We start from the raw sequence: 72,089 nt of genomic DNA, 5'->3' as shown, positions 1-72,089 counted from the left end.
ATTTGAACTCGGGACCTGGGATCCAAGGATCGGCTGTGGCAGAGATACCAAGACCTGAGTTCAAGCCCGGTGGTTGACCCAAAACATCATCATCATCATCATCATCATCATGGCTTGGAATTTGCCCCATTTTTCTTGCAGGCCTGGGATTTAAACTCAGGGTCTGGGGAATTCTGAGGCACTGTGGGTGAAGGGGAAGATCACCGTCCTCGAAGACAAGCAATTCAGACAAGTTCCCAGGGCCTGAATTGAAGCCCCAGCACTATAAAATATAATAGTCATATATTAGATCTATGTCATATGGGTTTACTCCATATGATATTTATTACCCTTATTTATTTAGTATTATTGTACATATAACATTTATTTTATTATATCATATCACATATACTGAGACCCAGGACTTTCACAGAGAAGGAAAAAAATTTGTCAAAATTGGCTTCTTACTCCATGAATAAATTTTTGGCCATGCGGGGATTTCAACTCACAGCCTACAATGCCCAATTCATAAATGGGTCACAGTCTTAGCACACCAGCCTCCAGCAAACTGAGCTGCCAGGAAGTTCTGAGGACCTATAATCAAGCCACAGTAGTGCCCAATATATATATATATATACATATATATATATATATGTACATGTATATACATGTATAGATATATATATATATACATACATATATATGTGTATATATATGCAGTGGGAATATTATATTATTAAGTTATATATATAATTACCAATTATTAGTTATTAAATTATGCCTCCATTTAATGAAGAATCATCGTTGAATACTTACAAAAGCATTAATAAAATATCAGTCAATATCCTTAATCATACCATGGTGCTAGAATGGAAGATATAAATTTAATAATTTTTGTGTCGCATTCTAAAATAGAATCATGAATTAATTTCAAATTTACTTATTACTTTTATAACATTCCATTAGCATTCAAATGAATAGGAATGAGTTTGCAGGATCTCCCTCTATTTGTGGGTGCCAGTCCTAGCATTCGAATTCCAGGCCTGGGAAGTTTTCTTGGAATGCAAACCATTGGAATGACACCGTTAAGATTTCAGATTGTCACGAAAAAAAAGAACAAGAAGAAAAGTAAGCCAGGTTGTCAGTGGTTCCTTCCTGTGATCCAGCTCCTCAGAAGGCTGAGATGCCAATTTGAATGCAGCCTGGGCAGGAAAGTCCGCGACCCTTGTATTTCTTAAGAGATCACAGGAAAACAAAAGAAATAAACAAACAAAATCACTGAGTGGTTCAAGTTGCAGAGCACTACCATTGAGCAAAAGGAGCTCAGCGACAGGGCCTGGATGATGGGCTTTCAGCAGGTTGCCCATGCCCAGCCCCCCAACCTGGGCAAGCTGGAAGAAGCCCTCAGAGAGTACTAAGTCTGCGGCTTGAACAAAGCATCCTTTCCTGCCATTTAAGAACTGAAGCCACGAAGGCTTTGCCTGGGCTGGTGTGTGCAACTGGTGTTGAGGAACCTATGCAACTCTATTTTACTGAAGACCCCAACTCAGTTCTGCCACCCTTGACCTATTCCAGCCACAGACAGTCCTGGGAACACTAGATGCCAGGATGTGGAGATATCTGAAATAGCATTGCACAGACAATTTGGGGAAACACATGGTGTTTGCTTAAGGCAGGATGTCAAGGTATCAGAAACTCCAAAACAGCCCCTTCTGTGGTCTGGTGACCATTATCTAAACCAGACACCCTGCAGTTTAGCACATATCCTCTTGAGACTTCCCTGTGGTACAAGCCAACCAGTTTAAAGTATGTCAGTCCCCTTGATCTAACCAACAACTTGTTTCTGGTCCTTTCCCACATTGTAGTTCGCCAATCATAATATAGAATTGTCCCTAAAAAGTGTATAAAATGTGCTGCAAACCTCGGTTGCTGCTATGTAAATCTAAGGGGACCAAGCTTGAGCTCGCAATAAAGACTACTTTGCTTTTACATTGGTGGTGGCCTCTGGTGGTCTTTTGGTTAAGGATTTCTGAATTTAGCTTTACAGTGTGTGCAATGGGTGCATTATGTTCTGGCTGAGATGTCCCATCAGAACACCTAGCAGCCAGCCACTGCCTCCAGGGAAACCACAGTTCCTAGGCTGTAGGAGTTGTCGAAGGTTGTGTCTCCATTTCCTCTATCTCCCTGTAAGATGTTAGCCTAGACCTCTGGGGCCTGGTGGCCATCATTGACTCATTATTCCTTATTGCAGAGTCTCAGGATGGTCCCAAATCCTGACAAAGATAGGAAACAGACAGCGATTTCTGTGCCAAAGTGGGTAATCCAATAAATCCTAACATCATAGCTTCTTTTAGAAATGAGCCTTGGTCTGCGAATGTGTCTTACTGGTAGAGTGCTTACTTAGCACACACAAAGCCCTGAGTTTGATTCCTCACTACCACAGAAAGAGAAAAAGCCAAAAGACACTGTGCTTAAGTGATAAAAGTGCTAGTGTTGAAAAAAAGCAGCTCAGGAACATGACCAGACCCTGAGTTCAAGCCCCAAGATTGACAAAAAAAAAAGTACGCAGAGTGAGACATATTCTTCTGGGACTCAGAGGAGGGCCGTTATGGGTAAGAGGTAGAGGGCAGGTGCTGGGGGCTCACCCATGTAATCTTAACTACTGAGGAGGCTGAGATCTGAGGATGCCAATTGCGTGCAGGAACGGATATATGAGGCTCTTTTCTCCAATTAAACCCCAAAAGCCAGAAGTAGAGCTGAGATTCAAGTAGTACAGTGCTAGTCTTGAGCACAAAAGCTCAGGGATAGCGTCCAGGCCATGAATTCAAACCCCACGACTGGCATGCGTGTTTGCACGCATGCACATGCGTGGGTGCACATGCACGCATGCACACACGCACACACACACACACACACACACACAGACACCACCACCACCACCACCACCAACACAATAGAGCATTTTCCAGTCAGCCTGCACAAGTTCAATCTGTAGGAACTCAATATATTTTTTAAAGGGGGAGAAGGGAAGGAAAGGCTTGCTCCATGAGGTGATATAACCAGTGCCAAAATTCCACAGGAGCTCTAAGATGTGGAACAAGGCAGAGAGCCTCAGGCAATAAGTACAGCTTGGGCAAAGGTCCTGAGGTGTGTTGTAGAGCTGGTAGTGTCCGTGGAATGAAAGTTCTGTGGCTTCAGACAAGTCTGGCAGAACACTCAAGTCTGGGACAAAATTTACACTTGAGTCACAGTTAGGGCAGAATGGGGTCCAGGGGAAGATTAGTGTGTCTTTTCACCAAGGACCCCAGCCATTTTCTTTGACCAGAAGCCTATTTTCCACAGCTCCTGACCTTCAGGCCTCCTTTGCATGGAGGAGTCAGGGCAAATGCAAGGAAGAATGCTTGCTTAAGAAAAGCTTCTAGCCCAGTGTCACCAGTGGCTTAACCCCTGTAAATCGTAGCTACTCAGGACACTGAGATCAGAGATCGTGAATCAAAGCCAGCTCAGGGGAGGAAAGTTAGTGAGACATTTTTGCCGATGAACTACCAAAAGCCAGAAATGGAGCTGTGGCTCAAGTGGTAGATTGCCAGCCTTGAGGGCAAAACTAAAGAGACCACAGGCCAGACCCTGATTTCAGGCCCCAGTACTGGCACAGAGAAAATAAAGAAAAGCTTTCAGGAGCTCCTACTCCACTGTGGTGAAAGGCCAGATCAGCTAGGCGCTGGTGGCTCATGCATGTCCTCCTAGCTCCTCAGGAGGCTGAGATTGGAGGATTGCCATTCAAAGCCAGCCTGGGCAGGAAAGTCTGGGAGACTCTGTTCTCCAAGAACCACCAGAAAACCGGAAGTGGTGCTGTGGCTCAAGTGGTAAGATGAAGAGCTGGGGACAGCAATCAGGCCCAGTTTTTGAGCTACATGAACAATACCTGGCCTGCTTTGACCTCATGCTGTGGCTCTAAGCAGAGTATTTTCCAGGGGGTTCCTGAGGGTCTCCCAATGTCTAGGTGTCTTACACTTCTTTAGAGCAGCCTCCTCGGAGGCCTTTGCATACAGAGTGGGCCACTGTACCAGAGATGGATCGACCCTTGTGACACGGAGGTCATCAACCCGGTCATCAGAATGACATCTATCATTAGAGCAGTGTGGATCTGAGCACTAAATCGATGTCTCAGACCACAGTTCTGGTCCAGGAGGGGTAAAACAGTAAATGCCCACTCATATGGATATCACAAGAATGCACATTTGTCAGGCACACCTTGGGCGGTGTTGAGTTGGGCTCATGAAAGACTTGTAGTCTCAGGAATCCAGTGCCGGCTGGCTGCTGTTTGTAGTAAACGCTATATCCCAGTAGTCCCAGGGCTCAGAACCCAGCTTTCCTCCCCAGTGCTTAGATGGAGGCACAGATCCCTCAGCCCAAGAAAGACTTAGGGAGAAACAACTGATATTGTTTAAGAGTTTACTATGATTATGCTTCAGGACTGCCTGCAGTTCTAGCTCTGCTTATCATTACCACCTCCCTCTGTGTGTGTTTGTGTGTGTGTGGGTGTGTGTGTGTGTGTGCACATGCCCATGAGTGCATCTTGGTAGTAGGACTTGAACTCAGGGCCCGGGTTCTGTCCTTCAGTTTTTTTCATTCAAGGATAGCACTGTACCACTTGAGCCAGAGCTTTTCTTCCAGCTTTCAGGTGGTATTTTGGGAGAGGACTGTCTCACAGATATTTTTTGCTGGGTAGCCTCTGAATGTCAATCCTCAGATCTCAGCCTCCTGAGGGAGCTAGGAATATAAGAGCATGAGTCATTAATATCTGGCCATGCTTTCCTTCTTGGATAAAACAGGATATCTATCTTCTAGCTGAGCACCCATCTACAGCTATCCCACCTGTCTCTACCCCTACCCCTACTCCTCCAGGTTTCAGAGGAATCATTCCTTCCCCTGAGGACAAAGAAATAGGATGCATTGACAGATTTGAGCTTTATGTTCTCCACACAGTCAGGGGCTGCTGGGAGCTGATGTAGAGGCCAGAGATCTAGGCCAGAGCAAGTAGATAGCTGTTAGAACAGAAGAGACTATGAAAAGACATCCATGCAGCTGGATGCCAGTGGCTCATGCCTATAATCCTAGCTCCTCAAGGCAGACACTGGAGGATAAATCAAGATTCAAAGCTAACCTGGGAAGACTCTTATCTCCAATGAATCACCAAAAAGCTGGGAAGTGGAGCTACTATAGTTCAAGTGGTAGAGCACCAACTTTGTGCAAACAGGCTAAAGGTAACCACCTAGGCTCTGAGTTCAAGACCCGGTACACACAAACACACATGCACACACACACACACACACACACACACACACACACACACACACACACACACACACACACACTATGTGCATGCAAAATCAGAGATTTCTACACTGCAATTTTTAGGTATTCTCTACCTTTTCCGCATTAAGCCTGGTGGTTGTTGGCCTAGGAGTTTGATGCATACAACACCACTTGGCATCTTTAATTTTGGGGAACAGAATGACTAGAAAGTCGGCATTCCCCATCCCAGCTCCTTGATTGGGTCGTGATCTATCCCAGTCCTTTGGGACTCCTTTTACACACTCGCCAAGATTCTTTTAAAAGGCATCACATTCTGGGCACTGGTGGTTCACACCTGTCATCCTAGCTACTCTAGAAGCTGAGATCTGGAGGATCAAGGTGACAAGCCAGCCTGGGCAGGAAAGTGTATGAGACTTTTATCCTTGATGAAACATCAGAAAACAAGAAGTGGCCCTGTAGCTCAAGTAGTAGAATGCCAGCCTTGAGAAAAAGAGCTCAGGGACAGCACTCATGGAAAACAACAACGAGAGGCATTGCATGTTGGCTCTGGGATTGACATGGGCTGAATATAATTGGAATTTTCAAGTGCACCAAGATAAAGCATTACCTCCTTTAGTCCTGTGCTCCTCCATCTGTCTCACCCCCTGACCTTGGCATGCTTCGGGTCACCATGGCCCTAGTTGGATGGGAGGGCTCCGAGGAGGAAGATCCCAGAGCAATCACCCACCTCCTTCTTCCATACTCACCCTGCTGCTTCTGCAATAGACCTACTTCCTGGAATCCGTCCATGAGATCATGGCCACCAACATTGTGGTGAGTGGTGGGTCTAGCCAAACTCAGGGAAGTTAGGGGTGGAAGTCGGTCTGGGACTAGGAGTTTCCACCCTGGGTGTGGGCTAAGTCCAGGGCTGACATTTATTTCATCCTGAGCCTTGCAGGGGTGGGGAGACAATGTAGACTCCACATTGAGTCAGGTAAGATCAGAATCTGGAGGACTACATTTGTGGGGGAGGCTGTGGAGCTCAGGGGGCCACTGTTCTTGGTACTCCTCTCTCGGGACTCCCCTCTCCCTCTCTCATCCCTCAAAGGTAAAAGAGAAACTTTAAATAAGGGTGTCAAAGTGGGGGCAGTGGAGTATTTCTGTGTGAACCAGATTTGTGTTTCATATTCATCCTAGCCCCTACTTCTAATTTATCTGAGTAAAGACTATATGTGTTTTGGGGCAGGGGATCATCTTAGCTGAGAATGTGGCTAAGTGGTAGAGTGTTTGCCTAGCATGTCTGAAGCCTTGGGTTCAATTCCACACAGAAAAAGCTGGAAGGAGAGGTGGGGCTCAACTGGTAGAGCACCAGTCTTGGTCAAAAAGAGCTCAGGGGCAGTGACCAGGCCCTGAGTTCAAGCCTTATGACTGGAAGAAGAAATCTTTGTAGAGGATTTGTATCCCTTTGAAAACAATTTATTCTTTGTGATAAGCATAACATGGGCCTCTTCCCTCGTCACCAATGGGCCATTAGATATCCCTTGAATTTTGTCTCCTCCCAGCAGCCTCTGCTCTACGCAGCCCACAGTTTACCCTTCCCATCACCAGGCAGATGGAGACCTAGAGAAGGACACCTGGCCACCTAGTTCTGGTGGCTGCCGAGGATTTTGAGACTCAATATGTCACATAGGGAGTCATCATCCCCATCAGCCTACAGAAAAAAGGGACAGAGTGCTGCAAGCCTGAGTTCGCCAGCTGTGGGTGGCTCTGGATGTGGGACGTCTGTGGCAGGATGTGCTCTGTGGTAGAGTCCTTTACAGGGTAAGGAACCCCGACCTCTCCTCTGGCAGTTTCCACATGGTCTTGAAGTTGCAATTCTTCAAAACCTTTCTGCTCCTCCCTCATTTTGCCCACCCAGGAGCCTGAGGCCTCTAAAGCAGCAACACAGATGGGGGGCTCAGACTGGACCGACATCTGGAGCCCCTTGAGAAGAGAGACAGCAGCTCCTGCAGCTCTTTCCTCTTCTTTATCTTCTCCTGTGACAGCTGGCACATGCCCTTTGCTTTCTCCCGACACAGTTGATCCAGGATGAACATCTGTCCGTTACATACCAGGAGCAACTCCTGGACAGTGTGGATATGTGCCAACACCTGGTTGCATGGATGGTGGAGCTTGTTCGCTGGACTATGGAAGTGCAACTCATCAGGCAGGTTGTGGATTAAGCAGATTTTGTTTTTAGACTCCCACTTGTCCCACTTCCCATCCTCACACATGCTGTGGTGGCAGCTCACGGGGCGGGTACCTGTGGATCCAGCTCTATTTGGCACTGAGCTGTCGGGTGGATGGAGTGCCTGCAACAGGCCCACCGTTCCTCCGGCAGGAGTTTCCCCCTGTGGATGTCAGCCTCAAAGAGTGCTTGCAGAGACACATCCCTCTTACTTTGGAGGATGTCTCTATCCTCTGTGATGGGCACATCAGGGGGATTCGCATATTTACCTTTTGCTTCTCCAGGGCTCACACCTTCCCCTTCCCAAGGGAAAGCCAGGAAGATCAGCTGGGCCTGCAGGCACTCATCCTGTGTTCTGATTACTTCCAGGCACTTGAGAGTGTCCTGCCACTTTGGGGGCACCACCTAGTCCCCACAGTTGGTCGGGCCCTGCACTTGCTAAAGCTGCTCCAGCAGCTGGGTCTGCCTCTGCAGGTGCTGCTGCAAGGCCTACTTCTTGGAGCTCAGCCGTTCATTGGAGGTGTTGTGATGCTCACAGGTGGCTCTGAGCTCCTGCAGCTGGGCCAGGGACTGCTCCTGCTGCTCCTGCAGCTCCCAAGACACTTGGGTCTCTCTCTCATCCATCTCTTTCCATTTCTCTATCTTCTCCTCTGAGTGGTCCATCTGTTCCTGCAGATGTTTCTTCCCCTGCTGCTCAGAGTCCAAGATGCTAGCAAACTCCTCCTTCTCACCGCTCACCCTATGGAGAGCAACCCACAGCAAGGCCAGCTGTTCTTCTAGCTGTGGGTCGCACAGACATGTGCATCATGGGGTCTCCGGGATCCCTTGCCAACCCTCCGCCTTCTCCTCCAGTCTCCGCAGTTGTTCCCATTGCTCTGCATTCTGGATATTGGGCCTCTGGTTTTCCTCGACCTGGATGTGAAGTTGTTCCTCCAGGTTTTTCAACTCCATCTGCATGTGGTAGGCCTGGGTCTGCAGCTGCTGCTTGGCCTGAGATAGTCCTGTGTGGGGCCATGGCTCTGCCAGCTTCCTTTTCAGTTCCCCCAGCTCTTTCTCCAAATCCATCACCTGCCTAGCCCCTTCCTCCTTCTGCTCTGTCAGTTGGTTCACCTGCTCGGTCAGCGGCCGGGCCTCCTCCTTTGTGTGGACCTCTCAATTCTCAGGTCCTTCCCTAAGGTGTCTGTGTCCAGATTCGCTGCTGTCACCATCCAACTCAGGTTGTCCAGTAGTCTTGTTAGTACCTCATGCCCTGCCAATGCTTGTTGGAGCTTGCAGATTCTGTTATTCCTGTTGCTCCTCTATGTCCAGAGTGCTTCCAGCTTCTCCTGCAAATCTTTGTTCACTTGCTCCAGGTCATAGAAGCTTCTGATCTTTTACTCTAGCTGAAGTGTTACATCATTCAGCTGTTCGAAGAATATTTCAATCTCCTTCTGTGCAGCAGTGACTGCAGAAGCCTCCATCTCCAACTCTGCCATTCGCTGCAATGTGGCCTGCAGGCAGCTGGTGAGAGTTTTGTGCTCCATTACTCTGTGATCGGCCTCGTGCTGCATGTGGGCCGGTGCTGATTGTAAATCGCTTTCTGCCACAACCAACTATTGTTTGAGTGGCTTGTGGATTTCTAGCTCTATTTTCAGTTCTTTGTGCCCTTGGGCTATCTTCTTCCTCTCTTTCTCCCGTTGATACTGGAGGTCTGTCTTTTCCTGATTCAGTGGTTAGATATTGGCACAGAGCACCTAGTTTCTTCTTTTGCTGCGGTCCAGGGCAGGCACCATGTGTTGGTAGCAACTCTGAAGATCTTTGGTGGTATCCGGACCCTTGCCACTCTGGACCCTGATGGCTATAACACTCTCCAAAGGCAGGGGTGGCCCCTGGACCTTCCTTTGAATCACTCTCTCCAGTGGTGTTTGTCTTGGGGATCCCTCCCTTCGTTGTGTTCTTTGTTTTTTTGAATGTTGCAGGTCTGATGGCAGGATTCTTCTGTCGGTGATCTGGCAGTTGTTTCTTGCCCACAACTCTCTCACGGAGTCTGGTTGTTAAAGACATCTGAGCACTAGGATGGGAGAGATGGGCTGGCCATATTCCCAGGCTCTGGGTAATCCTCTATTCTCCCACTCACTGACTAGGCTGTAAGTTTCCTAATCCACTCCAAAGTCGCCTCAAGACTCTTGCTCACCACCCAGCCACCTCTAACTTCCTCAACTGCTGGTAGTGGTGTCAACCAACAGAGGGAATCTGGGTGCTACTGGACAGCATGGAATATGGGAGTGGCCACAATTCTTGTATCCCATTGGTTAGAAAGAACCATGAAAGAATGGGGGTGCAGTCAGAATCCTGTGATGCATGCTGCATAGGTGGAGTCAAGATGACAGCGGCTCTCCAGCCCCTTTCCATGTAAACTCTGTCCAATTCAGTTGGAGACTAGAGGGTGACTTGCTTTAGCTGCATGGCTGCACAGATTGTTCTGTATGACTGTTTGTTGCCAATCTCGGAACTTGAACTCAAGGTCTGGGCACAGTCCGTGAGCTGCTTTTGATCAAGGCTAGCCCTCTACCATACGGGTCTACTTATGGCTTTGTTGACACTGAAATTGGACAGGCGTTTCAAGGACTTTCCTGCCTACGGTGACTTTGACCATAATCCTCCTATACAGGCTTGTATCAAGAAGGACTGCTGAGAGCCACTGGTGCCTGCCTAATCATTGGTCTTGCTGATGTTTTGGGACAGACCAGTGAATTCCCTATCAGTAGGTTTAAGTGGTGGGAGCTGGAGCCCACAGTTCAAATCCTGGTCCTGCCACCTCCAAATGGCAGGAGATCTTAAGACACTCATTCATATCCATATGAATACGAATGGAATGGGATGTATGTATGATTGAATAGGCAGTTTTTGAATGATTCCAGGATAAAATTATACACTATTATAGGACACTGATCAATTTTAATCAATACTTTATGAAGCATTTACACAATCACATTCATTTAATGAAGGCATAATGAAATACCTAAGAATTGGGCATCACATAGTATAGAGATGCCATTTTTCTCTGCCAGGACTGGTATTGGAACTCATGGTCTGGGTAACTCTGTTGCACTGTAAGGGAAGGGGAAGCTCGCCTCCCTGAAGTGAAGAAATTCAATTCTGTTCCTTAGGCCTGAAACCGATCCTCAACACTAGAAAACATCCCATTCGTGTACATTTTAGATATATGATTTATATTTACATACATATGTTGATTCTATATTACATTCAGTGTAGTTATTCATTTTATTTTTCATTTTGTTCATGTATTGACTATTTTATTGGTTATTTTGGCACATAGAACATTGATTACTTTGATTACATAGGATATAGGACTGCATATGTTTTCCATTTCATACCTGACACCCAAGACTTTCTCAGAAAAGGAAAACATGTGTCACCATCAGGTTCTTACTCCACGATTATTGTTTGGGAGTGCTGGCATCTGAATTCATGGCCTACAGGGCCAAATTCATGAATGGGTGAGGGTCAGCATGCAATCCTGGGGCAAAATGAGCTGACACAAACTATGCCGGACTTGAGATTGAGCCCCTGGGGTTGAGAAAATAAGAACAGATTGACACGCAGATGGTAGTACATTAATAAATATATGTTTTCACCAGTCAATACCTGACAAACATTAGACACTTATCTGGGCATTATGAAACTGAATTATGTTTTTGACCAATGTGATCATTAACACCCTCCTTACTAGAAGGCAATCCTTCTCCCACTAGAAGGGAAACTTGCATTCCTGCTAGATAAAAATCCACCAAACTCCCTCGTTCTCGGTAGGAAACCCTCTGTCCCTCTTGGTAGGAAACCCTTTATGTGTAGCTTGCCTTTTTTTTTCATTTTTGGTCAGTCTTGGGACTGAACTCTGGCCCTCGACACTGTTCCTCAGCTCTTCATCTCAAGGATAGCGCTCTACCAGTTGAGCCACAGCACCACTTCTGGCTTTCTCTGCTTATGTGGTGCTGAGGAATTGAACCCAGAGGCTCAAGCATGCAAGGCAAACACTCTACTGCTGAGCAACTTTCTCAGCCCTTTATCTGAGTTTTTAGTTCTCTCACTTGCCAATGTTGAATTCTTCTAAGTCCTTTGTGCAGCTTTGGCCTTCAATCACAAAAAAAAATCTACACTTTATAGATAATGTTTCTAGAATTAATTTTCCCATGCCATCCTACTAGAGCACTTAATTTAGGGGTTTAAAAAATCTTTTAGTATAATTAACAAATCTCTGTTGATCTTATTCTACTCTACATTTTATTTTTGCCAGTCCTAGTGCTCCCTGAGCTTCTTTTGCTCAAAGCTAGCACTCTACCTGTTGAGCCACAGTGCCACTTCCAGCCTTTTCTGTTTATCTGGTGCTGAGGAATAAAACCCAGGGCTTCATGCATGCTAGGCAAACAATTTAAAACTAAGCCATATTCCTAGCCTCCAAACTACATTTTATTTATACTAATTATACTAACTTATTTATACTAATTATACTGATTCCTAAGCTGCTATTTGGGGCCTGGCTTGAATTTTTGGAAACATTTGGGGGAGGATCCTGAATAGTACCTAGGTAAATATGAAATATGAATGACCCTCTGGGGAAGGGGTCTCTCCTAACTAGTATAAAATGTTTGAGAACGGACAGGTGGATGAAATGCTAGGATGTAAGTGATGGCAAATTGAACAAAGCACAGTTTCTACTCTAGTTGGCCAGGAACATCTCCAGCACTGGTCTTCCACAATACCATCAGACAATTCCCCTGGCTATATTTAGTGCTTACTGCTCAACTCTTCACAGATTCGGCCTTCACTGCATCTTGATAAGTTTCCCAGAAATGCCAGTTGTCCCCCGTACCTACAGAGGCAAGGGGTATAGTTGGCCTTGGGAAGATAGGATTTTTGTCTTAGATCCTCCTCTTGCAAACAGCAACAGCAGTTTCCCCAAGCTGTGTTTGGCCAACAGATCATGCACTCCATGCCTTTGGGGGTTTGAGGTTCATTACAGTGGGAAGTGTACCACTTGTTTTTCTGGTCTCTGTGCCACACAGTCTTAACAGTAATGGTGAGCAGAATATTTAATCCATTTCACCCAAGCATTAATTTTTATTGGTCATAGGACTTCAACTCTGGGCCTGGGCACTGTCCCTGAGCTCTTTAGCACAAGGCGAAAGAAAGCCCTACTAGTTGAGCCCAGCACCAATTCCAGTTTTCTGGTGGTTAATTGGAGATAAGAGTCTCAAGGACTTTTCTTCTCTGTCTGTCTTTGAACCCCAATCCTCAGATCCTGAGTAGCTTGGATTGCAGGTGCATGCCACTGGCACCCAGATTTGTACATGACTTTTTTGAGTTCCCCTTTCAGCATATAAGATTTAAAACACACACATTCAAGCACTTATGTATAACAAATTGTTGTTTGGACAAGTGCACAGTATGGATCTCAATAATAAAAATTATCCATTATTTAATAGTGTTCTGAGATCTTTTTCACCATTCTCCCAGTGGATTATCAGAAGCAGGTCCTTGGATCATTTTTCTTTGGTTCCTTAGGCCTAGAATTCCTATTCCCCATTTTAGCAGGTCTCTTGAGATTTCAGTTTTTGGTGCACTAAATCCTATCTATTGTAAGTTTCTTGTGCTCCCCTCTCATATTCAACACTCCCTTTACTGGACATTTCTCAAATATGGCTTCCTCCAGCTCCCACATTTTTATTCTTGGGCCAGAGAATGAAAACAAACATCAAGACTCAAGTTTTCGTTGTGCCTAAGACTCACTCAGCACATGAAAGTCCCCAACCAACGAGGTAATGTGCACTAGTCCAATTTTTCCTCTCATGGCAAATGCATGAGGTACCTTTTTATTGAGGTGCTTCCATCGGCCCTTTCCTGACATTGCTGATACATTTTCCATCATTAACCACAATGGGTGGGTTTAACCGAACCTTGAGTTACCCCAACAAGGCAGGATGTGTCTCCTTCTAAAGGGTTACCGCCTTGCATAACAAAGATTGTGGACAATACCCCAGATTATTGGGAATACTCCCATAGTGTAAGCCAATATCCCAAGAAAGACAAGCAAGTTGAAAGAAACTTAGCACGGCAAAGTTTAGTTCTGTTGAAGGGCATGTTATTGGCAGGAAGCCAATGAAGCAACCGCTCTGAGTAGGAAGTCTGAGTAGGAAGTAGGTTTTACCCCTAATGAGTTACTACTTCTGGTATTGATCAGAAGTTGTGTTCAAAATCTTGCTCAATTGCCTCTTTTGAAGCTCAGCTGGCTAGTTTGAAAGGGGATCAGTTTCAGAGCAATCAATGAAACCAGGACAACCATGCCAGAAATTGTTAGAAAATTCTTACTACGCTTGTGCTCTATGAATTAAACTGTGCCTATGAGTTGAACCATGTCCCTAGAACGATTTTACTTACAGGATATACTTTAGTTAAAATAGCTTTTTGTAAGATTATGGCTACGTGTAGTCAATGCTTTCCTTCAAGCAATCACTTTCACAGAAAAATATTCTATCTCCTACAAAGTCCATTCCCAGACAGAATTTATTATCAGCAGCTTCCTCTTAGGAATGGAGGCTTATGAGCTTCCAGTTGAAAACACCTTATTCACATATTGCTTTGGCTCCCTTAGGCAAACTCACCTCAGCAAGTGGTTATGAAACCAACCGCTGTGTGTGGCTGCTTTATTATAAAGAACCTATATGGTAATTCTGCTCCTAATGCTAATAGAAAGAGGAAAGCCTGCTCTCTCTGGAGGCACGTAGCTATGGATTTAAGCACACATATTGAACCCTGAGCACAGGACACAGATTAGACTGCAGTATTTTCAGAGCCATAGATGAATCAGCCAGATCCCAGATGCTTGGCTGAGCATAGGGCAGACTTCTGGTGCCACATTTCTGAGGTAAAGCGTACTAAGCTGCCAAGACACTATGGTAGGAAGAGGCCTGAGGGAGAATTCTTGGTGGGAAGGAGAAGGGGAAAGTTTGGATTTAGGTTTTAGAAAATGCAAGCCACTTTCTGAATTGCTTGAGGCATCGAGCAGATCAACATGTTTACTAGCCCTCTAGATGCAGAGTATGAGAACACTTCCCACAGCTTACACTCAATCCTTCCTGTCTGGCAGCCTTCAATTCCCTCTTGCAGGAGTTAAGCAGTTTTTAAGAAAGCAAAGGTCAGTGAACGTGATCTAGCTAGTGAAGGAAGCATATCCTTTGGCTTTACAATAGATCAATTTCTATCTCAGAACAAGAGGAAGAGAAGAAACTGGTAATGACATTTTGATGAACAAATGAAAGAAAAATAATAAAAGGAGTGATATTGATCAAGCTGCATTGTATTTATTTTCTGACTTGTTGAATGATGACCCTTGCTACAACTACTTAAAGGAATATATATGTATATGTATATATATATATATATATATATATATATATATATGCAATACTATGTATTTTCTGTGAGTGCATCTCAATCCACAGTGTAAGTATCTTAAAGATAGGAGAACTCAAATGATCATAAAAATGCAACTAGTAATGGTTTAGTCTCTTATCTGTTGAAAGCCCAGAGGAAGATAGTACAGGCATGAAGATTCCAAGAAGATGGAGGCATACCCCAGCATTAGGATATAGCTCTCACTGTCTTGGCCCAAAGTGACCCCTAAATTGCCAGTAATCACTTCCAAGTTCCAGGAAGTGTGATGAAGGAACAGAAAGAAGGAAATCAAGAAATACAGAACATGTGTTGACTGGCCTTAAAGCAATATCCTAGATGCTATCAGGTAATATTTTTATCTGTATTATCTAAATATTACCACTATTGGGAAATTTTATCACTATTTGACTTACCCTAGACTTCAGTTAAATCTATTGATTCAGAAAGAAGGGTGGATATTATGGTAAGCACCTGAGATGTTTTGCTATGTATATCCAGGGCTATAGAACTCGTGTGTAATGTTTTACTATTTTGTATGAGGAATAGTTGATGCATTTTATCTGCAACTAGAAACTGCTTTCAAGCATAAGAAAAAGAAGAAACATATTTCTTATGCTCCATATGCTATTATATATTGAAAATGTGTATGAAAACATCCAAATGAAGGCACATTGACAATCTATTTTGAACTAATGGGGTGATTTCCCTGAGCATACTCTCATTACATTAAAAAAAATCTGCACTCAATGGAGGGAAGCCAGAAGGAGAAACACAATGAGTGGAAAACAGAACAACACACAACAAGAGGCCCATCAGCTCCACTGGTCATAGAAGGAAAAGAAATAAGCAATCCAAAGACAGTGATTGGAAGGGAGGAATAAGAGGGAAAGCGGGAATAATCTACACTATACAAAAGGGAAGAAATGTAAACATCACCTAATATGGAAGAAATTCTTGGTGTGGTCAAAGCTCATAGCATTCACAAACTTTATAGACCATGAAAATGATCATTTTCCTTGTATGGTTAAAAAACGTTTGTGACTTTTACTACGTATCATAATTCCACAATGATGTGAATTATGTGAGTATTATGTAATCACCTATCTCAATTTTTTTTTAAAGTGGGAGAAGGGTTGGGTTGAGAGGGTTGGGTGATTATGTTGTCAGACACATCGTATTCATATACTGTTGTGCAGAATGGGAACTTGTTTGTACAACTACTTAAAGATAATACTAATAAAAACATGTTTAAAAAACAACCTCACAGGGGCTGGGAAGGTGGCTCAGTGGTAGAGTGCTTGTCTTGCATGCATGAGGCCATCGGTTTGATTCCCCAGCACCACAGAAGCAAAAAGAATAAAGCCAGAAGCAGTGCTGTGGCTCAAGGGGTAAAGCACTAGCCTTGAGCTGAAATGCTGAGGGACAGTGCCCAGGCCCAGAGTTCAGGAACCACGACCAGAGACTCCCCCCCAAAAAAAACCCTCACATACTTAAATGAGATATAGTTTTGAACACAGGTTTATAGAATTCTGACAATTTAAATTGTTTCCAAGCCTGTTGTTGTTTTTCTCTTTTTTTCAATAATTGTGCTCAAATGCAACAACTTAAAATGTATTATCTTTTTTAAACTCTGTATTAGCTTTACCTAGTTAAATAAGTGTATTTCATTTTGATATATCCACATAGGCATACAATGTCCCTTGATTATACTTACCTGTTCATTATTCTCCTTTTCCTCTCCTAGGTTTTTTTTTTTTTTATTATTTTAATCATTTTAAGAATACAGCATAGTTGTAGTAAGTACATTTACAATATTGTATAAGATCAGTGTTCACACTTTTCATCCTCCAAAATTCAAATTGTATATTCAGTAAAACAATTTTCCACTCTCCTCTGCTTCAAGATATGCAGCAGGTACTATTTTGCTTCCTGTCTCTATCAATTTGACTGTTCTATATAACTGATATAAGTAGAATCATGTAATATTAGATCTTTTTATGACTGGCTTATTTCACTTAGCAAAGTGTCCCAAATATTCATGCATAATATAGCAGTTGTCAAAACATAATTCTATTTAAAGTTGAAATAATGTACTTCTGTGGGTATAAACCACATTTGCCTTAGCTATTCATTAGTTGATGGCCACTTGGATTGCCTCCAGGTTTTGAGTATTGTACAAAATGAATATGAGAGTACAAGGATCTCTTCCAGACCTTGCTTTTAGATCTTTAGAGTGTATACCCAGAAATGGAGTAAATGGATCATATGAAAATTCTCTTTTCTTCTTTTTTTATTTTCTGTCATGGGGCTTGAACTCAGGTCAGGGCCACTGTCTCTGAACTTTTCCTCAAGGCTAGTGGTTTACCACTTTAAACCACAGATCCACTTCCCATTTTCTGCCCAGGCTGGCTTTGAACCACTATCCTTTTATTTCAGCCCCTGTCTTGAGTGGTTAGGTGACTAGTATGAATAGTCCTGTTTTAAATTGTTTGAAGAGATGCTCTACTGGTTCCCATAGAGGGGTTCCAATTTTACCACACTTTTGTCAACATTGTTCTTTTCTTTTCTTGTAGTTATCCTGCCTAATTCATATGAAGCAGTAATTTTCTTCATTATTTTGACTAACACTTTCTGGTGATTAGTGATGTTAAACACCTTCTTCGTGGGCTGGTTAACACTTTGACTTTATACCATTCTGTGTTGTTTCATGGACACGGTTGATTGAATCCTTTCTTGCCTCCTGATTTGTGTTTTCCCACAATGAATGACCCTACTCTGATGTCAGTTTCCAGTACGTCTTCTGGTCCTGTATCTACAAACCATCATATTGATTTGTACCCCTGTTATTGTAACAGTGAACTAAAGATACAAAATTATGCTCTGGTCACCTATCTACTTCCACTTTTAGATCTCTTTTAGTAATGGCCTTGGGGCATATCCAAAACTTACTAGGTCCTTAAAACCTGTAGAAACTTAGAGCCCCTATATTTAGTTAGTTGTAATGGAAATACGTGACATCCAATTTCACTTTTTTTCCTTTTTGTAAGTTTTTGATTGTAAAAATACTGTACAGGTGTTACAGTTACATGAGTAAGGTAATAAGTATATTACCTATCGAGCACTGGTGCCTCTTCAAGGAAAATAAGATGAAAATTGAGAGCTTTGTAATATAAAAGCTCACCAAAACTCTAGATATATATTTTTCTTCATATGAGTATTTAGAATTGTGTGAAGCTAGAGATATAACCTACTTGCAAGTTAATAATGAACTTGTCACATTTTCGTGTATGCTAGAAGATTTATGATACTCTTGAGTTAGAGGCAAAAAGGAGTTAATTTGTACGACAATAGTGAAAGCCAGTCAGATATGTGTGGGTATATGTGTGTATTTATATATTTGAAGTGAATCTCCCAGCCCTCAGTGACACGGAGTGAAGTAAAGATAGCCATGTGAAACCTATAGAAACAATAGGTTCTGACTTTGAGCAACTACAATCTATATAATGAGACATAGGCATACCTGAACTTTACTCTGGAGTATGACAATAGCTTAGAAATACCTTATGAAAATATTCTTGCAAATATACTATAGAATATAGAGCAGCTAGTGTTCACTTGAAGGTATGCAAATACATGAGACTGCCATGAAATTATTCTTTTTCTTTTGTTTCTTGAAGGTTCCTAGCTACCAAGACAGATACATATTTCTCCTAATAAGTACATAGCTCTCCTTAAAAATGAGGCTTGACAATTTGTCTAGAATACTTATTCTTTTTCTAGATCTAAGCCTTAAGATGAAATAGGGATTTCAATCCTATCTAGAGTACAATTCAACAAAAGAAATAGATGGAGTTCAAATTTTACACACCTAGAAGTTTTTCTTTTAGAGACATTTCTTAATGCAGGTGTGGAAGAAATTAAGGAAAAAATAGGTCCACGAATATATTTTAAGAAGATAGTCTATGTATTTTAACAGTATTAAAGGATTACATTTCTGTTTTTTAGTGTGTAAATAGCTATAGTATGTACAAAGAACCAAAGTTCATTCCAGGGCCTATCATGGAATAGAATGTAGCAAATTTTGTATATATTGTTTGTATGTTTATAGAATTCGCCTGTCTCACTTCTCTCCCATTTTCATAAAAAGAGCACCTCTTTGACATAATGAAAAACAAACATTATATTTCTACCTCCTACAGGATTCTACACACTTTGCTGTCTGCTAAATATAGAAAAGATTCATGCACAATCCTCATCTTCAAAGAAAAATTTTCAGTAACCCAAGTAGCTTATGAATATCTCCTACCACTTTTTTCCCAGCTGTCAAACTAGGTGAGTGATGACTGAATTCTATAAAACATAAAAGCTCAGATATTTCAGAGGCATGCAGTTAGTATCCAATAAAATCTTCTTCACTTGGATATATATTATCACCATCTTTGTGAGTACTTCAGCTTCCTTATTTGAAAACTGCACTGTCCAGTTAACAGAGTAGATGAATCTCATTATTTAAAATTTCATTTAACTGAAATTGGAAGGATTAATTTCTCACACACTATTAACGTTTGAGATTCTGTAGCCACATATAGCCAGTGGCTAGTCTGTTAGACAACGCATATATAGAATATTTCCATTATCAATGATGTTTCTGTAAAAACTGTTTTAGAGTGTGTTTCTGCTTGTTAAGAAATAGTCCATCTTCCTAAACTACATATGCTCCATAGCTGGTACTCAGACTGAAGATCAGACCAGAAATTCTAGAAACCCATCAAGTTAAGATATAGATATAAATTGTTCTACATAGGCACATTTATTTATGAGGAGGAAGAGGATCAAACAGTCAACGTCAGCAGAATCAACTCTCTCAACTCTAGGAATGAATAGATGAAAAATTTAGCAATTCTTTGCAACATTGCTTCTGTGTTTGGAATTGGCTGTGGTATTCTCAATGGTGATTTTGTTGGAAAGTATAAATGTGTAATTATCACATTAGCTCACAGAAGAATTAGGATCTGTGCTTGTAAATGTCATTTGGTATTTATACATGACATTTTAATTTTTCCTGGTATCAGTACACCACAAATATCTTTATATGGTTTCTGAGGATTTTTTTTTTACATTTTTTATTGCGAACAAACAGTACAGAGGTTTTACAATTACATGAGCAAGGTAATGAGTTCATTTCTTATCAAGCACTGTTGCCTCCTCCTTTGTTTCCCCTTATGATCCCTTCTCATCTCCGCCTTTCCCACCCCCATGCCTCCCCTTGCGCCAAAGTTGTAAAGGTCGTTTTTCGACATAACGTCTTGTACATCTCATTGTTGCAATGAGTCCACTTGTAAACCTAATAAACAATTTTTTCCCTTCCCCTCCACATACTATACCAACATCAAATACAGTGAAACAGGTATTGTACCAGGGGAGGGGATGTACAAAGCAACAAAGGAACCATCTTAATTATGTTAGAAACAATAACAAGAAAGAAAAAGCATTTGAGTACTTATCTTGGATTCATTTCACCTAACATCAACTTATCTGACCTTTTCTGCTTGTCTGAGACATGTACTAGTTATTGCAAATAAGGGAAACCATTGGACCTATGTTTCTTTGGGCCTGGCTTACTTTACTTAATATAATTTTTTCCAAGTCTTTCCATTTCCTAACAAATGGGACAATGTCATTCAATCAACTCCAAATTTATCAAAGACCCCGGAGTCAAAGCCGACACCCTGAAAACATTGCAGGACGGAATAGGAGATACCCTTGGTCTGAGTTGTTTTTTTCATTAATTTTGATTCTTCTTACAGCAGGCATTTCAAAAATTAGTGGAAAACTTAAGACTTTCTTGTGTTTTATAGTCCCATTATTACTCAGTAAGCTTAATAAAAAAAGAGAATCCATGAACTATGTATCTCCCACCACCCTTTTGTTAATTACTGGAGCTAAGAGAACTGGCTCCCCAGAATCTGACCTTCAGAATTCAAGAATGAGGTGGGAATAAGACAAGGAAAGAGAGACATAGTAATTCACACTGGAGTTGCTTTGCTGTCACAATGAACACCTGTTCTCAGACAATCTTTTTGATTCCCACAGTTAGCTTTTATTTGTGCTTTTTTATTAGCATGACAAATATAACTGACTTTCCCAGATTTAGAGTTGGAAATTTGTGGGACACATTCCTTTATTATGTAATCTTTCTTAAAATTGTGTATCATTACTTTGGCTCTTGGTGCCTTTTCCATCCTTGTTGCAAGTATGTATTTCTACAAATGGAGACTTTGGTTCATCATCATGATTAAATTATGAGGATTTTGGAGATTGTGTGATTTGCTATAGAAGTAAGGTATTATGATTAGGACCCTTTGGTCCAGGTTTCATTTCTTTGTCGAATTTTTATTGGGGTCCTTACTCATGGACTCATGTGTAAGTAATTCTTCCAATATTCCAGTATAATCCAGTAGAGTTGGACAATGCATTTGAAATTTAATACATGCCTATAATTCTTTTAAAATATACTTTTAAATATAATATCATAAATAAAAGCTTTGTTTTGTTTTTTGTAATTTTAATATTATTGTCAAGGTTATGTACAGATGGGATATACTTACATAAGTAAAGCAGTTATAACATTTCTTGTGTAACTTGTTACACCCTCCCTCATTTTCTTCCTCTTTCCCTGGCCCTCTCAATCACACCGCCCAAGTTGTACAGATCATTTCCAACATATTGTCACTTTTAATTTCCATTAAGTAAATTTTTGTGCTGTTCCCATCCTGTTCCCATATATATATATATATATATATATATATATATATATATATATATATATATATATATGCCTACAATTTGGGTTCATATATCTTTTTGATTATTCATTTGTTTATTGCCAAAACTGGAGTTTGAATTCAGGGCCTGAACACTGTTCTCTGTGTTTTTTCCACCTCAGTGCTAGCCACAGTTCCACTTCTGGCATTTTGGTAGTTGAATGGACTTTCTCTGGGAGCTGGCTTTGAACCATGATCCTCAATCTCACCCTTGTGAGTAGGTAGGATTACAGGTGTGAGCCTACTTTATACTTTGACTTTTCATCTCATTGTATCATGCATATATTTCCTACCCAATAACATCCTTAGAAATTTCATACTGTTCTAAGAGCATCACTTATAATGATTACATGGGAGTCCAGTGTTTATAAATTCCATAATTAATTGAACTGTTTTTATTACTGAAAATCTTTGTTGTCTCCAAAATATTATATGTATCATCAAAGATCTTTTGGATTTTTCACTCTAGTATTCATTTTTTATAGAAAAGTATCTGCGAGTTAGAAAGAACCAAATACAAACTTTCTTCTTACATAATGATCCATCTTAACTTGGCTCATCTAAAACAGTAAGTTACTCCTCCCTGTGAATTTATTCTTTTTCCCAGCATGTAGTTCCAATTTTGTAACTTTTACCCACCTTACCCACTATAAACTTTGTCTGAAATGACTCTTGCTATCATCCAGTTTTTGTAAAAACCTTTTCCATGGTATTTCATTAATAGGAAGCCATATTTAAATAATAGCAACTTAATGTCATCATTTCCACTGGTATCTGCATTTCAGCCTGGAACAGGATTTTATTTTAATGGAAGAATCAGAGCATCATTGGAAGGCAGAGATTACTCTTATGAACAAATTTGATCTTTCATTGCTTATTTTTGTTCTGGAATTTGAAGGCTAAAGATTACCAACTCATATATCCTCTGTTGTCACTGTATTTGATTCCAGTTCCCTGCATCTTGTATATACATTTTTCTAATTTGGGGAGGGGAAGGATAACAAAATGCTGAAACAAGGATAGTGGTTGACCAATTGTAACAATGAGATGTACAATACACTATGTTGAAAATGAACTTCACAACTTCGGGATACAGAGAAAGAAGAGTTAGGGAAGTAAGGAGAGAGAGGAATGTAGGAGGAAAACAAAGGATGGAGAAACAATGCTCAACGGGAAATGTACTCATTACCTTACTCATGTAACTGTAACCCCTCTATACAATATTTTACAATAAAAATATTTTTAAAAGATTACCAGCTCATACTCCCACAGTTTACTTGTTATACACCTTAAATTCTTCATATGGCTGAAAAGGGGAAACCAAAAAGACAGCAACTTTCAATATAGATTGTCTATTTTTGTACTACCAAGATGCCAAATGCAGTGCCAGGTGCACAGGAACCCAGAGTACAGTCATTAAGCTCTAGAATTCTGAATTGTTTGATTTGGCTAGAAATCTCTTAATTTTATTATACACAATATGCAGAAATGTCCTGAAAATTATTCTTGCAGAAAAACCTTTCCTACAAAATCAGGAAAATTTGACCAAGTCAAAAAGAGTAAAATAACACAAGAAGAATTCTATTCCTGTTTATATAAAAGCTAGGATTCAACATGGGTCTACTAATAGTCTGAAGAAGACAAACAATTATTTAAGTGAGTTGTTATTATAAATGTAATGATATATGAACTCTGCCTGGGGAGTTGAAAAGAATCCTTCCTGCACAGTGTCTTGATACATAGGAAGGGAGAAAACAAATATTCTGTAAAATGATGAAAAACTTAGGAAGTTCAGTATTCTCCAAATATTATGACCAAGGAATGTAAGGTATCAGGAACAAGGTGAGTTGGAGAGTGAAATTGGAGAGATGGAAATGGCCATATAGCTTGGTGTTATGGCACTTTCTTAATATGCACAGGGCCCTGGGTTCAATCCCCAGCAATAAAAATGAAGGAAGAAAGAGACCAAGAAAGATTTGTGAGGTAGGCCTAGCATCATCATAGAAATTTTATTCTCTTCTTCTTTTTTTTTTTTTTTTTTTTTGGTTGGTCATGGGGTTGAACTCTGGGCTTGGGGGCTTTCCAAGTGCTCTTGAGCTCAAGGCGAGGGCTCTACGACTTCAGCCACAGTGCCACTTCCGTTTTCTAGTGGTTTATTGGAGATAAGAATCTCATGAACTTTCCTGCTTGGGCTGGCTTTGAACGATGATCCTCAGATCTCAGCCTCCTGATGCACTAGGATTACATGCTTGAGCCACTGGTGCCTGTCTACAAGTTTTATTCTCTAGCCCAGGATTTCATACTCTTAATTACACATTATTACTGCATGGGAGATTTTAAAAGTACCGTTGCCCAATTCTCAGCTGTTTTATCTGAGTGGGAACAGATATATCAACTTCAGCTGATATGACATGGGGGCACCAGTAAAACAAACAGGATAAAGATATCATGGTAGCATATAAGAGTGTAGAACTTGAAAACTTTTCTGTGAGCAGAAAAATAAGTGCACATAGTATGTTAGCCTAAGTATGATTATAGATCAGTCTGAGTTTAAATGAACCAATATACCAGTTTTGCAACCTCTTTTTAAACCTCAGTTTCCTATTTTGGACATGGAAGCCCATGAGACTACAGTGCAAGAGAGTTCATAAAGTGTTTTCTGGGTATGCATTTTAAAATTTATTATAACTACCATTAGTTGATTTGTTTATATAGTGTAAATTTGAACTAGGTGCTGATGAGCAAAGCAGAAGACGATGAAGTGTCCTATCTTAGGTCTCTCGGGTACTTGATGTCATTCCTCACACTCCAAAATTTGTGAAGTCAGAATTGGACAAAAGGGCACTTTTAAACGTTTCTCTATGGAGCTTTAGCATTTTTCAATATCAGAAGGACTCTGGAAAGATGGAAAAATAAAATAGAGAAAGTGGCGCTGGGAAGGTGTCTCAGTGGTAGAGTGCTTGCCTTACAAGCATGAGGCCCTGGGTTCAATTCCTCAGCACCACATAATCAGAAAAAGCCGGATTTGGGGCCTAGGCTTAAGTGATAGAGCGTTGGTCTACAGCTGAAGAACTGTGGGACAGTGCCCTGGCCCAGATTTGAGGCCGCACAACCAAAGGAAAGAAAGGAAGAAAGAAAGAAAGAAAGAAAGAAAGAAAGAAAGAAAGAAAGAAAGAAAGAAAGAAAGAAAGAAAGAAAGAAAGAAAGAAAGAAAGAAAGAAAGAAAGAAAGAAAGAAAGAAAGAAAGAAAGAAAGAAAGAAAGAAAGAAAGAAAGAAAAAAACCACAACACTCCTTTTCAGCTGGCTTACTGTCAGTCCTTTTATTTCTGAGTGAGGCCCTGTTTTAAAGTTCAGGAGTGAAATTTATTTGGTGTTGTTTATTTAAATCCAATTCATGAAGTTTTGCTTGCATGACTTAATTACCATCCATGTACTCACAAAGGCCCAATTCTATAACATTACATTTGAGATAGAATTTCGATATGTGAAACTGGATGAAGGGAGTAAATAAATGTATTGTACATATACATTCTTTTCTTTTCCTATAAGATTGTGGATCTAAGAACAGTAAGATCCAGACATTGAATGATCTCAAAGCTGAATCTTAGGGATTCTATGATTCTGGAGTTTTATATTGATCTGGATTATTTAATTCTTTGCCTTCACTACAAGTTTATTTAGAGAATACATATGATAATTACACTAAGTGAGAAGTTTAGAGAATTATTTCATATTGTTTACTTTTAATTTTTTGGTAAATACTGGGATTCAAATTCAGAGCCTGGCATTTGCCAAGCAGCCACCATACCACTTGATTCATGCCACATCCAGCAATTTTTGCTTCGATTATTTTTGAGATAGAACCTTGCATTTGTTTATTCCTAGGATACCTGGATAGTGAACTTCCTAGTTGATGTCCAACATAGGTAGGATGACAGCCACACATTGGCACATCCAGCTTTTATTGTTTGAGAAGAAGGTCTCTTGTATGTCTTCTAGCTTAACCTTGAACAGTGACTATCCATATTTCCATTTTCAGAGTAGCTAGGATTATAGGTATAAACCACCTCATTTGGTTTGTCTTATTTATGTTTATGAAAGTTCTGAAAGTATGTGAAAATTCTCAAAAAGTTTACTAACCATACCCAGATTCTAGGTGATCCACTTATATTTATTCTGTCACAAACACAGTTTGTGATATTGCACATCAAGAATACAAATATGTATTGCTAATGCCAATTTAAAGAGTTGTGATGATCTAATTTCTATGTGTGGATTTGTTTCCTGGCAAAACATCCTGAGTACATAGGCCAAAAATTTAACAGTCCTACAAGCAAAAATTACTTCTAGTATGATCAACAGTTTGCAAATAAGGGTTCCATGCCTGCAGAGGAGACAGGTCACAGGGCAATTCCCTGCTGTGACCCTATAATAAATCTGCACTTTTCAAAATAGCAGAGTGGTGAATTTTGTCAAAATTATTATACGGGAACTTTCTTGACCTGATAAAGAGTACTGCATTAGAATGAAAATATTCCCAGTTCTTTTGAAGTCAGGCAAAGATGTCAAACATTTGTATTCAAACACATAGCAAACATTTTTGCTAATATAATGAAGAAAAATATAAAGTTCTTCACAAATAGCTTTTATTTATATATATAAAGGACTCCTAAACACACGGATAAGACAATAAATAACCCAATTAAGAAGATACAGAGAGAAGGCAAATAAGCACATCCAAAACCCATACATTACAAGAATGTTATAGAAATTCTTCTCAATTGTGTTCAGATAATGTTTTCTGGAATGTAAGGAATGTAAATAATTTCACCATCTTGATTCTTCCAATAATAATTTTCAAAAATGCATAAAGAACTTCAGAATTCATGGAATTTTTATTTCATGTTCTGTGCATAACACTTTACAAAAGTTATATTCTTTATTTCTGGAAAACACCAATATTTTTACCTGTTTACAAGAATAAAACAACACATGACAACTCTAAGAAACATGTACAATATCACCCAGCTAGCACAAAATTTATAAGTGTTAGTATAGTCATGGGGTTTGCAAATCATGAAATGAATTTGAGCCATGATTCTAGTTTCTGCTCAGTCTCAGTTGTCATTTACACATCAGCCTTCAGAAACACACGAAGTCTCCTCTTGCCTCCATTTCTGTATTATGAAAACGAAGACAACATCCTCCTAACCCTAGATGATGAGATATGTAACATCATCAGATGAAACAGAACACACATTTGCATTCTAAAAATCTTGCTTAAAAGTGTATCCCAAATTCTAAAAGAAATTACCCTAATTTTTAAAATTGATATAAAATCAACTCAATCATTCCTCACATTCTGACGCATAGCTATGAAGTGCATTTTCATGAAACCATTACCTCTCCTTTCGAGCTCATTGAACTCGAATTTACAGAGTTTTTCTGTAACCAAACGAATTGTAAAGAATTTCCTGTGAATTCCCCAAATAATGGTATTCATCTGTGTAAATGACTTCACAAAACTTTTAAGGCAATTGAAGAAGGAAATTGTAGCCAAACAATGCATAGACAATATCTTGAAAATTGTATCATAATCTTTTTCCTTTTTCTTGTCTCTTTTTTTTTTCAGGAGAAGGGATTGAACTCAGGGTCTCAAACTTTCTGGATAATTGCTCTTGATCCATACACCTAGCACTTTGTTGAGCTTTAGATTTCTTTTCAGATAGTTTCTTATTAACTGCCTAGACTGGCCTCAAACCGTTATCCTCCTACGTTTGCCTCTTATAAACATGTGGCACCAGTTTGTTTTAAATATTGAAGTACCTGTATCACATTTTTACCATGCAAACAGCAAACCTCCTATACTTTCCACTGTCTAGCTCTTAAGTAGTTAGAATTGTAGGCATGTACCACTATATCAAGCTGAATTTTTCTAAAAAGAAATCTTTAGTAGCTCTGATAACAAAGAAATATTCACTAACTTCTCTTTAGTCTCCAATTGTCTACCTCTGTAACTTCTTTCTCATTTTTCTCCTCACTGAAGACAGTAAGTTTGTGATAAGTTCAGTTTTGTTAATGCTTTCAAAATATTCCTTTTTAGTCTACATTCTTCATGCCTCATGTTCCATATCATAGTGATTTTCCTTACCAAAAATATTTGTCTCAGCCTGGAGACGTGACTGATGCCTACATCCCTAGGTACTCTGGAGGCTGAGATGCAAAGATTGTAGTTGGAAGCCAGCCAAATATTTTCTATCTAAAAGGAAACTGGGTGCATCCTAGTAACATAAAAATCATTATCTCATATTTGTTATAATAACATCTTACAAATTTAAGGTTATTCATTTGATAACTTTAATAGAAACAAGAAATACACATGAATTTCTCTCAGGAAATCCAAGTCATTCATTAAAACCCTAACTTGTTTCGGGAAAGAGATAAAATCTCGTTCAGAGAACATAACTAGGTGCCATTGTTAGATTCTCCTTTCTGTCACTATCAAAGATGCTTCAGAGGAAACAGACCTAAACAGATATGAGTCCTGGAACATATTGTAAATGCCAGCATTGAATGATCTCTCTATGGTAAGAAAGACAATCCACAAATTTTCACGCACCTAAACAACCCATCATGTTGCTTTTCTCTGAGCCTGGATGAGTTTTCTTATTTGTCCTTCTGTGGCACTGAAGGTGTGTATCTTTTTCTATATTCGGTCTATATGGAGTTCTATTTCCTCTTGCAAACATTCTGAGAAGGTCTTCCCAGGCCACAAGAAGTACAGATAAATTATTCATCCCATATTCTCCCCTCACAGCTCTCCTGTCCTGAAAAACTGTTTACTGAAGAAAATGGAACAATGATTGCACAATGATATAAACCTGAGTGAGCATTATCACACTAGTCATTACACCAGAGAAGAACAAGGCTGTTTTCTCATAAGATCGAAATATGCTAGTTTTATATGCATGCTTTATGCGTTCAAAATACAATTAAGTAATTCACTATCCTGGAAATGATTGGCCAGACCTAAGAGTTAAGTGTCTTAAAAGCTAAAGACAAGGTTTTTGTGAGTTTTATCCAAAGGGAGGGAAGAAAGTTAAAATCCATAGTTTATTTTGTAGAATCAAAGTGGTAATACAAAATGAGAATCACAAAAAAATCTTTGCCCAGTCTAGATCTCCGGTGCTGCCCTCAGCATGGTACTTTCTGTCTTTTCTGGGCGTGGTTAGGTCCTCCTGCCCAGTGGATCAGTTGTCTTCAAGGCATCTTGGTCCTGAATTGGGACTTGGATTACCCAGTGGTGGTTGGGCCCTGGCCAAGGACACGACACAGACCACTTCCATGGAATGACTTCTTTGCCCGGCATGTAAGTAGGATTACAAGTGGAATTTCTCTGAACTTGACTCCAGAAGGCAATCACTGAACCAAAAGTCAAGGCCAAACAAACTCCTTCTCCCCTCCTCCATTCCTCCCTTCCTCCCTCCTTGGGAAAGAGCAAAATAATTTTGCAGGTTTTGGTACACACACAAATCACCCACCATCTCCCCTGGTAAACTAGGTTGCAAGTGACTAAGTCATGCAATTCCATTAGGCCACACTCATTATTCTGGACAACATCTTCAGGTTGTTTGGTGTTTTCATTTTTTTTTTTCTTTTTGTTGGTCGTTGGGTTGAATTTCAGCTCGAGCCAAGCTCTCTACCACTTGAGCCACAGTGCCACTCCCTGTTTTCTCATGGTTAGTTAGAGATCAGTATCTGACAGAATTTCCTGCTAGGGCTTGCTTTGAATCATGAATTAATTTTTTAAGTTTTTTACTGTAAAAAAACTGTACATAGGGGTTACAGTTACATGAACAAGGCAATGAGTGCATTTCCTATTGAGCATTGTTGCCTCCTCCTTTGTTTCCCCCTACCACTCCTTCCCTCCCACCTCAATAACTAAACCCCTCCCCCGCTGAAGTTGTAAAGTTCATTTTCTTTAAAAAAAATATATGTATGTCTATACATATATATACGAATATATATACATATATATATATATATATATATATATATATAATAAAAATGTTGTAGAGAGGGGTTACAGGTACATAAGTACGGTAATGAGTACATTCCATAGCAAGCATTTAACTCTTCCTTTGTTTTCCCTCTACCATCACTTCCCTCCCCCCTCCCCAACACCTCCTGACCCCCTCCCCTGCATTGTAAAGTTCGTTTTTTAACATAGTGTCCTGTACATCTTGTCATCACAAGATGGGTCAGCCTGCATCCTCATTTAAACGTTCCCCAATATCCTTTCCACTCCCCAAATTACAAAATTGTATGTACAAGTGCAGAACACCAGTATCAGATCCAGTGAAAACAGGAGTTACACGGTGGGGGGGGGGGGGGGGCGGGAAACATACAGAAGAAACAAAAGATTCACATAGTGCATTTTAAGTACATTATAAAACACTAGAAATAAAGAAAAAACCACTGTGTCCCTGTCTTCGGGTACATTTTGCTTCCTATTATCTCATGTGTTCGTGTGTACATAGCCTTTGAACTTCTCTGCTTGTTCTAGACCTATGCTAGGAATTGCAAACAAGGGAAACCATGGAAACTATATTTCTTTGGGCCTGGTTTACTTCAGTTAATATAACTTTTTCCAGTTCCTAACAAATGAGGCAATGTCCTTCTTCTGATGGAGGCACAGAATTTCATTGTATATATTTATAACACATTTTCTTGATCCATTCATACACTGAGGGGCATTTGGGTTGGTTACCTATCTTAGCTATGGTAAATAATGCTGTGATAAACATGATTGTGCTGGTAGCTTTGGTATTACCCTGTTTGTGATTATTTGGGTAAAATCCCAAAAGTGGGATTGCTGGGCCATAATGGAGCTCTATATGGAGTCTTTTTTTTTTTTTTTTTTGTCGGTTGTGAGGCTTGAACTCTGGGCCTGGGCTCTGTCCCTCAACTCTTCAGCTCAAGGCGAGCGATCTACCACTTGAACTACAGCGCCACTTCCAGTATTCTAGTGGTTTATTGGAGATAGGATTCTCATGGTCTTTCCTGCACAGGCTGGCTTTGAACCATGATCCTCAGATCTCAGCCTCAGTAGGTAGGATTACAGGCGTGAGCCACCAGCGCCCTGCAGTTTGGAGTCTTTTGAGGAACCTCTATACTGCTTTCCAGCGTGATTCAACAAGTTTTTACTCCCACCAACAATGCAGTAGGGTTCCCTTCTAGCCACATGGCCTCCAGCATCTGTTACTACATTTCCTGATTATAGCCATTCTAACTGGGATGAAGTGGAATCTCAGTGTTATCTTGATTTGTATTTCTTTTATGGCTAGAGGAGCTAAGCATTTCATCATGTGTCTATTGGCTATTCTTATTTCCTTTTCAGAGTAGTCTCTCTTTAAGTATTTAGCCCATTTGTTAATTGGGCAGTTGTTTGAGGATTTGTTTTTAGGAGATTTAGTTTTTTGAGTTCTAAGTATATTTTAGTCATGAGACTCTTGTCCATTGTTTGGCTAGTGAAGATTTTCCCCGAGTCCGAGGGCTTTCTGTTGATCTTGCGAGCCATGTCTTTTGCCTTGCAGAAGCTCTGCAGTTTCATGCAATATCATTTGCCTAACCTTTCTTTGATTTGTTGTGCTTCTGGGTCTGTATTAAGAACCTTAGAGTTTCTCCTATTCCTTCCTGTCATGTTTTCATGGACTCTGCTTTTCTTTAGAGGTCTTTGATCCATTTGGAGTTGATTCTGGTGCAGGGTGTTAGATACGGTCCTATCTTTAGTTTTCTACAAGTTTTTAACCAATTTTACCAACACCATTTACTGAAAAATCTGTTTTTTCTTTCCATTCAACTTCTTTTTTGGGGGGGGGGAGTCCGATTGTGGGCCTGAACTAAGGGCCTGGGTGCTGTCCCTCAGCTCTTCAGCTCAAGGCTAGAGCTCTACCACTTGAACCACAACACCACTTCTGGCTTTTTTTTCTGCTTATGTGGTGCTGAGGAATGGAACCCAGGGCCTCATGCATGCAAGGCAAGCACTCTACCACTGAGACACCTTCTCAGCCCCCATTCAATTTCTTTAGCACCCTTATCAAAGGTTGGGTAGCTATAGATCTGTGGGCTCATTTCTGGGTCTTCAGTCCTAAACAATTCATCCTAGGGTCTGTTCTTGTGCCAGTACCAAGCTGTTTTGATTACTATGGCTTTTTATTAGAGTTTTGAAATTTTGAATTGATATTCCTCCAGTGCTGCTCTTTCAACTAAGGATTGTTTTTGCTATTCAGGTTTTTTTATTGTTCCATATGAATTTTTGGATTGCTTACTCTATTTCATTGAAGAATGAAGTTGGGATATTGATAGGTATCGCAATGAATTTGTAGGTAGCCTTGGGCAATATTGCCATTTTCACTATGTTAATCTTCCCAATCCAGGAGCATGGGAGGTTTTTCCACTTGCTTAGTTCTCCTTTAAATCTTTTTTTTTAAGTTTTTAAAGTTTTTGTCATAGAGGTCATTCATCCATTTGGTTAACTTAACTCCTAAGTATTTTATTCTTCTGTGGGGCTATTGTAAAAGGGATTGCTTTCCTAATTTCACCTGCCCTCTACTCATTATTGGAATACAGGAAAGCTATTGATTTCTGAGGGTTAATTTTATACCTTTCTTTTTTGCCAACGTTTCCAATCAGCTCAAGTAATTAGAAGTTGAATCTATAGGTTTCTGTAAATGCAAGATCATATCTTCTGCAAAGAGGAAGAGTTGTACTTCATTTCCCCCTATTTGGATACCCTTTATGTCAGCGTCTTCTCTTATTACCCTAGCTAGGCATTCTAATACTAGTTTGAAGAGAACTGAAGGGAGTGGACATTCTTGTCATGTTCCCGGAATTTAGAGGAAATGGTCTTATCTTTTGCCATTAAGTATAATGCTGGCTGTAGGTTTGTCATATACAGCCTTTATTGTATTGTGGAATTTTTCATGGATTCCTAGTTTATCCAGAGCCTTCATCATAAGTGTTGGATCTTGTGAAAGTTTTATTCCACATCTATTGAAATAATCATGTGCTTCTTATTTTTGCTCTTGTTAATGAGATGAATTATATCGTTTTGTTTATGTTCAACCAGTTTTGCATCACTGAAATGAATCCTGTTTGATCTCAGTGTATGATTTTTTTTGATGAGTTGTTGAAGTTGATTGGCCAAGATTTTATTGAGAAATTTTGCATAGAAATTCATCAAAGAAATGGGTCTATAGTGATCTTTCTTTGATGAGTCCCTGGTTTTAGGAGGAGGATTATGCTGAATTCATAAAAAGAGTGTGGTAGGTAAGATTTACTTTTAATTTCATTGAGGAGATGGAGGAGTAATGGTGTGAGTTCTGCCTTGAAGGCTTTGTAGAATCCAGATGTAAATCCATCTAGTCCTAGGCTTTTCTTTGGTGGGGGGTCTTTTTTCTTTTTTTGCCGGTCATGGGACTTAAACTCTGGGCCTGGGCGCTATCCCTGCACACTTCAGATCAAGGTGAGCACTCTACCGCTTGAGCCACAGCACCACTTCCGTTTTCTCTAGTGATTTATTGGAGACTCACGGACTTTTCTGCCCAGGCTAGCTTTGAACTGTGATCCTCAGATCTCAGCCTCCTGGTAGCTAGGATTACAGGCATGAGCCACTGGCACCTGGGAAAAGTTGGAGGTCTTTTATTGCTGCTTCTATTTTGATGCTTGATATGGCTCTATTAAGTTGGTTTAAATCATCTTGTTTTAGTTTGGGCATGTCAATATTTGCTAGAAATTTGTCCATACCTTTAAGATTCTCAAACTTACTAGCATAAAGTTTTGAGAAGTATCCTATTAGTATATCCTATGTCTTGGTTATTTCTTTTTTGTTTTTTTTTTGGGGGGGGGGTCTGGTCATGGGGCCTGAACTCTGGGCCTGGGCGCTATCCCTCAGCTCTTCAGCTCAAGGCTAGTTTTCTACCACTTGAGCCACAGTGCCACTTCCGGCTTTTTTCTTTTTGCTTATGTGGTGCTGAGGAATCTAACCCAGGGCCTCAAGTATGCAAGGCAAGCGCTCTACCACTGAGCCACCTTCTCAGCCCCTGAATCTTGGCTATTTCTACAGTGATGTTTCCATTCTAATCTCTGAGTTTGTCTATTTGGATGTGTACTACATTTTTCTGATTAGATTTGGTTGGGGTCTGTCAATTCTATTAATTTTTTCGAAGAATCAACTCTGTTTTGTCAATTCTTTCTATAGTTTTTCTTTAAATGTAATTTATTTAATTTGGATTTAATTTTAATTATTTGTTCCCATCTACTGAATTTGGGTTTAGCTTGTTCTTTTTCAAGGAACTTTAGGTGACTCATTAAATTTTTAGTTTCAGATCTCTCCAATTTGTTAATGGAGGAACTCAGAGCTATAAACTTGCCTCTGAGTACTGCCTTTCTGTGTCCCAGAGAAGCTGGTAATTTGTGTGCTCGTTTTTGTTGAATGTCATGAACAGTTGTGTTTACTTTCTAATCTCTTCCTTCCACTGATGATCCCAGAGTGTGTTGTTCAGCCTTCATGTTTTACAGTATTTCCTTTGGGGGCTTTTGATGTTGAATTCTAATTTGATTCCCTTGTGGTCTGAGAGAATACAGGGCATAATTTCAATGTTTTAAAATTTGGACAGATTTGCTAAATGGCCTAGAATGATATCTTTTTGGAGAATGTCCCATGTGCTGCTGAGCAGAAGGTGTAATCTGATGCTGCTAGGTGACATATTCGTTAAATGTCTGTTAAGTCTAGTTGATCTATGCATATTTTAAGATCCGAGGTTTCTCTCTTGAGTTTATGCCAGATTGATCTCTCTATGGAAAGGAATGGTGTGTTAAAGTCCCTAACAACTAATGTCTTTGAATCTATGTGAGACTGTATTGAAAGTAGTGTTTCTTAGATAAATTTTGGTACTCTATTATTTGGTGAGTTGATATTTAGGATCATAATATCCTCCTGAAGAAGAGATCCTTTAATTAGTATGTAGTGACCTTCTTTATCAGTTCTCATTGATTTTAATTTGAAGTCTATTTATATGATATTAGGATTGCAAATCCTGCCTGTTTATGGGGTCCATTTGCTTGATATATTTTATTTCAGCCTTTCACTTTCAGAATGTTCATTTTTTTGGGCAAGGTGTGTCTCTTGAAGACAGCAGATAGAAGAATCTTGCTTTCTGATCCAACTGGACAATATATGTCGCTTAATTGGAGAGTTAAGACCATTAATATTGAGGGTTAAGACACAGAGGTGTTTGTCTGTCCCTACCATTTTATCCAATTTTTTTGGGGGGAGGGGAAGCTGTGCCTTGGCTGTTCTTGTGATTACATATTTCTGTGTTTGTGGAGCACTTCATTGACTATATTCTCTTCTAGTTGGTTTTCTATATGTAGAACCTCTTTGAGGAATTTTTGAAGAGCTGGTTTGGTAGCGGTATATTGCATCAGATTTAACGTGCTGTGGAAGGTTTTTATTTGTCTTTCTGCTGTGAATGAGAGGTTAGCTGGGTAGATTATTCTTGGTTGGTAGTTATTTGACTTTAGGACATGGCATACCTCTTTCCAGGACATTCTTGCTTTTATAGTGTCTTCTGTGAAATCTGAGGTAATTCTGATTGGGTTACCTTTATATGTGATTGATCTCTTCTCCCTGGCAGCTTCAAGAATTCTTTCTTTAGTGGCTATTGAGCGGTATGGATTGTAATGTAGAGGTGGGATGTCCTATTCTGGTCTATTTGGGATTCTAAAAGCTTTTTGTATGTGTATGGGCCTGTCCTTTTGTATATTTGGGAAGTTCTCTGCTAGGATTTTGCTGAATGCATTTCCTAATGCATTGGCTTCCCTCTCCAGCCCCTCTTGTATTCCTATTATTCTCAAATTAAGCTTTCTAAACGTTTCATCTATTTCCTGCATTGATTTGTCATGCTTAATTTTGTTATGAAAAATGGTGTGCTCTTTCTCTATGGAGTCTAAACTGTCTTCAGCTACATATATTCTTTCTTCAGCTTCTTCCATTCTAGGTTGAAGACTTTGTACTTTGGTGTTTAACCCCTTTCCTTCTTGCTGGTCTTCTTAATGGTGCCCAGCTCTTTATTAAGGTTCTCTTTCAAGTCTTGAATAGATTGCCTTACCTCCTGGAGATGGTTATCAGATTTTTCTTTCCACTCCAGAATCTAGGTTCCTATCTTTTCATTAGATTCTTTCTCCCTCTGCTGGAGTTCCTCTACCTTTTTGTTTGTCGAGGCCATGAAGTCACCTATTAACTTCTGGTTGGCCTCTTTGCACTCTCTGATAACCCCATGAAGGGTTTCCAATTTTTCATTCAGCAGGTTTACCAGCCATGCTTTTAATCTATCTTGATCATTATCTTCTATGTCATACTGGGACTGCTATGTAGCTTGTTTATGTGGAGATGGCGGTGGGATTTGTTTATTGGCTATTTTTCTTGTGTTTCTGCAGTTAGTTCTGCCTATTTGGAGACAAGAACCACACTGCTACAAGAGTAGGACAGTCTTTTAGTACCGGAGCCAACCCGATGTCATGTAGATGGGTAGATCTTAGGGTTTCAGTGGTAAGGTGAGATGTTTTCCTGTTTAGCTCTCTTTTTCTTTGCTTGCAGGGGATATTTTGGCTTTGGGGTCGAGATTGCATATAGTTGTAACTTTTGAGGCAATCTAGGTTTGTTTAATAAGTAGTCTGCTCCTTAGAGTTAACAAGATGGGCCCCTTGTACTCAAAGTGGTCAAATGGAACCAATTTTGTAGTCAAATGTAGAACCAACTGCAAGTTGAGTCACATATAAATCATTAAGGATCAATGGGCTGGATTAGAATGAGAAATGAAGGGTTAAGATTAGAAAGATATAAATTTAATTTCAGAAGAGAACTTGGGTATAATGATAGTAGAAGGGTAAGAACAGCTTAGGGGAGAGGTATATGTAGTAGGAAGAGAATAAATACCTTGTTACTGAATGTAACAGGTTGAAAAGAATTTGAAGAAAGGTTATGTAGGGAGTAGCTTGGAGATCGAGATGAAAATAAGAAAGTGTATTGGGGAGGCTTGCTGAGATTAGAAAAATATCAGTCAGATATTATTGAAAAGTTGCTTACTCTGTTAACTCCTGTAATTATTGTTTACTCACATATAAGGAGGCCTTATTTGTGCATAGAACTAGACAGGGTAGCCCTGATGGAGTAATAGTGTAAGGTAGAGAGAGAGAGAGAGAGAGAGGTTAAGGGGGAGTGAGAAGAAAAGAAAGAAGAAAAACTTACAAATTAGCAAATTGTAAAGTAGAAGCAGATCCCAAATAATAATGAAAAACAGAAGTTTTAAGTGGAATAGCAAATTCTAAATCACAATACACATAAGTAACACATAGAAATACAAATGAACAACAAATGATCAGACATTACAACTAACAACGCAGAACAAAAACCAGAAGAAAATACTAAAGAATGGATTTTTCAGGTTCTTTGGGGAGTTTATTCTCCCTGTGGTACTCAGAGCAGATTCCTGATGGAACCTTGTGTGCCTTGCTGTAGTCCACTTTCTTTGTGGCTTGGTTGGGAGCAGATGGCTTTTTGATTGGGGAGGGTGCCTGCTACCTAGAGTTCCATTCTCAGGCCTGGTGGCAGGCAGTTTTGGGAGTTTCAGGTTTGTAGACTGCTATCATAGGCCTGGAGTTGGGTTCCCAGGCTTTCCCAGGTAGCCACAGGAGCCTTAGGAACAGAGCTTATGTCTGTGTTCAGTTTTGATGTAATCCATCCCTTTTGGAAGTGGGCTTGTGTCAGGGAGCTTTGGGATCCCTCAGAGAATTACCACCCCCAGGGCATGGACCCAGGTGTGTTATTCACAAGTCTGTAGTTGTTGGTGTGCTGGACCACAGAGCCTGTGCTATGGTGGCTAAGATGGAGTTGGCAGGTTCTAAAGGAGAGGGTCTGTGTGTTAGTAGATCAAGTTGAGGGGATGGCCTTGCTGATGCTGAAGGGTCTCTCTCCTATGTGGTGGTGTGAGGAGTCCTGGCACTGGGAGGACTGGGTAAAGGTTGGAGTGGCAGGCTGGTGTGGATTGTGGGGGGAGCCGTGCTGGTCTGTAGCAGACGTGGTGGGAGGTGGCAGGCGCTGGAAGCCTTGGGGGTTTCTGCCTGTGGCTGCTAGGTGTGTCACCAGAAATGCCTGCAGAAGCTTGGTCATGCAACAGCTGTGTGAGCCAGGGGTCTGTGCAGGGCAGCAAGGAGGGAGAAGTCCCATCAGAAAGCTCAATAGGCTGGGCAATTGGCCCATAGAGCATAGAGCGATTGGCTGCAGCTGTGGTTTCCTGGAGATCTTGTGCAGGGTTGATAGGGGCCTTCTGGGAACCTGCCAGTGCTGCAGGTATGGGCTGATTTTGGGGGCTTACCCGGTGGTGCCAATTTCTGGCCATTGTAATGGTGGCGGTAATACTAAGTTTGCTCCTTCTCCATGGGCTGGGCAGGGGGGAATGGGAGAGGCATTCACCAACTCGGAGATCTTCACCAGATTCCCTTCTAACATTTCACAGGTATAGTATTGAGCACTTTCTTCAGCTTTTGGGTGCTCCTCTGCTAAAACTCTGCAGAAAGTCCTAGTGCAGCATTGCATAGACCTATGTGGTACAGGTGCTCCACAGGAGTCCCATTCACTTTTTCTCTTTTGCCTTTTCTTGTTTGCCTGCTAGCATAGTCCTTTTGTAGTAGAAAAAGACTTTAGGTATTTAAAGTTTGATTGGAGTGGATCTCTTGAGGTAATCGGTGGCTGTGGCACTAGATCTTCTTTTGGTCAGAAATACTTAGTGGCTTGCCTATGAGAACCTCAGCATTTTCCAACAACCCGTCTGGATATTTATATTATATTTATTCTTAGTGTTTATTAGAGCATTGCAGTTTTTCTGGAATTTAAGGTTTTCTGTGAAACTTTTTCTTCAATAATCCAACAGCATTAAATATTATATTTAAAAGATGTCCTATAGCACCTAGATTTTGTAATTATAATATTAAGATGAAATTCTTATTGTTTGTACAAAAATCCTTTTAAAGTCCAAACAGGAAATATGCTCATTTCATCAGTCTTGGGTCTACTTCCTCTTTTTTTCTCCAGTATCTTTCTTGTTTTGGAACAAGTGTCATGGATGTCTGTCCATTCCAAAGTAAGATTACTCCATTAATTCATTAGAAAAGGAATACAATCTTCTTGCCTCTAAAGACAGCTTTGAGGATAATGATAATGTGATAATTCACATCTGTGAATTTTCAAAATTATATTGATTATTTTTTGTAAACCAATCATTAAACAGTTTCCAAAAAACAAAATAAAGATAATGTTCTGCTTTCACAGGTTAAAATCTAGTAATTCAGCAAAATGTATTCTATTCTTCCCAGATTGCATGATGAAGAATTTCTCTTTCATCATAACCCTTACAACCACTGACCCCTCCCTTCAAACATGTAGCTTTATTCAATTTTCCTGTTCTAGCTTTCATTTTGGTACTAACATTAGTAATCTTCTAGTATTTGACAATGAAATGCCATTTATTGATAGAGAGCTCAATTCATATTGACATAGCCAGACTCATGAGTATATCATAGATCATAAAGTATTGAATATCATTAACGTGATCATATGTACCTATTCCATAAATTAATATACATACCACATAAATGTGCAATTTCATGTAATTTTTGAAATGCAAAACATTTGCATATCTATGTCATAAAATAATTCAGATCACTAGTAGAAGACAATAAGCTAAACCTATTGCATCATTCCTAATATTCTTTGTAAAATTTTCTTTTCTCATCAATTTTCATCTTAGGCCCTTCTTTTCCTAACAACCAGTGATATGTTGATATCTCTAGATTTTAGTCACCTCTGAGTAACTTTTTTTATTTCCACCTCCAGTTAGTTCTTCATGTTAAATACTTGAGGAATAACTTGTCCCGATATCCCTGCAAGAAAACAGCAGTACCCAAGTCAACTAGCTCTGACCATTCTACCCTTGCTATGTTAGGGAAAGGGGTATCAGCCATAGGGGTGTCAGGGATCATGTGGCTGGAACAATGGTGTTATGAATTATAGGTAGCAGAACAGAGTAACAGAGAATAGGATTCTTGGGAAAGGGGAATTGTGACTGTATTCGCTAAGTTGCAGTGCCAAGAAATTGTGTAGCAGCAACAGCTTTGCAGGGATTGGAGTAGTTAACACAGGTATCCAGAGAGTTTAGCAGGGATAAGGAGGAAAAGAGAAAGTGAAAGAGCAAAAGTTGTGAGGGATTAAGGTGGCACAATCAGGGTAACAAGGTCACGGGTGTGCAAACTGGCTAGCCAGTACTAGGATAGAAGCAATTTGCATGGTATACTGATGTGGTGCAGAGCTCAGTGTTTCCCTCTCCAGTTTTGGCTGTCAGATCGTTAGGGAACTACTGCTAGCAGCTCATTATCACTATGTTGGGTTCAGGCATGTTCCATCCATAAATGTCTACTCCAAATAGATTGCAATGTTTGACAGTGGCTTTGGGATCTTTTCCCTAAGCATCCTGAGAGACGACACTCCACAATGCTGCAGAACAGGCTCCAAATAGTGAGCTTCAATCACCTTTTACAAATCTCACTGCTTCTCTCCAACGTCAATTATCATGATAGCAAGGGATCTGAGGACTGCTCAGCAGCAGTGCTCTGGGAAGGTACCAGGTCTTACCCTGGCATTCTGGGAGCTCGCTTGAAATGGGCAAGTACACTTGCTGATGCTCTTCCAACATCTCTGTGGCTCTGGACAGCCAGACTGTTCTACCTCAGATGGGTTACTTTGATCTACAGGACCAAATGTGGCCTCAAACTTTCTCCGTCTCCTCTAGGTGATCTCTAGGTGATCATCACATTCAACTGTCTCTCCTTTTCCTCCCAGGTAGTTGCTTCATCTCCACATCCTTTGATTTCTGCTTTGGATCAAACTGTGGCTTTCACACCAATCCCTTCCAATTTCTCATCTGCCTCTCTAGGTGTGAATTGGGCATAGCAAGCTACATGTAACTTCTATATCTGTTTATCAATATTGACTCTGGAATCCAAGGTGGTACTAGGCAACTAAGAACATGGGTAGCATCTTAAATACTCCCCTCCCAATCACTGCTCATTGACAAAAGTGCAAATGTGCTGTGATCTGTCTCTACATTTCCATTACGACAGTACAAATAGTTTCCATCAAACAAGTTAGTTTATTTACAAAATTCCAGACCAGTCTTGGGCTCTGCCCTAGATCTTCCTGTTCTGAAGGCACTGAGGACACCTAGATACAACTCAGACCTAATGACATGGGTGAATAGAAATGTTAGTGAGTATTGCTTAGTTTTCTGAAGTTGCGCGAAGTTGTTGTCATGTTATGACTGCAATCTAATCAATGTCCTTTCCTGATCTTCACCACATCTCTTTATTTGGTATGAGTAGCAGGTGGGAAGATCTAAGAAGCTCACCTGAGTTTGGGTCTGGGTTTAAAAGCTCCATTTTGTGATCATAAAAATTCCACCACTACCTGAAACTAGATTTAAGGGGCAGCAAGGAAGTTGGGTTAGCAATTCAAAAATTTATAAATACTTCATAGTTTAATATCTGAAATCTTCCCTTCCCACCACTCAGAATATTATTTCCCATCTGTGGAGACATCAATACACTCGTTTCTCCTGGAGCGTTTGAGTGTGGCACATCATCTGCTTCTTATGTGTTCTGATTTACACAGGGAGATTTTTCTCCTAGGCTTAAAATGACTTCAGTGCTTGGGGTACGGTGCAATAGGCTAAACATGCCTAGTCATTTGTTCACACCCCTAATTAGAACTGTCAAGGACTAAGGACTAGTCAGGGCTCACTTGCTGTCAGTGATATTGCTCTGAGGAATTGCTGTCAATGTTGCCCACAGTGCCTAGGCTAAGGCCTCTCAGATAGGCTCCAAATTCAACCTACATGAGTCTCTGAGTTGATCATCATTGAGCAACTATGTTCCACAGTCTGTGAGTCACTCACATCTGTGGATATATGCATATGAGGTCTCAAGGAGAGAGTTCCCTGGAAGGAAGGTCCTGGAATGCAAAACATCTACTAGGATAATGGAAATCTGCGGTTGTGTGTTCCTAATATGCAATGAAGTAACAAAAAAGAAAGACAAGGGTCAGAAGGACTGAGGGGAACGGAGTCCCATGATCAGGAATATAAATGGAGCTTACAAGCCCCTTCTGGCTCTGACTTTCTAGGTTTAAAGTAAGATAACAGGCAGACTGAGTTTCTAAGAACTCAGTGTCTAGGCTATATGGCTCATTCAGAAATTCTTTTCCCTCCTCCTGTGTTCTGAGAGCAACAGTTAGTGCAGTGCTTCTGTCTCCTAGAAGCAATCATTCTCTTCACACAATGCTTAAAGTAAACAATGGATGGAAATCTGTTAGTAAATCAAAAGTACGAAGTAGCACACAGTGCTTCCCCTGAATTCCTGGCCCTAAACTGTTCCTAATTCTGAGCACAGAATGATCATGGGTGAGTGCTAACAACCTCCACTGAATAGTGAATTTTGAACACTTTTCCCAAGTCACATACCGTCCAGTACAGTAGTTGCCACCCATAATCCTGCTTCTTAAGACAGGAAAGTCTAAGATATTGAGTCCCAAAGTGGAAACTGGGCCAAGGAAAGACAATTTATCATTGCTGGAAAGGAGGAACACTTAAATAGGAGAATGTTTCTCTGAGCCCGGATATGGGTAGCTATTTCAACAGTTTTCAAATTGTGGCTCATCAGCACAGACTACCAAGTCAAATCTCACTAAAGCTAATTCTAAAACATATGAAAATAAAAAAATAAACTATTTGGATTTCATTACTAAGATCTTTTATAAAGTGTGTGTGTGTGTGTGTGTGTGTGTGTGTGTGGTGTCAGATTTTGTATGGGATAGCATCGGTTGTTAAAAAACAACATATTGGCAGTGTCCTTTATGTTTCCAATTCAAGACTAATGGCATTCTAACTCTACCACTTGAAACACACAACTCTGCTGGTTATCTGGAGAATAACACGTAATGGATATGCCAATCTAGGTTGGTTTCAAACTGTGGTTTTCAGATCTCACTTTCTGAATTAGGTAAGCTATAAGAATGAGCTTCAACGCTGAATCCGGTATTTCCAGTCAGTTACTTAACCTTTCTGAATCTCAGCTTCTTCCTGCGCGGAAAGTGAAAAGAATTACTTTCTGGACCTTAGGATCTGGTGAGAGTTATGACTTGTTGCTTGAAGTATAAGTGTTCGGGATGTGTGGACAGACCCTGACACTCTCATAAAACTACTGATGTTTATATTGAAATGAATTGCAGGAATTGGAAACAAGAGGGATTTTTTTGATCTTTTTTATCCATTTATGGGCAGTGAGGAAGCCACAGAAGTTCATGGATAACAGGGAAACAAATGCAGCGATGGTTCTCTGTATATATTATTTTGACAATGAACTATACCACTTGTGAACAGGGACAGGAGGGAAAAGCAGAGAGAGAGAGCAAAGGAAGTGATGAGACTGTCCAATAAGAAATGAACTCAAAATGGTTTTTCACATGAATACAGAGCTCAAAGGTCTTATAATACATATTTCTAAATGCAAATTAAAGGGGAAAATCAACCAGGAAATAAAATTTATATTAATTGTTAATTTTTAAAGAAGAAAATATGATCACTGATGGCAGACTAAAGACAAAGTAATACCAGAGCCCTATATGCTCAATAAGAAGCTTTTATTGAAAAATTGAGCTGGAAAGTGCACATCAGGCAAAGGCAAGCAGTCGGAGCCTACCACCAACAAAGAAACACCACAATATATATCTCAGAAAAAGGACACAAGTTCAGAACAGCGCTCATCATCTGTATCTGTGATTTCAATAATACATGTACACTCCCCCCACACACACACATACATACACACACAGGAATGTATACAACAGCTCAACTTACTCACAAATATCCACTCAACATGAATCAAAGATCTTCCTGTAATATTTGAAATTTAAAAGTTTTAAGTATTTTAAATAATTAATAACAGATGCACAAGCAATTATTTCTGAATAGCACTCTGCTATAGAAATGAGAGATCATCATTATTATGACTACCTAAAACATCTCTGAATCTGGAAAGAATTAAACAGACAATCTGCATTTTGGGACCGTATTTCTACCAGCTATTCTGCAAAGGATTAATGAAACCATACTTATAAGATCCAAAAATTAAATACTAAATTAATAATGAATACATGAGTAAGTAAAGTGAAAGACATTGATCAGAGAGACCTATGCTGCCTCCAGCTCTCAGCCAACCACACACTGTGGCACCCTTGATGCTACCTGGAGCACGCAGTTGGCTTTCCCAGAGCAGTGGCCATGCTGGGGTAGGATCTGGGGGTGGGGGTGAGGAGAGCAGGGTAGGACACAGGGGAGGCTGCACTTTGGTTGAGGCTGGGGGTGTTGGGGAGGGGGATGGTAGGCCCCGACAAAGACTGGTGAGGAGAGGAAGGATGGGCAGGTCAGTGGCTCAGGCAGCTGCCACCCCTATGATAGCTAGGTCTGGGGACTGTCTTTGAGGTGGGATGTTTGGGGCAGACCCCCTGCGGTCTGACAGTCTAGTGAGGAGAGGAAGGAGTCTCAAGTGCTGGCAAAGCATTCAATGAGAAATGAGACAACTAGGGGATGAAGAATTTCAACAACAAAGGCTGGGACTTGGAGGCAAACTCTGGGGGTGTGGAGGGTGGACGCCACAGGATTCAAGCTTCAGTGTACCTCTTTTGACGCCTCTTGGAAGTTTGTGAGGGGCAGCTCCAATGCTGTGGGCTCAGTCTATGACTGGTCTCGCACCTGGCACCAGGAATGGCCAGCACAGCCTCGGCCTGCCCCACAGAGCAGTGTCTGGGAGGCCATGCACAGCGGGGTCGAGGAAACATGCCTGGCTGGTGCTGTTCCAGCCCAGCCAGGTCAAGGGCCACTGGGGAAGTTCCAGCTGTAGATCTGGACTTCTGCCATTGACAAGACTAGGTGTGTCCTCTGGGGACCAGCATGGTGGCTGTCATGTGTGAGCTGGGAACTTCCTTAGCTTGCCTTAGGTTTCTCCACAGAAAGGCCCATTCACTCCTGTGTCTCTTCCACCTTCTGTATTCCAGCTGTCCTCCTGCCTCCTGCCACATCCAAGTACAGTGTCAACTCCATGCCACTGAGAGGTCATTATGGAGATGCTCACAGGGCTTCCCACACCTGGTTCGCCATGCATAAAAGGCTCATGGTGTGCCATCCTCCAGGCAAAGTGTACCCCTATTTCACCTTCGCCACCCATGCCTATGGGACCACGAACTTCATTCTTACATAGAAAGCCAGGGATACACAAAGCTGTGCTGCAGTCTAAGGCATCCTTTCCCTCCTCCTGCTCAAGTGTAGGGTGGCTGTGGAGCCAACTGCACTATCATGTTTGATTATCTGATAGCAAGAGGAAAAAAGCTTCATTGTCCCAGATACAGCTGCCCCTGGATTTCTATGTGTACACGAGGTGTGTGTGTGTGTGTGTGTGTGTGTGTGCGTGTGTGTGGTGTGAGAGAATCAGACACACCTGAGTTTTAGGGTAAAACACTTCTTCCCTTCAGCATTGAGATTTTGTATCTAGTGGTTTTCCCCCCTCCACAAATTCTTAGTCAATGTTCTAAAGTTGTCTTTCTGTATACTTTTACCCTTCATCTTCTTGATAATCAGATTCCTATGGTCTGCTTGTAAATTTCACCATTTGCTTCATGAAGTTGGTGCCTTTTGAAAACATCTTTTATGAAGCCTTTGGATGTCTTCAAATGCAATTTGTGCTGTATTAATGTGTTTTACTTTGCCCAATTGTCAGGGCCTACGCAGTGACTGTTAATTTGAGATTATCTTAGCACTAATATGAGATACTATCCTTTCAATCTACTTTTCTAGTGAAAGAAGTTCAACATCTTTATTGAAATAATTGCCTGGGTGTAAACAAACAAACAAACAAAAATCCAGTGTTATAATTGTACAATCACTTGATTTTAGTAAATTTTGCACCACTGTAATAATTTTTTAACTAATGTTAATAGATGGAATGGGAAAAAACCACAAATTGTAAAACTTAAAAATTGATCAAATATCAAAAAGGACACTGATCAGGAATGAAGTACAAATGTAAATGTTTAATAAATAAATGAAATATTTGAAATTCTTATCCACATATCAAAAAGTTACTGAGCTCCAATCTTACACATCAGAATATTTATAACCACTCAAACAAATAAACACAAATGCTGGAGAGGTTGAAATAAATCAGGATCTGTGTTTAGTTGTGTGGCAATTGTAAACTAGTGCAAGCCATATGGAACTCAGAGTGGAGATTTACAAAATACCAAAAAACCCCACATATTTTAATGACCTTTACAATAACTTGGATACATATTGAAGGAATATGATTAAACATGAACATCTGTGTTCATGGTAGCAGTATTCATAACAACCAAGATCTGCAATCAACCTAGGTGTACCAGTAAAGGGAATAAAGAAAATGTGCTGTTCATAGCTATAAACATGTTCTCGGATATAAGAGAAGTGAATGCTTCTACTGTTTCATTGCAACGTATTTTTGGATATACACCTAACACTAATTTCATGGGCTTTTATGGCACTATGTTTTTGCTTTTGTGAGGAACATCCATATTGATTTTCAGAGCAGTTACAACAGGTTAAGGATATCCTATAATAGATGAATATTAGACCAAAATTTAAATATATTAGTGAACACATACAGGACGATCATATATAGTTTATAATTTGAAGCAATGTTAAGAAGGCAAGAATTGGGAAAAAGATAATGCTAGAAGCTTAATAAGAAATTATCTTGAAAAGCTAAATAAAGAAAGTATAAAATAAGACACATCAGAAGCTGTTGAATGGTAGAAGATGGATGAATGTTAGAAAAACATTCATCTGTATGGTCAAGTTGAATGAAGTATAAGCATATTTGGTGCACACTGATGAAACTCATTCCAAAACATAAAATACACTTAAAATGTTTATGAAAAGACAAAACAGTAGCTGTATTTTGTATACGTAATAGTAGGAATTCACAGAAGGATCAGAACTGTGAAGGAGAGAGAATATGGCCAAAAATGTTTATGTGATTGTTTGAAGATATCTGTGTTTGTGTGGGAAGGGAGGAAAGAAGATGAAGAAAACATATGTGGTGCTGATCAAGGTATATTTTCAACTATACAGACACGGAAAAATAAGAAAAATGTGCAACTAATTTGTGTTAATTTAACAAAATATTTTGCTCAAATTTTAAAAAATGAAACTATAAAAATAATACTTAATAATATCAAATAAGTAGGCCATGGAAGAAAATTTACCATAGAAAGATTTTCCCCATAATTTGTTTAATTTCGTAACAAATGGATTAAAATAAAATATAGGATGCCATATATATATATGCTATGGATGAAGATACTCAGTAGAACTTTGTGAGGAAAGAATGTGCTTTCTTTTCCTCATCAACCTAGATCTAGGACACCTAGCTTTTAAAAGAACACTTGTAGTCCGAACAGTAGGGTGACTAATTTAGGCAGTAATTTATTATGTTTATTCTCTAAATTTATGATGTGATTCCCGAATTACGTGAGTGATCCTACGAGATTTTGTGACCTCATTTTTACCCAGAGATTCTAATTCCTCCCACTGGGCATGATTTTTCTACTACTCTCATTTTTCCTTGTTTCTGAACTCAACTCCTGTAATCTTTGTGTTCATGAGAAAGAGATGGAGAAATGTGAGGGTGGCCTAGAGTCTGTGCTAACTTCCACTCCAGCTTAGAGGATCTAGTGAAGGACTTCCACCTGGGCCTCAGAATCAGATATTAATTGATCTCTTTTGAAATGGAGAAACTCACTCCCTCAGGCAGAATCTGTTATTCCTTGACTTTCTCTGAAGAGATTTGGAACTAGGGCACAATTCAGAGAATGAGCTTTCCCATCACCCACCACAGCATTGACAGAAGGAACAGATCCAAAACTGATAGTGGTTTCAGTTCCCACAGGGCCTCATCAGGGACCTTCTGGTGGGAATAGAAACTGGACAAAGTCTAAGATGGAGATTAACTGAGACTGGGCCTAAGGGGTAAACTAAAGAATTTCCCTTTCTTTGACTACAAGTGAGTTGTTTAGTGAGATATGACACCTTCCTTCATATCAGAAAATGCAGTAGGTCAATTGTGTAACTGCCACTTTGTAGGAGGTCATTTTCCTCGAAGGAGAAGGGGTTACATGTTGGGTCCACCAGTTTTCTCTCTAGTCTGTTGTCTCTCCCACGCCTTCCTATGCCAGGAACATATTGCTTCATTCCTGCATTCAACTACTTGTCCTGACTCCTAAGCAGAAATACCATAGGCTATCCTTTTGCTAGTCTTTTACATTTGTGATAGAATAGACCCAGGCTCTGCTGCTGCCAAGAGGTGACAACAAGATCAGATTTGTACTGAAGATCAATCATATTGATAGAACCATTCTATGAGGTCTTTCCTGACCACACTTTTTGAGGTTTCCACTGAAAATTGATTGAACTCACTAGAAGCTCAAAAGTTTCAGTTTGTGGGTTGGTGGATACTGGTGATTCACGTCTATAATCCTAGTTAGTCATGAGGCTGAGATGTGAGAACTATGGTTCTAAACTTGCCTGGGAAGAAAGCCTATGAGATTTGCCTGTAGCTAATCAACGAAAAACCCAAAGTGGTACTCTGTTCCAAAGAGGTAAAGGGCTAGCCTTGAACCAAAGAGCTGAGAGACAGTACTCAGACCCTGAGTTCGTGCCCTGTGACCAACAAAAAGTAAGTTTCATTTTCCTACCATGGTTTCCTCTTCTAACACACTATGTCCTTTATCTATAAGACTTTCTTAAGATTCCTGTGTCTCACTCAAGCAATTTTTGTCTGTCAACAATAAGAAAGTCTACCTAGAATACAATCAGTAAGTTTACAATAAATATTTGTTAAGTGTGAGTGTGCAGACATTAGACTAATTCTTACTTTAAAGAAACCGTGTTGGTCTTTATTCCGTTGGAACAATTGTATGGAAAATAGATATACCTCTGGATTCCTTTGGTTCTCTGTAGAATCTATATTCTCTATATTGTTTTTCCATTGATACAGAAAAGTTCTAATTTGTGGCCACTATTATTTATTGTGTTGCTAGTTTTAAGCATGGGAAAATGGATCAAAGGGATTTCAAACTTCATTTATGTGAAAAATGTTCATTCATTATACAAATTCAAAAAACATAAATTACTAAAAGAACTTTTTCTTTGGTAAAAAGAAGAGCATGGGGGTCAGAGATAGTCTCTTCCATATAGTAGACTTTGAGGTTCTGACCATACTGTGGTCTGACTTTGAGAATTAAGTTCCTATAATGGGTCTTTTCAACACTCTTGTTTGGCACTAGAGGCCTAGCGAAACAAACACATTTGTCTCTGATTGACTTTCTTTCAGGAAGTCCATGGCTGACATTGATTGTGAAAGATAAGAATTGTCCTCCTAACAATTCTTTCTAAGTAATTTTATTTATATTTGTGGTTTTGGATCTTGTAGCAGCTTATATGTAACAGTCTCCCATGGAGCAATTTAAAGAGAGAAACTTCTGTATCTATGTTATAATGTTGTGGTATTATAAGAGTTCCTTATATTTTACAATATAAGATAAATAACAATGATTTTCTTAGCAACTCTAGCTAAATTATGTATCATAAGACATTATGATAATAGTGTCCCAAAGTTCACAGATCACTTTATTTATGTTTAATGCAGCATTATTTACCATAGTTAAGATATGTACCAACCCAGATACCCCTCAGTAGATGAATGGATCAAGAAAATATGGTTTATATACAAAACAGAATTCTATGCCTCCATCAGAAAGAATGACATTGCCCCATTTGTTAAGAAATGGAAAGACTTGGAAAAAATTATATTAAGTGAAGTAAGTCAGGCCAAAAAAAACATAGGTCCCATGGTTTCCCTTATTTGAAATAACTAGTATATGTCTGAGACAAGCAGAAAAGGTCAGATAAGTTGATGTTAGGTGAAATGAACCCCAAGATAAGTATTCAAATGTTTTTTTTCTTTCATGCAATTGTTTCTAACATATTTATAAGATGATTTCTTTGTTGCTTAGTATGTCCCTCCCATACTCCGTAACTCCTGTTTTCACTCTATTTGATGTTGGTATAATTTTTGGAGGGGAAGGGAAAAAAACAAATCATTTAAATAGGGATACAGGTGGACCCATTGCAACAATGACATGTACAAATCATTATGTTGAAAACCGAACTTTACAATTTTGGCAGAGGGAGGGGGGAGATGGGAAGGGATGGCAAGTGGAAACAAAGGAGGAGGCAACAATGCTTGATAAGAAATGTACTCATTATCTTGTACATGTAATTGTAACCCCTCCATATGCTATTTTCACAATTAAAAAAACATAAAAAAGTAATCAGAATATTGATATTTTTGAAATGCATATCATGAGGCATGTATATTTCAAAAGGCAATGTTACCCCCAATACATTTCCCATTTCTTGTTTTGTCATGTAGCTAATTTAATTTTACTTTTTGCCAAAACTAAAGCTTACTATATATTACTTTGCTACAAGAAATGGAACACAAATTTAAGTCATGTCTTTATTTTTACCCATTTGTATTTATCATATAGTTGTTGTGCGAAGAGTTTTCAATTCAATGAGTTTGTTTATTAGTACAATGCATCTTGATTAATGTTTCATTGATCTACCCCATCTTTCCCAACACTACCCATCCTATGTTTCCTGGTTCCAATTTTACATATATATCATCAATATGATTGTATTTCCCATCCCTTCCTCTTTTCATTAATCTGTCCCCTCTTTTCTGAAACCTCTTCTGCAGCCAAACATGACTTCCCGTTCTGTTACTTATTTTCCTGAACTTTTGATTGTTTGTTAGTTATTCAGAGAACCGCCATCACTGAAATACTCGAATGAGCATACCGAGTATTGCTTTTCTAAATTTTATTTTGATTTCTACTAGTACACATGAGTTGACATTCAATACATGAGTACATGTCTATAATGGATATTAATCAATGTCACTTCTTTCATAATTTTCCCAACACAGGCACTCCCATCTTTTCCTCAAGTTTCTTCATTTTGTAGGATATTCATTAAGCTAGATCATTGCTTTTCCCCCCACTTTATTGCTTCATTTATCTATTTCTCCCTACCCTAATCCCAGCCCTACCTGTGAATACTTGATTTCTAGTGTTTCCTTTGTTAGAATTTGAGTTAGCTATTCTAAGGAATTACATTCTTTGAATTCTTTTCTGAACCAATCATATTTCAGTTCGTACCTAGGTGTATACATGGATTCCACCCCAATGTGTGCATATTGCAGTGATCTAGATTATATCTAACTTCCTTTATAACAGAAAACATATCTCATTTGTCACTTTGGGTTTAACTTTCTTTCCTTACTTCACTTAACATGATTTCTCCCAATTTCTTTCCTTTCTTTGCAAATGATGCATTATCATTTTATCAAATGGATAAATAAAATTCCAGTGTGCATGTACATATGTATGTATATAAGCTTATATATGAATATGAACATATATATGCATACTTATATGCATATAGCTATCATATTTTCATGATCTACCTGTCCACTGAATGTCATAGTCCAGGTCTAAATGTGATTTTTGTACTATTATGCTTTTGCTTTCAATGTTTTAGTGAATAACTTAGTATCATTTACCTAATATTGTGCATACAGTCTATTCTACAACAAAAACCATTCTATTAATTTCCCAGTCTGGTGGTTTATGTTCCTATGTATGTTAGATCCTATAAATCACAAGGGTTCATAATTGCATATGAATCTGTTTTTAAGAGCAAGACTAAATGTTCACTTGCATATAGTTGACACTTGCTAATAACATATAATTATATATATACATATACATATGCATATACAATTTATATACATATTGACACACAAATATGCATATATATGCATACATATAGTATATATATATACATATATATATATATATATATATATATATATATATATATATATATATATATATACACATATACAATTCCTGTGTCCTAGTACTAGGAATTAAATTCAGGGCCTAGTTTCTTTCGCTTTTCCTTTTTGCTCAAAGTTAGCATTCTTCCATTTGAGCCACAGCTCCACCTTGAGCTTTTTGGTTCTTAGTTGAAGATAGCAGTCTCATGATAGATTTTACCTTGTCTGTCTTGAAACAATGATCCTCAGCTTTCAGCTTTCTAAATATTTAGGTTTAAAGGCATGCAACACTAAAACTAGCCCTATTATATGCGAATTAATAATAAATTTAAAGAATTATAACTTGTAGTATTTTCAAATAAATATCTTTAAGTTAAAACTAAAACACACTGCTTAATTTTTTTTCTTATTCCAACTCACCTACCAAGAAAGGAAAGGAAAATGCAAAGCTGAAGAACCCCTGAATGTAACAGTTCTCAAGCCTGCTAGCCACAGTTTCTTTGCTGTGAAATAGAAGAGGAGGCTATCGACTACAGGCAAAATGGGAGAACATGCTCTTCACTGAAACTGCTGAAGGCTAATGACAATGAGAACAAGCAACTTTATCCAGGAAATGTCACAAACAGTATGCTGTGGTCAGCTGACTCTAGTGGATATGTGTAGCCAATCTTAGAGGATGTTCATAGATATGAGGAGAATAATCTAAGATGAATATGTCATTAGAGAGGTGTACTTTCTTGAAGATGAATGCCCTTGATTTTGCTAAGCGTGTTATCCATACTGAAGGTTCTTGTCTTTCTGCTGCCACTTTTCAACTGTTCATCCATTTGCTTCAACTGGACTTTCTTTTAACTTAACAGGATTATTACCTCCATATGGTCCTGGTAATTTATGAAAACAGGAAATTCCAGTATTTCTCTATCTCTCTTTTTTTACTTTTTATTTGTTCCACTATGAGAACTTGAACTCAAGGCCTGGGCACTGTCCTTTAGCTTTTCTGTTAAGACAAGTGCTCTATAACTTGAGTTAAAGCTACATTTACATGGTTTTTGAGGACTAAAGGGAGATTTTTGTCTGGACTGGATTTGAACTTCAACCATCAGTTCCCAGGCTTCTGAGTAGCTAAGATTACAGGATTGAGCAATTAGTGCTCAGCCTCCAAAACTATTTATTTCTTTAGCCACAAATATGGAGTGACTCTTAAAGAGTTTTGTAATTGAGAAGTTCTCATCATACGTGATAGTTAATGAAATTTCAAAGGGAAAGGTTGGAAAGTCAAGAAAGGTTCAATAAACAAATTCAAAATATGGTTTGTTCTTACTTTATTGATGCAGCAGCCCCACTGACTTCTCTCATGGATATCTTCTATTCTAATTTACTTGGGAATTCACAAGTGGATATAATTCAGTTTCATTTAACTACATGAACACCTCTCTTGTTACAGATATTATGGAGCTACATTACATCTGAGGCCTAGTGACTACCTGAAATCATCAATTTCACCATAGATGACCTCTGTTCTTGTGTAATAACTAGACTGTTTCACTAGTCTGACACACCAAGATACTTCAGGACACACAGCCCCTCTTGCTGTAAGACCTGCCAATGTAAAGAAAGCAACTGTTTTCTTCAACCCTTATAGGAATCATGCCTGTAATATAAGATTCTCAGCAGTAAGAAGGGTGTTCAAACTACACCTGCCTGGACACTGCTGGCTCACTTTCTGAAACTTCTCAGGCCTTTCTTCAAGGATGATGTCAGCTGTCTGTAGAACTGTTGTCCATCTACACCAGCCATCACCACAGCTCCTTATTCTCTTGATTGAATAAGATCCACGAAACTAGTCTGTCTACAATCATCCACCGCTTTGCTGATAGTCACCTGCAGAGAAAAATGCATTTGGCTTTTGAAGATAGCAAACAAAATGGTGTCCTTCCCTCCTATTAATGGAGTGTGAATTTCATTCATTTTGGTCAGCATCTTTGAGGACTTACATCTGTGTTTCTTGCTTTTAGAAACCTAGGGTTCAGCATCCTCAGACATTATCATACCTTTGCTGAAGTAACAACTCTAGGTGACCAAGAGGACTGTTACCCATTGCAAATCATTTTTTACCTTATAAACAAGAAAGGCTGAATATATTTAGCACCACCTAAATTCTTCTGCTTTATGTACTTTCAATATTTATTTTCCATTGATGATAAACTTATAATTTAATTCTGACAATATTTTTGTCTATTAAAATTAATCAAATTCTTCCATCATTAAGGCCAAATGTCCTGTTTGTTTCATTTAAAAACTAATTCACATCATGTTAAAACCAAACGTTTATAATACAACATATCAGAAAGATTAAAGGCATATATATGATGGAGGATTCATACATAGTAAAATAAAAGAAACCTTAAACCAAGGCCCATCACACATTTGATCCCACACTTCTAATTGAACAGGGTGATTTTGCCTATAAATCATGGAAATGTCACCTCAATCCATTCTACTCTTCACAGGCTAACTCTGAAAGACCCAATGCTTCATTGCTTACAAATAACTCCAACAAGTAGATTTACTAAGCATAGGAATATCCTCCCAACAATGATAAATGATTATGCTAATAAATTTCAAATTAAATAGTTCAAAGCAGCCTGGCTAGAGTACAGAAGGATTCTGAGGTCTTAAAAAACTTGAAATACTTCTAGTTAAAAAGGGGCCACACAAGGTCCTTTGCTAAAGTTTTCACATGCAGTTCATAAATAAGAAAGCAAATAGGATTTTCTTCTTACACAAGACTTTCAGAGTGGAGCAAAATTACCAAATGTAGCACCATCTACCCAGCCAAATGTGTTGAAAAGGCTTGAAAGTCTATTGCTAGAAAGCCAAGTTTTGTTTCCATCTCTATGACATGTATTGACTTCAGCTTATAAAACTATAGTCGTTCACAGCTCTGAATTCCTAATTAATCTCACAATGGCTCTACATTCTGCTCTACATTAACTTTTGGAGAAATTTCCTAGAACACCAAATACTTTCTTTTTGTATAAACTTTAAATAAAAAACTTAAATTGACATTTAAAATGAGACAAGAAAATACTTTGTTCAATTTTTGTGTGTGTGTGACGGTCGTGGGGCTTGAACTCAGAGCCTGGGTACTGTCCGTGAGAGTATTTTGATCAAGGCCAGTAATCTACCACTTTGAGCCATAGTGCCACTTTCCACTGGATTTTATGTTCTTAAAGATCTTTAAGAGTACTAGAAGCCTTCAATTTGCTTTGATCTCATCACTTATATAAACTGTCCAATACATTACCCAGGACTCTAACCTGAGTAGCAGTGAACAGTTAAGTACCCGTACCCTCTTGAGTTCAATCAGTTAATCTGATAGCTTCTAAAAGTTTAAAAATCCCAACAGCTTCTAAAAAGAAGCTGATTACATGTGTATGTAGGGGAGCCCAGTAAGACCCCTGCTGTTAGGCCCAAATGAGGTGTTGCTCAGGAAAGGCCAGAGGCCTCTCAACAGACAGGCAACACTTGTCACAATCTAATCAATATTAGCTTAGCCCCATTATCACCCCATCCCTCTCATTGTTCTCCTACCTGATGAAGATTATTTTCAAACTTTCCTTAAATGTGTACATACTTGCAGCATCCAGTGCTATGGAAAGAAGGGATTTTTTCTGTTAAGCATGCTGCTGCCTTCTAAAACTACAGAATCTAAAGGAACAGTGGAGGAGCAGAGATCCCACTGAAAAGGAATTCTAACAAAATTAAAGCCCCTTTCTAACATTTTGGGACATTGCAATTCCTATGGGAAGATTGCTGACTTACACACAGGAGTAACAATGTGCAAGTTCTGCACAAAAGTTCTATCTATTCTTTGTCACCACCACATCCTCCTCCACACAGACCACACAGGTTGGTCTTCATATTTCGAATTACTTTCCAGGTCAGAGACCAGTCAGCCAGTGACTTCTCTTGTTCCTGCATTTAAACAAAAGAAAGAGACTTTAAAGAAAGCCTTCAACTCAAGCTGCTGCTGTTCCCATACCTATAAGCTAATCCTTTGATTAGACTCAAGGGGAGGAGGACCAGTCAGGGAAATGGACCTTAAGAATGAGAAACAGCCCTGGCCTCTTGAAGACCTACCTTGGTAGCCAGTCTCAAACCAATTTGCTCCCCTTTTCATTGCCTCAGTTATTTCCCTACTGTTTATACAATTCACTCTGATATAAAATTTAGTTCAACACTTAAATTTAGAGGATAGTGAAGTTAATATTTAGCTGAAATTAATTTAATAATGATATATATATATGTATATATATATATATATATTTGAAAGGTGATAAATAGGTGACACTTTTAAAAAGTAAAAAAAATGCATTGTTGCTGAAGTCGTAATCACATACAATTTCTCTTCAACTGGCATTAATTCTTGGCTAACTTTCTAAATGAAAGAGTGTAATAATTGTATGCAAACTGTCACTAGCCATACCAGGGATTATTTTGTGTTCTATTTATTTTAATTTTTTTGTGCTGGTCCTGGGACTTGCACTCATTATCTGAGCACTGTCTCTGAGATTTTTCTGATCAAGGCTATGACTCTAAAATTTGGGCCACAGTTCTACATACAACCTTTTGGTTGTTAGTTGGAGATAAGACTCAAACATTCTGTAATTGGTCCCAACTTCAAACCGAGGATCTTATGTCTCACCCTCCATAATATCAAGGATTATAAACATGAGACACTGTTAGCCATGTGTTTTTTAAAGCATCTGTCAATAATAATATTAGAAAACTATTACTATTACTAAAGGCTCATACCTGTAATCCCAGCTACTTCAGAGGCTAAGATCTATAGGATGATGGTTTAAAGCTAGACTGGTCAGACAATTCAGAGTTTGTTATTTTTTTATCCCGCTGGCCCCAGGGTTGAAATTCAGGCCTAGGCACTGCATATGAGTTGCTTTTCATTAAATCTAATGCTCTACCTCTTGAGCCACAATGACACTTGCAGCTTTTCCTGAGTAGTTTATTAGAGGGAAGAGGGAAGGAGACTGCACAGTCTGGCTCTGAACTCTCATCGCACAACTAATCCTTCAAAGTAGCCAATCAGTGATTCTTACCTTCAATTAAGCAGCAAAAAATCCCTGAAGGTGTGGTTTAAGTGGTGTAGTGCCAACCTTGCTTGGAAAAATTTAAGGAAATTCAAGCCTCAGTATTGGCACATATGTACACAGAAGCATGCACATACATACATATAAATTATCCTATACTCAATTCTATGTGATGAAAAAAGAGATAAAATATTAAATTAAATTAGGACAAAAAATAAATAATTTCAATTATTAAAAAAAACTACCATATCTGGGTGTCAGTGGCTCACACATGCAATCCTAGCTACTCAGAAGCTGAGATCTGAGGACTGTGGTTCAACTCCAGTCTGGGAAGGAAAAGCCCATGAGACTCTTATCTCCAAATAACCACACAGAAAACTGGAAGTGGCACTGTAGCTAAAGTGGTAGGGGTCTAGCCTTGAGATGAAGAGCTGAGGAATAGCACCCAGGCCCAGAGTTCAAGCCCCATGACCAAGAAAAACAAAAAAAAACAAATAACAAACTTCCATAGCTGATTGTGACTTCGGTGGTAGAGTGCTTTCTTCCCATAAACGAGGTATGAGTTCAATCCCCAGTGTTGTTCATACCAAAACAACCGAATAAAAGCACACAAAGACCTATCTAACAAAACATATCATACGTTGTAAAGAAAATTAAAACTTGCAAAAATAATTGAAATAGAGCTAAAAGGAGAACCATGGCTCAATTGTGAACAGTAATACACAGCATCAAGTAGGTATTAATTTCCATCAAAACCATCTATACATTCAATGCAATACTATGATAAGTCTTCACAGCAATTTGTATAGATTGGAGGCATCATCAGTTAGGAAAAATAAGCCTTGAGGAATGGTAGACAGGAACTCAAAAAGAAACAAGACATTTAGAAACATGCAAGCACATCTTCTTTGCTTCTAAATACAGCCTGAGAATCAAGAGGATGCACTCCTCATCTTAAGGACAAATATCTGTTGTATGGCAAAATGTGTTTTTTTCCTAGAAGAAATATACTAAAGAGTGAGTCACCAAATAAATAATCAAGAACTCAAAAGGTGTAACACCAGGAATGACAAAAAGCAAAGATAAACAAGCATCTGCATGACTTTATGACAGACCTTGCTTTTTCAGAAAAACTCCCCTGATGTCAAACAGCTCTATGCTTCTCTCTGTGACAGCACCCACATACGGAGTGTGCCTCTGTCTGTCCGCTGCTGATTGTTTGCTTGCTTACTCAATAAAACTATGCCAACTTTTCTTGCCATGGTGATTTCTCTGGAAATTCTTATTCTGTGACCAAAGTCAGGGATCGTAAGTAAAGAGACCCTAATTCTAGAGGGAAACTTAAAAAATCCCCACATGGACCCAGTGACTGCTGTTTCAAATAATTAAGAGCTGGGTGAGCATGTAGCTCACTTGTAGAGAACTTGGCATCCATGCAGAAGACCTGGGTTTGGTCTCCAACACTAGAGGAGGGGAGGGATTGTGAAAGATCAAAGACGCAAAGAATGAGGAAGAACAAGTGGGGACACATCCCACCTGAAATGAAGATTTGTCACACTGAAGCATAGTAATCAAGACAGTCTGATATTAACGCTGAAGAAACGCAATAAGAAAATATTAGAGAAATAAGGACCAAAAGTAAGAGGGAACTTGATATCAGACACTAGATTATGCAATAAACAGCCACTAGGATAGCTAGCTATCTATATGAATAAATACCAAGTATACCACGACTTAAAGCCTTTGCAAACAATTCCTAAAAACAAATAAGGACACAAAGGTAGAAAGCATCCCATGGATGTTTAAGGAATACTAAGTGAGTGTTTTAAGAATGAAAATTTATTTCACAAAGGAAATATATATATATATATATATATATATGAAAATATCAACAAATTTGTGTATATTACAACATAAAATCTTTTGTTCAGTAAGTGACAGCAAGAGAAAGAAAACGATGTTCTCTTAACGCCAAAGACACACCCCACAATCCCTGTGCTAAAATTGTGTTCCTACATTTGAGGAAGGAAGAGGAACCACTTACCTTGAAAAAAAAAAAAAACAAAGACAGATGATATATGCACCTGGGCCAACTAGGACGAGGAATCAGGGAGTTCCCAAGGTGAAGAAAGATTAGTACAACCCCCTACATCTTATATATACATTTTTTTTTTTTAATTTAGGAAGGGGAAGAAAAGTACCAAAATATTGAAATAAGGTTACAAGTTTAACCATTATACCAATGAGATGTACAAGAAAATGAACTTTATATCTTTGAGTGTGGGGGAAGGGAGGAGTTGGTGAGGTAAGGGGGAAAGGGATAATAGGGTAAAAACAAAGGAGGGGGTAACAATGTTCGATAGGATATGTACTCATTACCTTACTCATGTAATTGTAACCCCTCTGTACAGTACCTTTATAATAAAAAAAGCCATTATGACCCTCATCCTAAAACCAGGCAGGGACTCATCAAAGAAAGAGAACTATAGACCTACTATTTGATGAACATCGATGCAAAACTACTCAATATAATCTTGGCCAATCAACTTCAAAAATTCATCAAAAATATCATACACCACGATCAAACAGGATTATTCATTTCAAGGATGTAAAGGTGGTTCAACATACACAAATCAATAAATGTAATTCATCACATCAATAAGGGCAAGGATAAGAATCACATGGTTATCTCAATAGATGCAGAAAAAGCATTTGACAAGATTCAACACCTCTTTATGATGAAGGCTTTGGAAAAATTAGGAATCCGTGGAACATTCCTCAATACAATAAAGGCTGTATATGACAAACTGAGAGAAAGCATTATACATAATGGCGAAAAACTAAAGCTATTTCCTCTTAACTCAGGAACAAGACAAGGATGTCCACTCTCCACTTCTCTTCAATTCATTATTAGAATGCCTAGCTACAGCAATAAGACAAGAAGCAAACATAAAAGGTATACAAATAGTGAAAGACAAAGTAAAACTCTCTCTCTTTGCAGATGATATAATCTTGTATTTAAATAATCCCATGGATTCTACTCCCAAATTACTCGAGCTGCTTCGAAAATTTGGCAAAGAAGCAGGGTATAAAATTAACCCTCAAAAATCAATGGTTTTTCTGTATGCCAACAATGAGTAGAGCACAGCAGAAATTAAGAAAGCAACTCCTTTGTAATAAGCCCACAAAAAATAAAATACCTAGGAGTTAACTTAAAAAGTGAAGGACCACTAAGATGAAAATTATATAAACCTGAAAAAGGAAACCAAAACAGAACTTAGAAAGTGGAAATCCTCCCTTGCTCCTGGATCAGAAGGATTAATATCGTGAAAATAGCCATACTTCCCAAGGGTATCTACAAATTCAATGTGATACCTGTCAATATTCCAACCTTATTCTTCAAGGGAATAGAAAAGGTAATCCAAAAATTCTTATGGAACAATAAAATACTATGCATAGAAAAACAATCCTAAACAGAATAAAACAGTGCTGGAAGAATATCAATAGCAAATTACCAATTCTACTACAAAGCCATAGTAATCATAACAGTGTGGTAGTGGCACAAGAAGAGACCTCAGGAACAATGGAATAGAATTGAAAATTCAGAAATGAACACACAGAATTTTAGCCACCTAATCTTCGATGAGAGAGCTAAAAAATAGAATGCAAGAAAGACAGCATCCTCACTAAATGGCAAAATTGGTTAATCACCTGTACAAAACTAAAGTTATATCTGAATATATCACTCTGCAAGCGAATCACCTCCAAATGTATCAAAGACCTAGGAGTCAGAGCAGACAAACTAAAAAAATTAAAATACAGAATAGGAGAAACCCTAGGTCTTCTTGGCATAGGTCAAATTTTTCTTAATAGAGATCCTGAAACACAACAAATCAAAGAAAGGTTGCACAAATGGGATTGCATGAAGCTGTACAGATTCTAAATGGCAGAACACATAGCTAACAAGATCAATAGGAAGCCCATGTACTGGGAGAAGATCTTAACTATCCACACAACTGGTAAGGATCTCATATCTAAAATATACTTGGCGCTCAAATAATTAAATCGCCCAACAACAAATACTAAAAGAAACAATTGCCCGATAAATAAGTGGCCTAAAGACTTAAAGAGAAGCTTCTCTAAAGAGGAAATAACACACATCACCCCAGTTAGAATTGCTATAATGAAGATCTCTGATGGAGGCATAGAATTCCATTCACATTTTCTTGATCCATTCATCTACTGAGGGGCATCTTGGCTGGTTCCATATCTTAGCTATGGTAAATAATGTTGCAATAAACATACTTGGTCTGGTAGCTTTAGTATGGTCTTGTTTGTGATCATTCAGGTAAATGCCCAATGTGGGATTGCTGGGTCATAGGGAAGCTCTATATGGAGTCTTCTGAGGAACCTCAATACTACTTTCCAAACTGGTTGAACAAGTTTACTCTCCCTCCAACAATTGCCTCATTTTTTAGGAAATTGAAAGACTTGGAAAAAATTATATTAAGTGAAGGAAGCCAGGTCCAAAGAAACATAAGTCCCATGATTTCCCTTATTTGCAACAAGTAATATATGTCTGAGACAAGCAGAAGCCGTCTGACAAGTTGACGTTAGGCTAAATGAACCCCAAGATAAGGACTCAAATGGTTTTTCTTGCTATTGTTTCTAACATATTTATAAGATCATTTCTTTTTTTTTGTATTTCCCTCCCCCATGGTATAAACTCTGTTTTCCCTGTAGTTGATGTTGGTAAAATTTGTGGATGGGAAGGTTAAAAAAACTGTTTAAATAGGGATATAGGTGGATCCATTCCTACAATGTGGTGTACAAGATGGTATCTCTAAAAACGAACTTTACAACTTTGGAGGACCCGGAGGAGAGATGGTAAGAAAGGAATGGTAAGGGGAAACAAAGGAGGAGACAACAATGCTTGATAAGAAATGTACTCATTACCTTGCTCATGTCATTGTTACCCCTCTGTACTGTATTTTCACAATCTAAGGAACTTATTAATATAAAAAAGAACACTAATAACAGATTCTGGAGTGGATGTTCCCAGGTGGGAACCCAACTGCATTGTTGGTGGGATTGTAAACTTGTTCAACCACTTTAGAAAGTAACACGGAGGCTCCTTAAAAGACTCCACATAGTGCTCCCCTAAGACCCAGCAATCCCACTTTTGGGCATTTACCCAAACGATCACATATAAGGCCATACTAAGGTTAGCAGCACAACGATATTTATCAGAACATTTTTTGGGGGATTGCCAGTCGTGGGGCCTGAACTCTGGGCCTGAGCACTGCCCCTCGGCTATTCAACTCAAGGCTAGCACTCTACCACTTGAGCCACAGCACCACTTCCGGCTTTTTTCTTTTTGCTTATGTGGTACTGAGGAATCAAACCCAGGGCCTCATGCATGTAAGGCAAGTGCTCTACCACAGAGCCCCTTCCCAGCCCTATCACAGCATTTTTTACCATAGGTAAGATATGGAAGCAGCCCAGGTGCCCTTCAGTAGAAGAATGGATCAAGAAAATGAGGTATATGTATACAATGGAATCCTATGCCTCCATCAGGAAGAATGACATAGCCCAAATTGTTTGTTGTTGTTGTTGTTGTTGTTGTTGCTTTTGTTTTTGTTGTTTGGTCCAGTCATGGGCCTGAACTCTGGGCCTGGGGGCTGTACCTCAGCTTTTAGCTCAAGGCTAGCGCTCTACCACTTGAGCCATAATGCCACTTCCTGCTTTTTTTCTGCTTATGTGTTGCTGAGGAATCGAACCCAGGGCCTCATGAATGCAAGGCAAGCACTCTACCACTGAGCCACCTTCCCAGCCCCTCATAGCCCAATTTGTTAGGAAAGGGAATCATTTGGGAAAAAAATTATATTAAGTGAAGTAAGCCAGGCCCAAAGAAACATAGCTCCCATGGTTTCCCTTATTTACAATAACTAGTATATGTGTAGGACAAGTAGAAAACATCAAAAGCTATATTCATATGACCTGATAAGAAGGTAAGTGAAATGAACCCCAAGATAGGGAGACAAGTTGTTTTTCTTCTCTTAATGCTATTGTTTCTAATGTATCTGTAAGGTACCATGTGATTTTTTGGTTGCTTTGTATGTCCCTCCTCCATGGTATATCCCCTTTCACTCTATTTGATGTGGGTATAATTTGGAGAGGGGAAGGGTAAAAACACAATGTTTAAATAGGGATACAGTTTGACCCATTGTAACAATGAGTTGTGCAAAACACTATGTTGAAAAATAATCTTTACAATTTAGGCAGGGGCTGGGGATTTGTAGTTGTGGAAATGAGAGGAAAGGGATGGTAGGGGGAAAAAAGGAGGGGGCAACAATGCTTTTTAAGAAATGTATTCATTACCTTTCTCATGTAATTGTAACCCCTCTATACAGTATTTAAAAAAGTAAGGAAAAGCTGTTCATCATGCTCTGTAGCAGGTTAAGCACTGGTTTGGAAGGACAGAATCATTGCAGGCTCTAAGCACATAACCCAGGGCAATGAAGTCTATAGCCTGGAAGGGACTCCTGAAATACTCTGTGTATGGTCTTCCTTCCCTTGGAACCACAATTTAACAGGAAGAGGCAAATGTGTGTACCTCAAACTTGGGAATGCACAGTTACAATCACATACCGACAAAACCTCACCCAGGAATTGTTTCTCAGAAATGAGGAAGAAGGCGCACTTGCCGCAAAAATGGGGTAATTGGGAAAACAGTACATGGGACTACTGGGAGGAACCAACAAGATGGCAGTCCACAAAGTGGAGAACAGGTAACTTGGCTCCACCTTGGGACAGTCTGCAAGACCTGGCCTTCCTTCTCCTGGGTCCAATGTAGCACCTGCCTGGCCACTCTGGCACAACCTGCATGCATTCCAGTAAACATATGTATACATGCACTCAATCCCTCACCAGCAATTTGTTCCCTCAATGGTAGAGTGGAAGGGCACCCACTTATGTCATACAGCTGCAATGCCTCTGGAAGTTGCTTCATAACAACCGGTGACTACTGAAGGAATGACCAAGAGGGGATGGGGGTGAACTCTAAGCCCCTATCTTCCTTCGATAGAGGAGGTTCTTCCCCTCACCAATGAATCTTTCTACACTGAGAGAGGAGGGGCTGAGTTGAGAGTTAGGTTCAGACCATCAGGGGTGGAGAGGAGGATATTGGGGGGAGTGGGGCCCTGTATCCTTGAAACTGGGTCTTCTAGGATTGTCTTTGGCAGCTGAGTCCCAACATCCCTAACCCAACAAAGGTTTGTGGGGCACTGGAGGATCAGGGAACAGGACAGGGTTGGCCCATGTGTTGAGGGGCAGGGGGTGGGGGAGCCGGGTGGTGGTGGATGGAGGAGCCTGGGAAGGGATTTTGGGCCCCAGGAAGAGGGGATGGCACATTTCAGTTGAAACCGCGCTGAGATGGGAGGCTCCCATAGGAGAACAGAGAAGAAAATGGAAAATAGAGGGGTTTAGGGAGGGGGCCTCTTAAAATCGGTTTCATCATGGTATAGTGCTGGCAGCTGGGCCCACACTGCGTAGAAAGTTGGAGGTCCACACAGTGAAGCCAAAGATCCCTCAGGAAGGCACAGCACTGGTTGAGGAGATGGAGGCGAGGACTGCATCTCCAGCCCCACAACCACCAGTGAACTCAGGGAAACCAGAGAGCCCTGTGGCTGTCCAGGCTTAGCCACGTAGGGAGGAGAGGAAGACTCTGACCTGAGCTTTCCTTCTCTGCAGCAGCCATAGCTCATGTTTGGAACATTCTGGCACCAGGCATTATGTAGTAAGTGATGGGCATATGCACATTCCCCTTCCCACTCCTGTGTTCCCACCGGAGGTTTGGGCAGGCAGTACCGGGAAAGCACTGGGGACATAAGGGTTAGGGCTAGAAGGGGTGGGGCCATAAAGGTGGGGGTGGAGCTAAACGTTGTGGCTGTGAGAGGGGAGGGTCAGGAGAATGAGTAGGTTCTTGAGGGGGTGTCTGACCTCAAGAAGGGGACTGATTCAGAACAGGGTAGTAAGGCACATAGCCTATAGTAGGCACAGCTTACCACGGTGGTAGGCTGGGGAAACACGGGGTGGCGATGGGTCAGTTGATGGGGGCAGTGGTGGTATGATGGGAAAGTGAGGTAATGGACAAGGAACCTAGCAGAGTGGAGGAGTGGATAGGGGAGCAAGAAGAGGGGTTGGGTCCACTTAACTGGAAACAGTGCTCTCCAGTATGGCTCTCTCCATGTGCTGTGTGCTATGCTCATCTGTGCTCTGTCGGGGGTAAGCCTAGCTTGTTAGAGTCCCCATGCCCCACAATCTAGACTAAAGGAAAGAAACTCCATCTAACTATTCACCTGGCAGGGGCAAAACTCTCTGGTGCCCTGGGAAGAGGTTTATAGCGAAGACCAATTGATAGAATGGGACACATCTGGGGTAAAAGATTCATATCACCCATACCCATGAGGCATAGTTATAGTTAATGTATAAAATGCACTCAAGCAATAGGTCCTTCTTTCTCCTTTTCCTTTCTGTTTTTTTCCTTTCTTTTCTTTAACAGTTTTTTGTTCCAAAACTGGGACTGGAACACAGCTTCTAGGGCCTACAAAAATTCCCTGCCCAAGGGCCTATTATTCTTCACCTCCTAGTTCTCCATTTTCCTGGTCCCTGTCAGTCCAGGTGCAGGTACCATGGCCAGATGCCACCTTGCAAGGTAAATAGATCCCCACCAGCCTTCTCCCTGTAGGAAACAAAAGGAGGATTAAGGTTATTTTGTATGTGCATTCACATTAATATTTCCTTCCACCTTTGGACAATTCTAAGGACTTAATGTTTTACTTAACTTCAGTTATAAATCATTTGAAAATGGAGGCATGGAGCAGGAAGGGTGAACAAAAACTCAAACAACAAAACAAAAGACAAATCAAACAACCATTGGATATATATAAAGATGACTAAATGAAGGCAACTAAGACTCAACCTAACAATGTATTACCAAATATCTTATGCTTGAATGGTGAGAGCTACATGGAGGAAGATGTCAGTCAAAGCAGCCAGGCTTTATGTTTAAGGATGCTATCATTATTATTTAATCATTTGATCATTCATCCAGGAAGGGGAGATCAATTATGGCAAGCTGCCATAATAAAAAATAAGGCTCCTCTGCCAAGCAGTAGTTATCTTTAGTTAACTTCCAAGCCATATACATCATAACCATATCCAAAGAATGCAAGGAAGGGAGGTAAAGAATCCACGTTTTGATGTATTAGCTGGGACCAACACACTGTTCAGTTTGAACTGTTTATCCTCTGTGGTATTACTTTCTTCCTATTTTTGGATGTGATCTGTGCACATATGGACTATGTGCATATATCTGTATACACATTCTGACTGAATATATATGTCCATAAACTGAGGTATTAGCTTGCAAAGGTTCATTTTAACTTGTAGTGCAGTAGGGTGTCAATGTAATTTCTCCTGTGTCCCATGTGCATCTCTCCAAGTACTACTCAAGATAATGTCATTCACTGTTTTACTTATATGGCTGCTGCCATTACCAGGGTTCCTTCTCCCCATTTTCCCTCTCTCATCCTTCAATACCCTGCAGTAAACCATAGTCTTTATGGTTTTGTTTCTTCAGTTTTGATTACCTGAGATTTGATGGGTCCAGGTATAACACACTTGGTAGCTATGGCAGGTGACAGGGGTGGCTTTTCTTCTTCTTCTTTTCTTAACACATACCAGGAGAGTTGGTCCGTGTTTCAGGAGTTTTACTTCAGTTACTTTCCACTTTCTGGACTTTAAGCTGATTTTGTATCTCCTTTTGTATTAATGAGTATTGAACCCAGGATGTTTCATTAGCTAGTCAAAAACTCTCAATGAACTATAAACCAGCCCCTGAACATCTTTTTAAATTTTCCCTACATCTGAGTGTAGGATAGAAAAAATGGTTTATTCCAGTGTATTGGACTGTTTCAAATTTTTAGGTTTTGAGGAATCTAGTTAGATACAGTCATAGTCTAGAAACAGATATGTTGGTAGAAACTGATAAGACAGACTTTCCCTCACTATATAGTTGTTGAGGGGAAGGGCTTGCCCTACAGTATAACCTTGGAAACTTAGTGGTGATGCCTTCAACATCAACTCATGGGGCAAATAAGTTCAACACAAGTGAGTTGCTGTGGTCTGAAGCTACCCCCAGTTTTCTCCTTTTCCACCTTGCATACTACATTCCATACTAGCATTATCTACCATGCTCAGTCTGACTGCTTAGATTTGTTGAAAGGTTGTGAGTGAATGTATGTATCATCCTAGACAACTTAACATTGAATGATGTGAAGAACTTCACCACAAAAGAGATCAATTCAGTTGTATTGATGATTTAAGATAAATTTTCATATGTTGACCACAAAGCCTCCTCTGTTATGTCAAACACTATAACCTGAGCCAAAGTGATGCTATGGCAATAATCATCTTATAATAAATCCAAAGACAAAGTTCTTTTGCTTAAGGCAGAATGAAGTATGCCAGCCAATATATTCCCAGAATTTTTACCTGTGTTTTGACCATATAAAAAAAAATTGAATTTTGGTCATGAGGATTGAACTCTGTGCCTAGGCGCTGTCTCTCAGTGATTCAGCCCAAGGCTGGTGTTCTACCGCTTGAGCCAGAGCTCCACTTCCAACTTTCAGGTGATAAGAGTCCCAAGGACTTTTCAGCATGGGCTGTATTTGCACCACAATTTCATATCTCAGCCTCATGAGTAGCTAGGATTACAGGTGTGAGCCACCGAAACTTGGCAACCATGTAAAATTTTAACCATAATTGAAAATGCTAATGTATATCTTTTTTAAAAATGTATTTCTTAAAAATGGAAATATTTTTAAATTCTCATGCACACTTCCCATTAGGCAGTTCAGATGATGTTAATTTGAATTGTTGTCAGAGTTATGTGTGTATATGTGTGACGGTCTTTGAGGTTGAAGTTTGGCCCTGGGTGCTCTCCTCTCTCCCCACCCCCTTTTGTTTTTGCTTGCTCAAGGTTAGCACCTTCCCACTTGAGCCACATCTTTCAGCTTTTTGTTTTTCAGTTGGAGACAAGAGTCTCTCTTTTTCCTGTCTGAGCTGGTTTTCAACCATGTTCCTCAGATCTCAGCCTCCAGAGTTTCCTTGTCCTCTTTTGTCAAAATACACCCCCCCCCCCAGCCTCAAAGATAAAAGAACAAGTTAAAAGTTATTATGATAATCCCAACACAAAGAAGATACTTGATATACTTAATTTCAGTTCTAAGATACAAAATTTGGAGTTTTGTAAGACTGAATGTCTTTAGTCTCATTTTGGGAAAAGTGAATCAAACATTCAGACCATTCCTAGATAAAGAGAATAAAGTAGACCTGTTTTATGAGGAGCATTAATGAGAAGAACAATGTTTTTGTGTCATTAACTTAGCCTAATTGAAACTTTTTCAAAGCACAGATTCTCAGGTATATTTTCTGTGTAGTAATCACTGAATTCTAAAATTCTTTGTTTTCCTCAGCATTCTCAGTTTGTTTTCATCAGCTATCTAATTTGAAACATACACCTTGGTACCAGGGGTCTTCTGTACTTATTTTACATTTTAAGAAAGTAATTTTAAGTTTTTAAAAATCAGAAAAGCTAATAATGTTAATCATTTTCTGATGTCCTTCACATTTCCCCACCTTTCATTATATTGGTTTAATATAACATTAGTATATTTATTGGCTATCAAGTTTGATTGTGGTTTTGGATTTTGTGCTGGTGTTGGAGCTTGAAATTAGTGTGTTGGTCTGTCACTAATGCCAGCATTGAAGGCTCATTCCTGTAATTTTGGCTATTCAGGAGGTTGAGATCTGTGGATCAAGGTTCAAAGCAAGGAAAGATCATGATGCTCTTGTGTTCAATTCATGATTAAAAAGCCCAAAGTGGAGTGTGGTTCAAGTGGTAGAGCACCAGGCATGAGCAAAGAAGCTAAAGTGCAGTTATGTGTAGTTCCTGCCAAGGGTTTTTCTCTCTTATTATGATGAGTTCCTTTTCTTTCCAGGTAAACCTGAACATTGCATGTCTTTCTGTGTACCCACATGTAAATAAGGCTTTTGTAAAATGTCAGCCATTGCACACCTTCTTTTTCTCTTCTCACCATTAGTGAGTTTGTTGGCAGCCAGCAATTTTCAAAGAAAAATGGAATTTTCTAGAAATTATTATGGGATGTTTATATATGTAGGTTAGAATTTATAGTTCTTTTGCTCTAGTGAATTGAGCAACATCTATGAGAGTTATAGATAACCTTTTGTGAACTTTTTTCTATGGTATAGATGAATTTTGGATATAATATCTCTATGGAAGTCCAAAGATATCTTTAAGTAATTTGTCCAAATGAAACAGGAATAGAAAACACTTTAATTTTTTTAGTTTTAATCAGAGTCTTGTATTGATTTGGGATATAAGAATTTTAAGTGATGCAATCTATTAATTTCATTTGTAGGAAACGTGACAGATACGAATGTACCTGAAGATACAGCATAACTTTTCCCTTTTGATGAGTTAAAAGGTTTAAGTTTAATTTCAACTAAGATACAAATCCAGTTTCTGCAATTAAGTAGATTAAATTAGTAGAAAAGGTACTTTGTTTGCAGTAACAATTACAATATCATATATAGAAAAATGTGTGGCCAACACATTTGTGTAGTTGTGTAGTTAGATATCTTGATGTTGGAGTTATAAAATATAATAAATTACTTCACACAAGGAAAAAAATTGAGAGATGTTAGAGTTTTACACAGAGCGCAGAAAATACCAGGTGGTCTTCAACAAATGTTTTCATTTTTCTATTCTTTTTTGTGTTTTTTTTTTGTGTGTATGTGTAAGTGCTTGTATTGGAGTTTCTATTTAGGGTCTTGTGCTTTACTTATCTTTTCCCTTAAGGCTGTTTCCCTACTTCTTAAGCCATACCACCATTTCCAGGTTTTTGTTATTTATTGGCAATATGAATATCACAGATATTGCTGCTTGAGATCCCTTTGAATCTGGATCCTCAGATCTCAGTCTCCTATGTAGCTGGGGGTACAGGTATGAGGCACCAGCACTCTGAGAAATGCATTTATTTTGTCATGTTCTGTGGCAAATTACCACATATTTATTTGTGCGTCCATCAAATACCAACTATTTTAGGTTAGCAGTTTGGGCTGGTAGTATGGGTGTGGTTTGTCTATAGCAGCTTCTCAGTTTCTAGCAGGGGGCCAAAAAGCTATAGTCTATCATGGAATGTGGGGATCTCTTCAAGATTAAAGGATGCCTGGTTGGGTTTAGGTCCTGTGGTTGTGAGACTGTGGTTTCTGCTTTCTGGTCACCTATCATACAAACACTGTTGTCAGCTCTTAGGCACCCCTATACTTTCTGGACAAACATAATCTCCTTACTGCTTGATTCATTCTGTTGACATCTCTGACCTCTAGAAAACCCTTAATTTGCACTCACACCTTGGAAATAACTCATATCCAACTCTTGTGGGAACTAATTACATTTGTAGAATCTCTTTAATTTTGTTATCTACCAGAGTATATTGTAGGTTTAGATCCTGCCCAGACTGGAAGATAAAAGACTTCCCAAGGGTCTGAGTTGTTGTGTATCACCTGATACACATGAAAAGCTATTTATTAGATGGGAACTGGTGGCTCATTCCTGTAATCCTAGCTACTCAGTAGGATGAGATCTGAGGCTGTCAGTTCAAAGCCAACCCTGCAGGAAAGGCTGAGAGACTATTATCCCCAATAAACTCAGAAAACTGGAAGTGGCACTGTGGCTCAAGTGTTAGAGGACTTGCCTTGAGCTGAAGAGCTGAAGGACAGTGCACGAGGTCTAAAATTCAAGCGTATAACTGAAAAAAAATTGAAAAAACTGTTTATTATTCTAAGTGTCTTCAATTTCAGACACTGATAATGTTGAGTTATTGTTTGATTTTAGCCAATGAGGTCTGAAATTTAAGAAAATGAAAGCTCATTCCGTGGATTGAGTGGAAAATAATTCGGCATTTATAGGATATGAAAAGTAGGAGTAAAACTGAGGATATATTCAAGAGCAGTGGCAGTGGCTTCAAAGATGGAACAGAGGTAAACATGTTAGAAACAATGAGGGGGCAACAGTGCTTGATGAGAAATGCACTCGTTACCTTGTCCATTTAATTGTAACTCCTCTGTACGGTATTCTCAAAATAAAAAATAAATACACAAATAAAAAGACATATTTTAGAAAGAGAACATGTGGCTGGGAATGTGGCTCAGTGGTACAGTGCTTGCCCAGCATGCATGAAGCCATGGGTTCAATTACTCAGTACCACATAAACAGAAAGAGCCAGAAGTGACGCTGTGCATAGGGTGCTAGTCTTGTGCAAAGAAGCAGCTCAGTGACAGTGGCCAGGACCTGAGTTCATTCCCCAAGACTGCCAAAAAATAAAAAAAGTGATCATGTTAACAATTGATAAGGGAGGGATACAGAGACCGTATTCTTCACTGAATTTTTCCTCTATTTCAAAATCAAGACATCATTCCAGAGAGAAAAATGGGGCATAAAGCTGGTCCAGAATGAACATATCTTATGAAGAAATACAAGATTTTTTTTACTGCAACTGTCCTGTAGAGATAATCCATTAGACATAATGGTGACTTGTAATAGCACAAGAGCTCATTGTAATATCACAAGTGCTATCTGGAGATTTTGTACAAGTGCTGGTCCTGAGCCTTAAAAAGAGTCTAGGTGCTATTTCTATATTTTTCCTCAATAATATTACTCTATTACTTAAGCCACAGCTAGACTTTTGACTTATTTGGTGATTAAATGGAGATCAGAGTGTCATGGACTTTTCCTGGCTCACGTGGATTAACAATGTTACCCGAGGAGTTCCGGGAAGATGGCGGAGAAGAAGCTGGAATCTGAACAAGCTCTCGCATAGAAAGCAGTTTTAGAGTTCCAGTGAACAGTCCTAAGCCAGAGAATCACACCAAGTGTGCCA

The sequence above is a fragment of the Dipodomys spectabilis genome, unplaced genomic scaffold (assembly GCF_019054845.1).
Source record: "Dipodomys spectabilis isolate Male_0828 unplaced genomic scaffold, ASM1905484v1 ptg000055l, whole genome shotgun sequence".
NCBI lineage: Eukaryota > Metazoa > Chordata > Mammalia > Rodentia > Heteromyidae > Dipodomys > Dipodomys spectabilis.
This window is presented reverse-complemented; position numbering follows the sequence as displayed.